We start from the raw sequence: 72,089 nt of genomic DNA, 5'->3' as shown, positions 1-72,089 counted from the left end.
ACTGATACAGAGCATACTATGAATTCTGGGTGGACTGAATTCTTGGCTTTACCCACTTGTAACCGAGCTACATTAGCTAAGGAGGTGTATGTTTGGATTGAATAATTGTTATGCCTCAGATATTTAAGAAAAATTAGCACTTTCCAAGTATTTCTTTTAGCATTCAGATCTGTAGCAGGGCTGCTATAGTGCAACAGTTAGCAGACCTGATTTCAGATTTCTACAAAAGTTGTATGGGCCGAATAGCTTGCAATACCAAACATTGCAGACCCAATTTTCAGGTCTTAGCAAGTGTTTGATATGCATCAGCTATACAGGTTTGAGCTTCAATTGTAGAGTTTTTAACCCAAGCCTAACTCAGGACTGGTTTTAGTTTATTTCAGATCCTTTTAATTTTTTTTTTTAGATCAGATCTGATTTCAGCCCTAAAGCATCACAGAATTGATTCCAACCTTAATGGATGTATATTGTAGTGTATACCAATGAGTGTGTATGAGATATCCAGCTCAGATCTGAATTATTATTTATTAATTTCTCTAGACTAACAATACCAAAGACTTGTAGATCTGAACTCAGATCTAAATTGGGTCTGAATTCAGATGTTGCAATCGATGGATGTAGATAAAGGAACCTTGAATAAGATGATTGGTTTAAATCTGCTTTTAGTATAATCGGCTTCATTTATTCATGATAGGATGTAGGTTTTGTATTCCAATACTTCACTTTACATTTTTAGTGTGATAGGATTAGTTATTTATTTTCTTTTGTGAATATTGGCATTTTTATTGCTTTGACTTTAACAGTTTATGACAAGCAGACCTGAACTGGAAGAGATCCTTTACGACCCAGAGATTGAACGGACTCTCCGTGTCCGTTTGAGAGCTGCTAAGCAAGTCAGACAAGAAGCACAAGAAATGGCTGAACAAAGAACTATGATGGATTATGCCAAGCCTACCCTCACCGGGACTGTCTCCAGCATTATCAGGCCAACTATTGCTGCCAATAACTTTGAAATTAAACCGGCCATAATCCAAATGATACAAAATACGGTTCAGTTTTGTGGTATGGCCCATGAGGATCCGAATGCCCATATTGCTAACTTCTTGGAAATCTGTGACACCTTCAAACACAATGGGGTAAGTGATGATGCCATCCGGCTGAGGTTATTCCCATTTTCTTTGAAGGATAAAGCCAAAGCTTGGTTGAACTCATTACCGGCAGGATCTATAGCCACATGGGACGAAATGGCCAGCCGTTTTCTCTCTAAATATTTTCCCCCTTCTAAAACTGCTAAAATGAGGAATGACATCACTACTTTTTTCCAGCAAGAGGGGGAATCTTTATATGAGTCATGGGAACGATACAAGGAGCTGTTAAGGAGAGTTCCTCACCATGGCCTCCCCATTTGGCTGCAAGTGCAGACTTTCTATAATGGTCTTACTGACTCAAATAAGACCATATTAGATGCTGCAGCCGGAGGATCCATAAATAATAAAACTCCTGAGGTTGCCCATGCACTTATTGAGGAAATGGCAGCCAACAATTATCAATGGCATTCGGAAAGGACTCAAACTAGGAAGCAGCAAGGCTTGCATAATGTTGACACTTATACAGCACTAGCTGCACAAATAGGAGCACTCAGTAAAAAAATAGATGAAATGCAGATAGCTGCCATGCATGTGCAGCCTCTTAATTGTGAATTGTGTGGGGGAGGCCACATCAGTACAGACTGCCAAGTTGGCAATCAGTTCAGACCATCTACTGAACAAGTTGACTATGTCAGCAATTCGTCAAGACAGCAGGGTTACCAGAGTCACCATACTTTTCATCCAGGATGGAGGGGACATTCAAACCAGTCCTGGCCAAATCAGCATATTTCCAAGCCGTTTCACCAGACTTATCATCAGCCTGAACCGAAATCCAATTTGGAGGAACTGATGACAAAATTTATAGCAGGTGCAGAAACTAGGTTCCAGAACCAGGAAGCCTCAATCAAAAACCTGGAAAACCAAGTGGGGCAATTGGCACAATTAATCTCTTCCAGACTGCCGGGAACTCTTCCAAGCAACACTGAAGTGAATCCACGAGAGCAGGTGCAAGCTATTACCTTAAGAAGTGGAAAAGAGTTGCCTGAGGTAGAAAAGAAGAATTGGGCTGAACCCAAGGCAGAAACAAGCCTTGGAACCAGACAACAGAAGACGGAACAACCAGAAGCACAACAAGGGATGCACCAACAACCACAAGTTCCATTCCCTAACAGGCTGAAGCAACAAAAATTGGAGAAGGAATTTGGTAAGTTTCTTGAAATATTTAAAAGTTTACATATTAATATTCCTTTTGCTGATCCTTTAGCCCAGATGCCACACTATGCAAGGTTTTTGAAGGAATTATTGGCAAACAAAAGGAAACTGGGAGATGTGGCTACAGTTGCATTAAATGAGGAATGTTCTGCTATCCTTCTGAACAAGCTGCCTCAGAAACTCAAAGATCCAGGGAGTTTCACTATTCCTTGTACCATTGGCAGTTTAAAAATTGAAAAAGCTTTATGTGACCTGGGAGCTAGCATCAATTTAATGCCATATTCTATCTTCAAGAAATTGGGGTTGAATGAACCCCAACCCACTAGAGTGGCATTACAATTGGCTGATAGATCCATTAGACATCCTAGGGGGATCATAGAAGATGTGTTAGTTAAAGTTGACAAATTCATTTTTCCAGTTGATTTCATTGTGTTAGACATGCAAGAAGATGTGGAGGTCCCGCTTATCCTAGGGAGACCTTTCCTGGCTACCGGGAAAGCAATGATTGATGTCCAACAAGGACAACTCAGCCTTAGGATACAAGATGAGGAGATAATTTTTCAAAATGTCTGATGCTATGAAACATGCACCCTCTAGTGATGATTCTTGTTTTATGATTGATGCCATTGAATTGACAATTGATGAATGCTTCCAGGTAAGTAGAATAACTGATCCTCTTGAACTCTGCCTCCAACAGGGAGAACTTGAAGAAACAGAAAATGAAAAAATAAACCTCATGATAGCATACCTGAATGATAAGCCTCAATTCAAGGGAAAGGGGTTTCTTAAATTAGAGAACTTAGGCAAATTGCCCGGACCATCAGGTAAGCCATCACCCCAAGAACCCCCCACCCTTGAACTGAAGCAATTACCATCCCATTTAGAGTATGCTTTCCTTGAGGAACCATCAGATCTCCCCGTGATAATTTCCGCAGCACTGAATCCCTTACAAAGAGAAAAATTATTAAGAGTGCTGCGGGAACACAAAAATGCTATAGCTTGGAAGGTAGAAGATATCAAAGGCATTAATCCATCAATCTGCACTCACAGAATTTTGATGGAAGAGGACAGCAAGCCTTCCGTTCAGCCCCAAAGGCGCCTGAATCCCAACATGAAAGAAGTGGTAAAGGCTGAAATAATTAAGTTGTTAGATGCTGGGATCATTTATCCTATTTCTGATAGTTCTTGGGTAAGCCCTGTGCAAGTTGTGCCCAAAAAAGGGGGTAAGACTGTTGTTCCAAATGAGAAAAATGAACTCATCCCTACTAGAACCATTACCGGATGGCGTGTGTGTATTGACTATAGAAAATTAAATGAAGCCACCCGGAAGGACCATTTCCCTCTCCCATTTATGGATCAAATGTTGGAGAGGCTAGCCGGGCATGAGTATTATTGTTTCTTGGATGGATATTCAGGGTATAACCAGATACCAATTGCACCAGAAGATCAAGAAAAGACCACTTTTACTTGCCCATATGGAACCTTTGCATACCGAAGGATGCCCTTTGGGTTATGCAATGCCCCAGCAACCTTTCAGCGATGTATGATGTCTATATTTTCTGATATGGTTGAAAAATTTATTGAGATCTTCATGGATGATTTTTCAGTTTTTGGCTCTTCATTTGATGCATGTTTGAATAATCTGGAACAGGTGCTTACTAGATGTAAAGAAACACATCTTGTGTTGAATTGGGAGAAATGTCATTTTATGGTGCAAGAAGGCATAGTGCTTGGACACAAGATCTCTCAAAGAGGTATAGAAGTCGACAAGGCCAAGGTGGAGGCAATTGAAAAATTACCAACCCCAACATCTATTCGTTCTTTGAGAAGTTTCTTAGGATATGTCGGATTCTATAGAAGGTTTATTAAAGATTTCTCAAAAATTTCCAAGCCATTATCTACCTTGCTTCAGAAAGAAGTGCCTTTTGAATTTTCAACTGAATGTCTTCATGCTTTCAACATCTTGAAAGACAAATTGATCCATGCACCTATCATGATAGCACCAGATTGGACCCTCCCATTTGAATTGATGTGTGATGCGAGTGATTTTGCTATAGGAGTTGTTTTAGGACAAAGAATGAACAAACATTTTCAGCCAATTTACTATGCTAGCAGAACCTTGACTGGACCCCAACTCAATTACACCACCACAGAAAAGGAGCTGTTAGCAGTAATATTTGCACTTGATAAGTTTCGTTCATATCTGATATTATCCAAGGTTGTTGTCCACACAGATCACTCGGCATTAAGGCACTTGCTTACCAAGCAAAACTCAAAACCAAGACTGATCAGGTGGATCCTTTTATTGCAAGAGTTTGACATTGAGATTAGAGACCTGAAGGGTGCTGCAAACCTGGCTGCTGACCATCTCTCCCGGTTGGACACGGTAAGCTCAAAAGAGGAGATAACCAGCAACATTCGAGAAGAATTTCCGGATGAGCAGTTGTACTCAATACAGAAATACTCATATCCTTGGTATGCTGATTTTGCTAATTATCTAGCTGCACAAGTCCTTCCTCCTAACCTTTCATATCAACAGAAAAAGAAATTCTTTTCTGATGTAAAATACTATCTGTGGGAGGAACCCTTTTTGTATAAATTGTGTGCAGATCAGATCATAAGGAGATGTGTCCCCGAGGAGGAGATGGAGTCGGTACTCCAATTTTGCCATGATAAAGAAGCAGGAGGTCATTTTGGAGCTAGTCGCACGGCAGCCAAGGTTTTGCAATCAGGTTTTTATTGGCCCACACTCTTCAAAGATGCCCATCGGTATGTGTCCACATGTGACAAATGCCAAAGATCGGGAAACATTTCCCGACGGAATGAAATGCCCCTTTCCAATATTTTAATCTGTGAAATCTTTGATGTTTGGGGTATAGATTTCATGGGACCTTTCCCGAATTCTTTTGGGAATAAGTACATCCTCGTTGCAGTTGACTATGTATCCAAATGGGTAGAAGCCATGGCTTTACCCACAAATGACTCAAGAAGGGTAGTACACTTCCTAAAGAAGCTATTCTCCCGATTTGGCACTCCGCGAGCTATAATTAGTGATAGGGGAACTCACTTCTGCAATAGCCAATTTGAGAGGTTAATGCAGAAATATGGAATTACACATAAATTAGCTACCCCTTATCACCCTCAAACCAGTGGCCAAGTGGAGTTGGCTAACAGGGAACTCAAAAGAATTCTGGAAAAGACCGTAGCATCCACCAGAAAAGATTGGTCCATCAAATTAGATGATGCATTATGGGCATACAGAACTGCATTTAAGACACCTATTGGCATGTCCCCCTACAGATTGGTATTTGGTAAAGCATGCCATTTACTAGTTGAATTGGAACACAAGGCCTATTGGGCTCTTAAATTCTTAAATTTTGACATTCAAGCCACAGGGGCTAAAAGGCGGTTGCAATTGAATGAATTGGATGAATTCAGACTTACCACCTATGAGAATGCCAAAGTTTATAAAGAAAGAATAAAAAACTGGCATGATAAGAACTTGCTGAGACGGGACTTTTATGTAGGCCAACAGGTATTGTTATATAATTCCCGTCTCCGCTTGTTTCCAGGTAAGCTGAGATCCAGGTGGTCTGGACCCTTTACCGTTTCACATGTTTTTCCCCATGGGGCTATAGAACTCACCCACCCAGTTCAGGGCACGTTTAAAGTAAATGGTCAGCGCCTGAAACCATATTTAATGGGCAGTACTGTACCCCCTCCATCCACTGTTTATCTAGATAACCAATAATCTCTTATGCTTGCTCATGAACAAGTTAAGGAATCTTTTTGTCATTTATCTTTTTAGAATATTAGTTAGTAAAATAAAGATCTTTTTCTCAAAATTCCAATTCTTTAAGGACTCAGTTCATCATTTTCTTTTCTTCAGTTTGCTCTAGCAAGTGTGACTCCCTAACACTACGAACATTGAGGACAATGTTCATCTCAAGTGTGGGGGAGTGAGCCCGAGGCTAGGGTATGGGGGTTGAAACCATGCACCTCATGCACCCCAACACACATATGCAAGCAATGACATCACAAAAAAAAAAAAAAAAAAAAAAAAAAAAAAAAAAGACTGGAACCCCTCAAGTTCATTACTATTTATTTGATGATTTTTTTTAAGAAGGAATTCAATGAGTTGAGGGAGACTGATGTACTTGTTAAGTTTTTATTCTTGTGAATGACCCAATTTGATTTATGCAGGAGAAAAGGGGAGATGAATATGCCTTTCAGCATGACTAGCCCTAACTTCCTTCATGTGTATGGAAGCCCTTGATTTCATTGTTAATGGTCAAGAGAGCTAGTGCACATCTGAAGTGCTAATTCTTGAGGTTCAATAATTGCAAAGAAGGACAAAAGCCCAAATTGACTCCGCTATTCTGAGCTGAATAGTAAAACTAGCAGCTTAGAACATGAGTCCTATTTACCTACCTCAAACAAGTGACCAGTGTGAGATGGAGCATAAGATGCACTCACACCAAAAAAAAAAAAAAAAAAAAAAAAAGTGTGAGATGGAGCATAAAATGCACTCACACCAAAAAGAAAAAAAAAAAAAAAGGTGAGATGGAGCATAAAATGCACTCACCCTTAGAAATAAGTAATTGTGGTGACAACCGAGGTTCAAAGGGGCACTCTAAAGTTGAACTCTCATAGAGATTTAGTTATAGATGTGAAACTTAGTGAAATTTGATTATTAACCTTGACAATTAAGGAGCTGATTTATATATGAATTAGGAGTGAAGGCTAGACTATGATGAAATTCATATTCTCCTTTCCTCGGATCTGATACATATCTTAAATGGTAATTTACAAGAATAAGAGTTGAGCACTTACAAAAGTTCCCCGACTACTCAATGCATTTCTATCTTAAAAAGTTCACCAGGTAAATGGTGAGAACAGAAGGGGGGAATGTTAAGTTTATGGCTGATGTCTTTGCTTGAGGACAAGCAATAGCTTAAGTGTGGGGGTATTTGATGAACTTACAATTTATCTATAATTTTTGAGGACTTTAGCATGGATTTTTATGCTGGTTTTATTAATTTTTGCCTTAATTTAGCTTAATGCTAAGAATAAGTTCAGGGATAATCAATCCAAGAAAAGGAAGGAAAAAGGCAAGAAAAGAAGGTTCAAAAAGACCAATTTCAGTCCAGCCCGGTCATGGAAGCAAGAGAGAGCACTTCGGCCCAAAAAGAGCAAGTGAATTCCTTGAGAAAACCCAAGAAAATAAAGCCTAGCTATGAGGAGAATTCGGCCCAGCAAGGAAGGCCCATTTTTAGCCCAAATAACAGCCTAGAGTGTAGCCCACATGAGCTCAAAAGCAAGCTAAGTGGTAGCCCAAATAGCAGCCCAAAGGGAGCTAGGGGCGGCAACTTCTAGGAGTTTCTTGAAGAGAAGGAGGGAGCACTCTAGAAGGTTCATGAGGGGTGTAATACACCCCATTCTAGAGGCTTCAAGAAGGGGCAAGAGCCCCCTTGAAAAACTATATAAGGAGGCCTCTAGGAGGGGAGAAAGTTGTTCAATTGCTTGAGAGGAAGGCTCTCCCACTCTTAGAGGTTCGGCCACCTTGAGAGAAGAGAAGAGAAGAAGGCTAGGCGCAAGGAAGAAGAAGAAGAAGGGTTGAAGGAAGTTCAAGACAAGCAAGCTAGAAGAAGAAGGTGAGTTCGAATTGAGAGTTTGTGATTCAAAGATCTTCTGTAATAAATCATTTGTAGTTTCATTCTCTTTTGATTTGAATTCAGTTTCTTAGTTATATGTTCTTTCTTCTTTCTCCTTGTTTCCATTTTTCCTTGATGTATTTCATCTTGTAAAATTTCAGTTCAGCAATCTAATTCTTTTTGATTCATTCAAATGGTCATGCATTGTATTTGAAGTTTCTTGAATAAGGGTGTGATTGTAGATTAATTCGGCCAACTAACCTTCAAAACTCAGATCTGAATTCTTAGATCTGAGATTGCAAGATCTGAATTGCTTGAAAGAGAATTCAGATCTGCAATTTTCAGATTGGGCGAATTAATCTACAGCTTGGAATTCCTAGAGTGCTTGAGAGAGACTCTAGGAATTCAGATCTACTATTCAAGAACTGAATTGAGTGCAAGGTTAGAGATAACTTGCACAATTCAGTTGGTGATCAATTCAGATTTGAATTGATGCCTTAGAAGTGTTTGAAGAAATGCATGCATGAGGATTAGATTCTTGCTAGAGATAGAAGAACCGTCACTCATGCATAGGATGAACATGCACTTGAGAGAGGCTGTTCATGACCTTGGGGTTTCACCAAACCAAGGCTCAATCATGATTCATTCGAATGATCCAAATTGATAGATTGCTGAATTCTGAGATTGACATTTACTGCTTACTCTTCTAACCTGAATTGAAGGCAATTGGACCAATGATTTAGATAGATTTTAATTTAGGATTTCTTAGCTTTCATTAGAGTTTTGATTTATTTGTTGATCAGATAAGAAATGTTCAATTTGGTATTGGTAATTGTTTCCTAAATCCTCGTGGGAACGATACTTCACTCACTACTTTATTACTTGAACGGCTAGTGCACTTGCTAGTGTCACAATGAGCCACACATCAGTGATGCTGTGTACCCCAATAGTGAGGGATTCCTAACTCCGTATAGGGGTTAAAGATATCACCTAAATGAGTGGAGGCAAAGGCACCAACCGAGCACCCCAGCTGAGATATTCAACATGAGGCATTCTACAGCTAGAATGTAATTGAGAGGACATTTGGTCTCTTAAAAATAAGGTGGGTAATACTTTGAACTTCAACTTGGTATTCAATAAAGACCTAGTGTAGGATCATCAATGCATGTTGCCTCTTACACAACTATATAAGGAAAAATATGTCAGTTGACCCCATGGAATCAAGAATTGAAAATTTCTTAACCACTGAAACTGATCCACAAAGTGTAGCAGAGGTTGATGAACAAATCACAAGTCTAGAGAGTAGTAGTGAATGGGCTACATCCAGAGACAACTTGGCAAATCAGATGTGGCAACAATTTAGACATTAAGTAATGCAGTTTCTTATTTAGGCTATTGTATTAAATGTACTAGATCTTTATTATGTCTATTATTTGAATAATATGTTTTACTTTTATGTGGCGTTCAATCAAACTTGAATTGTTTGTACCAATTGTTCACTTATTTATGTTATTAAATGTAATAGATCTTTATTATTGTGTTCATCTATTAATTGTTATTAGAAATAGAGAACATGTAAGTTATTTGTAACAACTGTTTACTTATTTGTCTATGCCTTCATTGTGTCTATTCATTACTTGTTATTAAAAATGATTGAGAAGGATAAGGAAAAGAAACAACCAAATAAGCAAAATAGAGTTTGGATAAAGGCAAATGATGAAAGATTGGCTGAGGGCTTAATGATGTTGACTCAAATTGGAATGTGGATAGTAGATAATGGAACATTTAAGGCAGGGTATTTGGTACAATTAGAAAAATACATGAAAGAAAATCTCCTTGGATATGGATTGAAGGCAAAGCCTCATATAAAATCTTGGGTGAAGCATATGAAGAGACAATATGGGGCCATATGTTAGATGTTAGGCCTTAGTTGTTCAAGATTTGGGTGGGATGACATCAAGAAATGCATTACATGTAAGGAAGAAATCTTCAATGGGTGGGTTAAGGTAATTGTGGATTATTGTATTTTATATTTTAGACAAATTTATACATCTATTTTACATGGCATCCACTTTATTAATATATTTTTGTTTTGATAAATGTAGAGCCATTTATATGCCAGAGGATGAAGAAACAAACATTTTTCATTTCTTGATGAACTTTTTATCATCTTTGGAAGAGACAAAGCCACTAGGAAGCATGCAGAAACCCCTTCTGATGCTGTAGAAGTTGTTGATAGGGAAGAATAATCTAGTTACCGACCCATGAAAGATGAACCAATTAATGAAGGAAAAACTCAACAAATTAGGTTAGAGTTTTTTCAAGAGGATAACATGACTTCACAATTTGCCACACAACACCATCCACTCAACCTCCAATAGGTACTTCATTAACCTCTCGCCCTCATAGAGCAAGTAAGAGGTCAAGGAGCCGCGTGGATGATGACCCATTGGTTAAGGTGCTATTAGAAAAGATAGATAAGGTTGAACAACGGTTTGTTGAATACAGTGATAGGGTTACACAGGTGACATATGCATTGAATGTGGATAAGGAGGGTAGGGAGATGAGAATGAAAGTGTTTGAAGAGATAAGGAAGATCCCTAGTTTAACTTCAGATGGGATGATCAAAGTGAGTAAAAGATTAATTAGTGACATGGGAGAGGTTGAATACTTTTTTAGCCTACCACCTAACTTTAGAAATGCATACATTTTCTCTTACCTCCTCTCTGATTAGTAGCTCAATAGAACAATAGGTATCTTTTTTTTTTTTGTATTTTGATTATCATAAAACATATAGTTAATGAATAGAAAACAAAAGCATATTCTTTTTTTATTCTTTTTTTTGGTTTTAACATAGCAAGTTCTACTTATTGATTTGATATGATGAACCTCTAGTTTGTTTCAAAGTTCAGATCTTTTTATGATTAGTGCTATTAGAAAACCTCCAAAAAGGGTAATGTTGGCAATAGTAATTGGTTTGTGATTGATTGGGTTCATTTTGATATGGCATGGACCTATTACACAGGTTTATAAAACAAAACCTCAAAAAAATCATTTAGGCCAAAAGGGTATTGTTGGCAATTATGTAATATATGAGCCTCTTACTTAGGAAAGTTGATGAAACAAAAGAATTTGGGTAAGTTGGATTGTTTCATTTACTTGGGTAAATTTCAACAAAAAGAACATGGGTAAATAAACTTACCTAGGTAAATTTTACTAGGGAAACACTTACCTGGGTAAGTGAATTTACCCAGGTAAGTAAGATAGTGGTAAATGAACGAGGCCTTTATAGCACATGGATTATCCACCTTTGCCATATCACTAATAGAATTTTCCGCTTTATAGCACACACGTTTTTCTGCCTTTGGTACATCACAATCAATATTTTACGCTCTATAGCACATGGATTATCTGCCTTTGGCACATCATTATCAATATTTTTCGCTCTATAGTACATGAATTATCCACCTTTGGCACATTACTATCAAAACTTTCCACTCTATAACACACAAGTTTTTCCATCTTTGGCACATCACAATCAGTATTTTTCGTTCTATAACACATGGATTCTCCGCCTTTGGCACATCAAAATCACTATTTTTCTATTCTATAGCACATCGATTCTTCACCTTTAGCACATTACAAATAAAAAAATTCCACTTTATAGCACACAAGTTTTTCCGCCCTTTAACCCATCACAAATCAGAGTTTTCGCTTCATAGCACATGGGTTTTTCTACCACTCTAGCACATCATAAATCATTGATTTTTTCACTATATAACACAGGTATTTTTCACCATGTTAGCACATCACAATTTTAATTAAGGCTTTATCGTTGTTTTCATCGCCGCATGGCACATTATTGATTTCAATGTTATGCTTTTTCACCTCATGGAAAATAGCTGACCTCACACCACAAGACCATTTATACTTGTTGGAATGTCCATTATTGCCAAAATTAAATTGATTACATACATTGAGTTGCTTTTATCATCGTTTTCTATTTTTTCTTCACGACAAATGTACTTGATCCTAAAGGTTCTTAATACCTAGGAAGGGTCACTTTACCAAGAATAAAAGGGCTTGAACATGATGAAACGATGTTGCACGGTAAATCTTTGCCTTCCCTCACCATAATCCCGAATTTCACCCTAAGAGCCTTCATATCCACCATTAAACTTGCCCAATACCAATTTGATGGCTGTCGATTAACCCTCATCTACACTTTTACCCTCAGATGAGACACCACCATCAAATTCAAGGCCTTTCAAAATACTTACCCATAAAATTTCACTTCAAGATTCCTCTATTTACACCTTCATGAAGCGAAGATTCCATTCTGACAAACACTTGGAACCCAAATTCCCTTGATCTTAGCATATCCAAAATGATCAAACTACACCATTAAATCTTGGATACATCAAAACACATGCCCATAAAGTTTCAACCCTAGATTTTCCCATTTACCCTTCCATCAAACCAACATTCCGTTCTAGTTCCCCTTGTTGACCCAAATTCCTATGATCTTGACCCCCTTGAACCAATCAGACATCACAACCCAACCTTAGACATTATCAAATACCCACCTATAAAAATTTAGCCTAAAATACCCTTGTTTGCCCCTTGATCACATAGATTCTATTTCGAGGCTCCAAATTGATCAAATCAAACCCTTTTCTAGATCTGCCCAATAAGGGCCAATTTGGCCCAATCCAACCCAACCAATTAACTCAGAATATCCAAAACCCCTCCTGCTAAATTTTGACCAAAAATACCATGTTTACCCACCCATCTAAAAAGATTTCGTTTCGGCCAATCTCGCTAACCCACACATGCAAAATTCCTCTTTGCGTCAGACTCATCTCAACCCTCTCATCTTTGACCTAAAAATACCGACCATCCATCAAAGAACCCTGGTTTAACCCCTTGGACCCAATTTGATCCTAACTTCCCAAAATTTCTAAATTGCCCTTTAGAAACCCCAAAATTACAAAAATGCCATTATCCCTCCATATAACTATAACCTAACTATATCGTTCGCCCTAATTGGAAATTAGGCACTGTCCATCTTTTCATCACGTACCCAAACCAACAGCGCCCGATTCTCCCTCCTTTCTCCCACTCATCTTTCCCTCTATCTCTCTCCTTCTTCTCTTAGTTTTCACCATGGTTTTTAAAACTGAACCAGTCAGTTTGACTGTTCGAACCGAATGCTCGGCCCGTTCTGACAAGAAAATAAAAAAATAAAAAAAAATTTCAAAAAAATAAAAAATGGTCCTAATCGTTCGAATGGTTTCGAACCAAAATCAATGATTTGGGGGAAAATCCGATTTTTGGGAAAAACGGAACCGTTCAAGCGATCGGTTCCCGATTTTTTTCGGTCCGACCGTCCGGTCCGGTCCGGTTTTGAAAACCATGGTTTTCACTAACCCCTCGAAAACATGCTATTCATCACTGTTCATCCTCTTCGAACGAGAAAACCAGAGCGGCGGTATTCTCCTTTCTCTCTCAGCAAACCTCCAACCGGTGGCAGGACTCTCTTTTTGTACTAGATTCGGTGATAGGTTTGTCGTCTTCAGCGTCATCTCCCCTCTCCTATCCATTTCTCACAGTGGTATTTTACGCTCTTGTTATTCTAATAGCTGACCGAGACTTCCTCTGTTCTACGAACCTTGAATCGAACAAGTTGTAAAAGTGGTTGTTAGTCCGTTCACGCATGTAAGGAGGAATTAGATTCGATCATTTCGCCCTTGCGTACTCTAGTTCCTGATCCATATCAGTGGATCACACCTATTTCACCTGGATTTCCCGTTTGCAGCATCAAACAATCGATCAGGATATCATTTAGGTAAATTCAAACCATTCCTTTTTCTTTTTACAGCAACGATTTGAGGTTGGGGACAACAGTTGATGGAGTCGGTATCATTAAAATCACTCCCGTAAAATTTCATCCCTGATCCAGTCTAACCTGAGTTTTGTTAAACTATTGCTAACCCGTTTCTTTCTTTTTCATTTTTTCCTTTTTTTCTTTTTTCTTTCTTTCTTCCTCCTTCTGGTTTTACCTCTGGAATTAAATTTCTCTTGTTGAACGTTAACGGCATGGTTATTCATTAGCTTTGTTTTCAAATTCATTTTGGTTGTTAGACTATTGAAGCTTCAACATCTATTTCGTTTTGCTATCTTTCTATTAGGTTGATTATTAGTCTCTGAGGTAGAATACGCATGTTTTAATGTTGCCATCTCCTCTCTGTGTTTTGTAGTTATGTAATCCGATTTCGTTTTATCATTTCTCTTTTCTTTCATGCTATATAGTTTGATCCAGGTAGTTTAAGTTTGAATTAGATTGCTCTGTGGTTTAATTTCCTAATGGTAGACATGGTATCCCCATTAGCATATAGGAACTAAATGAATGAACAAGGAAACTATAAGAAGGGAGGAAGAGTTAATAAACAATATCGGATCATTTGCTTGCAAATTGGGAGAATGGGGATTGGTGCCGGACACTGATTTTGGTAAATAGCTTGATAGGTAGGATATGTTTTAGGAAGAATAAGCTGCTATTAATAAAATGAAATAAAAATAATTTAAATCAAAAAGAGAAGAAAAAGGTAAAAAGAAAACATAAAAAGTATAAAAGATTCCTAAATAAAAAGTAGTAATAATAATACAAAAATATAAAATAAAATTATTATAAAGCAAATAAAATCAAATAAGATTCTGTAAGGAAATAAAAACTAATGCAAATATAAAAAATTAGTAAAGGAAAATTATGAAATAAATATTTGGGAAAATTAAATAAAAATAGAGAATAAAAATAATATAAAAGTAGATAAAATAATAATGATAATAAAAAGGATAAAAAGCAACAAAAAAATAAATAAACAAAAAAGGTAAAGAAATAAATAATAAAAATAAAATAAAAATAAGGTAATGATGAAAATTGGTAGGATAAATTTGTTGATTTGTTCTTGTCTGGTGTTAGCATGTTTTCATTTGTTTAAATAATTATTATTGTGATTGTTTGAGATCCCATGTGGGCTCTACCTATTGGACCCGGGAGAGGGGTGCCTAACCCCTTCCCTCTTCCATCCAAGTCTTACCCGGACTGGTTAGCCGGTGCCTCGGGTTTTGGAGTCACTATTAAAACAAAGCATTTTTGAAAATCATTCTCGAAGGTCCCATCACCTCCATTTCCTTAATCGATGGGTGGTGATTCCATTTCCAACCCAAGTGAACCATTTTCTGACGCTTACAAATGTTAAATCACTTATAAAAAACCAAATACATTTTTATCACCATGAAATTGATCTTAAGCATCCATTTTCCTTCACAAAAAGAAGACCGTCCCATATCTCCTTTAGATCTGCTTAAGTAGCACCTTGAGATATTCTACAATAACTAGCACCTGTAGCACATAAAACACTTTGCTCAGTCTAATAACAAATCCCTAAGACCCAAATTTATCATATTTTATGTCATCATTGCAACTGATCTTAAGCATTCCTTCTAGACGAGGCTTCTACTTCTATCAATAAAATATGACACCCTATCACACATAGATTCAGGTTAAGGGTAATAGATACCCTACGCCCCTAGTGTATTAATATAAATTTCTTCTAGTAGCTTTAACTGGAGTCAAGTATGACTCCAATATACAGTAACCCTATACATTTGAATAAGACAAGAGTAAATTAATGACATGTAAAGAATGGAGAGCTATGAAACAATGCCAGCATGATAATGAGGGGTCCATACTCCATAGCAACAACTTTTAAAGACCCAAGAGTCAAGTCTCCAGTTTTTTCATATAACACAAGAAATGTTTTCAAACAAGTTAATGTGCACAAGATACTATCTAAATGGAAGAACAGTGGAGAAGGAGATAAATGCCATTTTCAATGTTGGGAATGAGAATATGCAGCTAAAAGGTGCCAATCAACGGGTTGGCAAGGTCTCCTGCTGGTCATAGTGGAGACTTGGGATCAAATCCCGCCTGCACCTGGGTTGGGGGATGGGCTACCTCCTGTTGTGTAGCCCCTTCAAAAGAAAAAAAAGAAAAAAAAAGAGAGAATATGCAGCTGTAAATAAGCGCCACCAATGGTTGAAGAGAAGAACCTTGTTTCTTCCATTGAGAATGCCCAATATACTAAAAACTTGACTCTATGTAGTGAATTGATGATGATGACCAGTAATTTCAGATAGAGTTGTTTCATGAGTGTTTGAAATTGGGGACTGAAGTTGCACATCATCCATTCTTGGGGAGTCAACCACTATGCAATTCATCCATCTTCCACAACTATCTTGATTTTGCAAATTGTTTCCGAAAGAAGCATTCAAGCATTCATATGTTCTTTCAAAGTCCTTTTGGTTATTTGATATCACTCCTGCAGTCTGATGTAATCATTGTTTGGTGGTCTGGTGTCAATTGGATCACTCTTAGCCATCTGTTCAGTTGGATGCTTGAAAGAAGATAATGTTGTAGGTAGATTATTGGTTGGAGGAAAAATCTACCCTATTACAATGAATAACTAATTCATTAATGTAAGGACTCTAGTTACCAAAGAAGCAAAGAGATTAAAAAAATCAGTGGGTTCATTGTTTTAGAAAATTAATTTCATCCAATAAATTTCTTAAATTGCTAATAGTTTGGAACTGCTCATTGTGAACAGAACTAACTGCAAGCATTAACAATAGAAAGTCCCATGAATTTCGGGAGCATTCACAAAACACACACATGTAAACTATGACATCTATAAAGCAACAAAAAGAGCTTCTTACAGTACGCAATTCAATTTCTGTAGAGAACGAGAGATATAATTCCAAGAACACCCCTATTTATTGTTTTTCTACTAGATCTCTTCTATAAGCCTGAGATCCCATATCAGATTATTCCAACTATAAGATCTACTGAATACATTTACACAGTCAGGAAAATATAGTCAGTAGTCTAGAAATATCTCTAAGGATAAGAGCATCCAATTCCTAACCTGGAAAATCTCCATGCCGAGAACAATTAAAGGGTGTGTTCCAACACCCATGACTCAACCATGGTTTAAAATGTCCTTGATTTCCCTAATATTAACACAACCCCTAGAGGGGGTTGGGACAAACTCAGTGCACCTGTTCTCAGGAGGTATAAACAAATTGGATCCCTACAGTTACATCATGAAACTGTTGACATCAACACTTTTTTAGGAATAACTGAAAATTGGATCCTTAATTTCTGAAGGGGGTGCAAACTCAAGCTCTATAAGATTGTAACTATGCTTTTTTATCATTCAAATAAATGATTCTCATTGCAGTTACATCCAGATGCAAGTATTGCAAAACAGGTTAACACAACTCCAAGAAGGAAAGGTATGGCCTTCAAGAGAAAAAGGAAATTAACAAATAAATAGTCCAATGGTTGCTAAGTTTCACAATAAAGTATCACAAAAAATGAAAGCAAGACACTATAGAGCATTTATAAAGAGTAGATTAATTTCCATAGAAAGGAAGAGAAGGATCGGATCCTTCACATTGTAAGTTTCCTTCGGGTTATCTTTCAACTTCATATTTTCAGGTCACTAGCCAAAATATTTTCCTTTTTGTTGTGTAACAATTAGCTCATTAATCTTAAGAGCAAAGCTTTGGAAAGAAAAATTTTAAAGAGTAGGAGTCAATATAAATTCACAAAAAGGAAAAACAAGAAAACCCACCTCACTAAATGCCAACTAGCAGTTGTTAAATTCAAGAACAAGTAACAAACCAAACCTGTCAACAGCCCGACCAGACACTACAAGAAGTTGAAGTGGAGAGACGCCAATTTTAGTCAAACTTCAAAGAGATTGAAGGATTTTTCACATTAAAATTTGTACTAATGATCAAAGTCATCATCCCAATTAAACAGTGAGTGCAACAAGAAATAACATTCAGTGACACAAGTCCTAAATTTAGTATTGGTGATTTACTAATTTACTGATAAAAGGATACTAACTATTAAATTTAGTGAAAAGAATTTTATACTAATATATTCCAATATACAGGAAAAGGTTCTGAGTTCTGACTTTACATAGGTTCTTGAGAGACACTTCTTGATGCAATACGGGATTCGGACCAACTGAGTAAACATTTACAATGTTGGTTTTTGAAGACCCATCTTAATACCTATAGGGGGAAGATGATGCAGTACAGGAGAAGGCCAATAAGTTATATGCATATTGGAACCACTCTAAGACACAAGAAGCTGAGATGACATTATTGATCCAACCAGGTAAATTACCAAGTTAACATTAGCATGAAATTTCTATCTTAGTTCAAATTTACCAAGTTAGCGTCAGCTCAGAACTTCTTAGTTCACTATAAAAAAGTTAGCGTTATATCATGATTTCCGAATTTGTGTTCAATTAGGACTTTCTTTATGAAGAGTTTTAGTAGGATTCCATTAAAGAGTGTTCTCATAGATTAGGAAACTTTCTTGTAGGATCCATAAGGTGGTAAGTCTATAATAAAGAGTAGCTAGACCAAAGTTAGGGGAATTTTGGTTGATTTTCTTTTAAATATTCAGTGAAGAGTTGTTCTTTCTATTTATTTCAGCTTTAGTTCTTTTCTTTAAAGCTTCTTTGAATGTGATTTATTTCCGTATTGTGCCACTTCTGCACATCAATTCCAGATATGTGTTGGATTAAGACTATCTTATCTTTGTCCATCTAAACTGGGATTTCAACTTCTCAAGCTTATCTTCTTTGAAATAATCTATATAGAAAAATACTTATTAGATTGTCCCATTATCTTGCTAGACATGTGAGCATAGTTGTCAAGGCGACGCCTAGGCCACAAGGCGCCCATGGAGGCTCAACTTGCCTAGTCACTAAGCAGTTTTGTATACTATCTTATAAAATACTTTTATATTATTATTTTTTATATTAGAATTATAAAATAGGAATTATTAAACAAAAATATTCATTTTTTGTGTTTATAAACTAATTTCTTTTTATTATTTTCTTATTTGTTAGGGTTTAATCAACACAAACATTACTAACTGCTTGTATTGAACCCTCAAATATTTCAAAATCTGAACCAATAAGGGAAGAGCTTAAAATTTTGTCTAATCAACACTTTTCCTATAACAAAAATAGGGAGTTCAGCCCCTATATTTTTTGAAATTTCTTTTCCTTCTTTCTCTTCTCATAAATAGGTTGATTTTCTAGACTTAAACATGGAACCTAGGGAACTACCCTAGAAATCCATCGCCTAGGCGATTAGGTGACGAGGCACCCCAATTGCTTAGCCTTGCCTTGGCGCATTGAAAACTATGCATGTTAGATCTCTCTACCATCAAGCTATTAGAACTGGAGTGGTCCAAATGCCCAATTCACTGTATTATTAGACTGTCCAACCTGTTCAACCTGGACTGGTTTGGACTAGTCCAATTCACTGTCTTATTGGATCTAACCTGACTGAAGTTGTACCACTACTTGTATTTCATTTATGCATTATGAATCCTTGTATTTCATTTCTGACATAATTTAGTTCTAAAACCTACTGTTAGAAACACAAATCATAGTAGACTAGCTAATCCAAGCATCGACAAGAATTGGTTTTGTTCAATCTTCTGTTGGTATTTTCATATAACCAATTAAAAAGATTTTTGGCAAGCTTGTCAAGTTTGAAATATATATGAGTGATGAAGGAGCAAATGACTGGAACACGCCTGCCACATTTGTAGGTAATCCTTCCACAAGAACTTATTTGAGCCATGTGAACATCCAGCTTGTATCTACAAAAGAAACGAAAAACAATACAACTATGTGATATGTTAATGGAAAATCAAAAGTAGTAAACAAAAAAACAAAATCATGTGCTCTTATAACGAGTTGTCCTTGCAGAAGTCTGTGACTCGATGAGGCTGTGATGATCATACCAAATCAATATATGTTCCCAAAAGTGCAGTAAAGAATTTCTCGCAGTTATACCAAATCAAACTCCATACGTCAATGCCACCTAAAAAAGGCTTTTCAACTCCTAATTCTGGAAGAGTTTACATCATAATCAAGTTCTATTAGCAACTCCTAATTCTCCATCAATCCACCCCACCCAATTCTATTAGCAAATAGGCATTGGTGAATGGAGCTTGAGCCTGGTGATTTATTAGGCAGATTAGTTTGAGCAACTAACCACTAGAAACTAGGAAATGAATCTGGACCCTAAATAATGAACTATTTAGTTACGTACCATTTCCACCTCCTAAATGGCTTTGGTCTCCTGAATATCCATTTGCAATAAAAATACCCTGAGCCAAGCGGAACCAAAGAATCATAGCCAGGATATATCAATCATTTGATCAATCAAATGCATGCATATGCAAGAAGAAGAGGAACCAAAGAACTTCAGATCATACCTGCTGTCGTGCTCACTGAATCTCTTGCTCTAGTTGAGTGAGCTTCAACCTGCTATTCTCCAGTTGCTGAAGACATGCCTATCCAAAAGCAACATATATTGGCCCAAATATATTTGCTCGTGCCATTCAAGAGACCCTAATATCAATCAGAAATCCTAAATCTAAAAGCAACAAAGAGCATTAAAAAGAATCTTAGTTATATGAAGATACATGTAATGGCAGAAGAAGAATAATGTGGCTGACAACAAATATTGTGACTTGTGAGAAAGGCCTTGTTGAGTCGAGCTCAGTATATGGAGATACTAGTAAACTAAACTACCAGCCAGTGACATACTTTAATATCCAGTTACAGTTTTTGGCACTGCTAAGGTAATATGACAATCGCTGAAAAAGAAGTGAGGGTCCTTGAACAAGAAAATAAGGTATTTTAATGGTTTAATTGTTAGAAACTGAAACATTGAAACCAATAGCCATTTATATAGCTAGTTGTACAATAAGAACTCTAATTGTACAAATTGTTGATGAAATGATGTCAGAAGACCAAAACAATATTCATCTAATTCCTTATGGAGAAGGGAACATTTCAAGAGGCAATTTTTCTTTGCATATTTCCAAGGTTGAATAATAACCGAATAAGCATAAATACAATTCAATACCTGAGCAGTAATAAGAGAAACACTTCAAACTCTGTTAGAAGCTCAAGAATTAATTAAGTAATCAAGGGACAAATGGGACAAGAAAAAAAGCTTGGCATGGCCATAGTTATAAATGAATAGCAATTAAGCAAACATTTAGTAAGTAAAACTGGCAAACAATTAATGTAGAAACTCAGGAGATGATAACCAATTTATCTCAAGAAAGTTACCCACAAATTTTGGGTCAGATTAGCTCTCTGTCCGTCTGCTGAAGATTAACATCAACTCAAGATGATAAAAGACATTTTTTGACATTCTTTTCTTTTATTTTGTTGTAATTTTTGACGAGAGAAAACCCATTAAACAAGTTTCAGCAATCACATAGAGGGAGAAAACAAATAAGAACAAAAGAAAAACTTGAAAAGTGCAAGCACTAGACTAAGAAATGCTTGAAAATATCTACACCAAAAAAAGGAGTGGGTCATTTAATAAATATTATCAAAAGCATCTCTAATCCTTAACCAATGAGACAAGCTTCAGCAACCAAATCAAAAGAAGAGAGAAAATGCCAATAAAAACACAGAACTTGAAAATTAACCTCTGCTAAGCCTGAAAACTTCCCAAATCCTACGTAAGGACTTTAACCCAAGCAGAAACTGCATGATAAATGATAAAGAATAATAAAGCTTCATGTTTTCATGATAAATGAGTTAATCTCCTTTAAAAGGTGAGCAAAACAATCGTTGCTATAGTACATGGTCAGTCTTACTATGAGTGCTCTGAGGAACTAATGGCTTATGCATTTGCCTTGCCCTTGATTGATCTTATGTGTGCCAAACAATTTGCTCCATATCGGATGATTTTCTTTCTGCACACACGAATTTCTTTCCATACATGCAGAATGACCTTAACCATCTGAATTAAGTATTAAAAGAAAAGTCATGCTTGACTAAAAATGTACTAGCAGTGAATTATTTGGAAATTGGAGAACCTTAAACAGCATCAACCTCTGCATGGGACCAACCTAGAGTGTAGCCTAATCTATGTTACCTAGTTGTGACGAGAACATGGATGGACAAAAGTTGCATAATAACTAAAAATTTAAATGTCTAACATAAAATGGGACCAATTTAGGACCTAAAATTTTTTAATCTTGTGATTGATGACCATGTTGTCTGAATGGATGTTGGTAGGAGACTAGGAGCATCAGAATTTGAGGGAAGTATGACCATTGTTGTCACTCATCCAAGAGATCCGTTCACACCCAACATTCTATTTTTACTTGCAGGAAATGTGGGCTTGAAAAGATGAGATTTGGTCACCAATACAAACTTGGCAGCTTCTTAGATTGAAATCATCACACAAAGGCATCCCAATCCATGTGTCTTGAACATAGAACCATACCTATAATAGATTAAAAACTAATTTGATCAGAATTCAGAAATGATAGAACTGAGACTCTACTGTGTCTTGTGTAGTTTACAAGAGCTGAATCAAGTCACAAGGAGGCCAAACATTGAGCTATGTCATAAGCATAAAAGAGATCCAAACATAATTAGATCCCTCAACTCCATTATTGGTGCCAGATGCATCAGTTGTGTGCACACCCAGCTATTTTTGGGTCTGGTACACAGTTAATTTTTCACCTTTGGTTGCTCCAAATTAAAAAGAATAGAAATGAAAGAAAGAAAACAGAATAGCCTAAAACGGAGGTGGGTATATTTAAATTGAGAAAGACTCTTAATCAATATTCCTCCATCATCATAATTGACCCTGATAATGGAAAGTGAAGGGTTAGGATACATTAGAAAGGAGTTGCCTGAAATAAGCCATCTGATCACTTTGTTGATCTATAAAGTCATATCACGAGATCTTGATCCAAGTTCTAATTTGATAAAAAGAAAGAAATGTGGATTTTTTTCGCAGTAGTGAATTATAATATAATTTAACTTGTCAGGAAGTCCTTATATTAATAGTCCCTCTGAATAAATAAAATATAGAATTTCCTGAACTGAGATGTTGCCAATGTGTGGCTATATGGCTTGTTGCAAGTAGATATTCTTTTCACAAGAATGCTAATCACATTTATCCATAAGACATTGCAGCTATACATCAAAAATATCTCCCATACTTGTATATTATCAGTCATGTCATAGGTTCAATGGCAACATCAATGCCACATCATTAATATAATTGGACAATAAAGTAGCAGAACCATTAAACTCTTGGAACTGTCGAAAAGAACAGAAAGAATGAGCTTTAAAATCAATATAGTTAAATTTCACGTTTATCTTTTATAGCTGAAATCTAGCATTTTTCTTACTGTCTGATGTACAATATAAAGGTATAACCTGACTCATACTTGACACAGTATTTGGAGTTGGAGAAAGCTTTGTAGGAAATAAGTGTAGTTCATCCATAATATGTTTAACAAGTCTAATGCGTACCCAAAGGTCATTTCTCCTGCTCTATGTCAAGGACATGGAATTTTTTCATTTGTCAATCAAACTTTTTTTTTTTTTGCGTGTGTATTCTTGAATACGAAAATTACCAACTAAAACAATGTGGTCACTTGCACCTTACCTGTCACTGCAATTGTTGCAGAGAAGATAATTCACTGTACGAGAATGTAAGGCCAGCACTATGTCAAAGACATTGGTTGCAATTCTTGTAGTATTCGTGTTGGTAATGCACAATTGGATCAAACCCAATTATTTCTTGGTTATAAGGAATACTGCTTAGAGATTGAAAAGAGTTGCAATGAGATTGTGCATACAGAGGTGGTAGAGTGGTAGAGTGGTGTGCAATGACATCAGTTTTGAAACAGATGAGCTTCCAAAAAGATGATCATCTGGTGAGAGAGCGATGTAGACTTGCAGATGTGCTTGATAATATGAATAAGAACTGATTTTACTTATGGTAGATGGATAAAATGAAGCTAATCAAGCACATAATGACAGGCATGGCCTATTGCTAAAGCTAAAGCAAAATAGCATAAGAATCACATAGATGGATAAAGTGAATATATCCGCTGAACAGGACATTCAATCATTAAGAGGGCATTTTTTTTTGGGATTTTGAGAAGGGGGAAAGTTGGTCAATGGGATTTTGGTTCCCATTGACCAAGAATCCCATGTTCTCTTTTCAGATTTATGTGGGGACCAGGGAAAGTTTATTTTCCTGGGTATCACTTACCCGGATACCCATCTCCTAGGTGGGTAAATAATTTTCCCACCTAGGGGAAAAGTTGCCAACACTTGATTGGGACAAAAATGCCCTTTTTAATAATGGATTTTTATGGTTAAAATGGTCAATGCCTTATTTACATGAGAAATAAAGAACATGGGTAAATGTACTTACCCGGATAAGTGTTTCTCAGGAAAAACTTACCCAAGTAACTGCATTTACCTGGGTAAGTAGCTTACCAAAAAGCGAACGGGGCCTAAAAGAAGTTCCCTGCTTGAGTCAAAATGAGCTTACTGAGGCCTGGAAGATAAGAAAAGGCTGGTGGCGTGGGTTCAAGTGCTTGAGATTGGAAAGAAAAGATTTCATGAAGATCTGAGCACAAAGGAAGTAGCATTGGATTATTCTTCTAATCCAAGGAAAATAAGTCATTGAAGATTGAGACAAAAGATTTCATGAAGATCTGGAATGTTCTGTTTGTAGGCTGCAAGCAGAACTGAACACAAAAGATTTCATGAAGATCTAGAGGATTGAAATAGGGAAGCTAAAGTTGGACCATTGCAGAATCCTTGAAGATTTACAGGAGAAGACATTGGCCCTTGAAACTTCTTGCAACCAAATACATTTATTTGGTTGCAAGACAAAATTTGTTCCTGGAAGCATGCATTTCCAACATGTAGACTGGTCTCTAGATGAGAAATGCAGAATTGGAGAAGCTTGGGCATTCTCAATCTGTCTTTGTGGAGGAACATAGATACAAAGGACAGGATTTAAATGAACTTATGCCTGGTGGGTAGAAGAGGGATGGAATTCTCTCTTTGACAAAATTAAATGCTTGAACCGTGTTGATTTATTTGAAGTTCTGGACATGTCAGGGAACAAAATATGTCAAGTGCCGGAGGAGAAACTTTTGACATTATTAGATAGACTGATTGAGGAGATATCTGAAAATGAAGAAAGGGCATGTGCATAGAATACCACCACCTATGCTATTTAAAACTTAGAAGTGATTTATTATACATGAAGGCTATGTTTGGTTTGAAGGAAAAAGTAGGGAAAGGAAGGAAAGGGTAGGTTAATATTTACAAATTCTCTTTCCCTATTTTTTCCTTCAAACCAAACACATTCTAAGGGTCTCTGTTTGATTGCTGAGAAAGGGATGAGAAAAGGGAATATTCCCGAATGATTCTTTCTTTCTTGTGTTTGTTTACTGGTAAACAGTGTTTTGGGATGATAAACTAGAGGGATGCGGGATCCCAAAATTTAGTGAGCGGGTGGTGCGACCCCCGGTGAGAAAAGAAAAGGCTAAGAAAATCTATCGGGTTTGTCAGAGCAAGAAGTCGACAAGCTTGTCTCCCCTTTGAAGCCGCTGTTCCAACGACCATATCTCTGGTAGCTTCTCCGGCCATCTCTATGGAAGGTAACACAAGATCCATGAATCCCTCTCTCTAGCGGTCCTGTTCTACCCTTTTTTTGTTGTTTTTCGTTCCATGGTTCTTGCTCAGTGAAGTGTGTTTTCTTTCTGATGTCACTGTTGATCCGAGCAGGAACAGTGGAAGGCTGAACACTACCCCTTCTCAGCGAACAATTCTCTCTCTAGCAGGAACAATGGAAGGCTGAATACCGCCCCTTCTTAGCGAGGTGTGTTTTCTTTCTGATGTCATTGTTGATCCGAGCCAAAATCTTGAAATAGAAAAACCATCTTCTCTCTTTGAATCGAAGAAATGGGGATTTTGATGATTATAAATGGAAATGGGGATTTTGGGTATGTTAGAAGGTTAAATGTAGTTAGAAATTATTCATGTGCATAGGGTATTTTTGATGGTTTGAGTTGTGATGGTATAAGGTGTTTGTTTATGAAATCGATGGGAGATATTTTGGTTTGGATTCATTTCGTTTGGATTCATTTTATTGCATGTATAAGATATTTGGGTTTTGTTTTTTCTCTCTAAAAAATGATGTTATTATCTGTTTATGTGATTTTATTCATTTATTTGTTGTTCTGCTTTTTTGCTTTTCCCCAACATAGGATTTGAGTATTTCTAATCAAGGCGCACTTAGTGGAGTTTGTAACACTTATTTCTAATCAAGGCGAGCTATTGTGTCTAAATTACTCAAGTAAAACTTTACATTGATTGAGTTAGTACTAGTCAAATCTAGTTAACGATAGTGAATTTCTTATCAAAAAATCAGAAACTTGATTTTAAGCTGATCAAATTGGTAAAACGAATTAACTATCTTATTTAAGAAGTCTCTTCTGAATGTAAGGAAGTTCTGTAGGTTCAGGTTTGCTATTCAGGTAAAGTTGGTAACAGTTGATACTGCATACTAGGCTATATCTTATCTTAACCTATTATTCTAATATACTTTTTTTAACTTCTTTTTTTAGGGAGAGATAGATGGGGAAGAAAGAAAAGCTAAAAACATTTGAAAATGCAATTTGGTTTAATAATAATTTTGAGCCATTGATCCTATTCATGTACTTCAAAATTTTTATGTGTTTTCCCCTTTAAATAAAGTGTCTTTAAATTGGAATATTTGCATTTACAAATACAGAATATTTTCTAACAAGCTTTGTTTGTTGAGTCAGAAGAACAAAACTTGTTTCTTTGATTTGATATGATCAAATTCATGCTGAAACTTGATTGCATTGTTCAGATTGTATATAATTTTATTCAATGGGATGGTGCTAGGAAGTAAAATGTAAATATTGTCTTATGTGCTTCCTGTATCAAAACAAAAGAAAAATGAATTAGCATTCTAACCATTGAGAAAAAGAAAAAGAAAAAAAAAACTTGCTATTTTTTATTTATCAAAGTCAAGTTCCATGTAAACTTGCAACATGCTTAGGTTCCTTTTCAAACTTGCTTTGAAAATTCATATTTATATAGTGTTTTATGAATGGAGAACTCTGAGAGTACTTCACCTTGTACCTTACCTTACACCCCAAGCTCTAAGAACCCCTTGTGTTTTATTGCTTCAAAATTGTTCGTGTAGCAACAAGCAAACTTCAAAATTGCTGTGTCATTTGAAATCTATGCTATTGCCAGAGAAGAAAAATCATAACAAGGAATGAATTTGTAGGGAATTAGGAAGGCATTAAACATTTTCTCTGCAACGTAGTTTTTTCTTTTTTTATGTTGCTACATTATTTTCTTTTGGTTTTTATGAATCATGAATAATTCAGAGTGTTCTATCTAGCTTGCCTACCTATTACTTCTCTCTGTTTTCCTTACTCGCCTCTGTGGCTATTACACTGGAGAAATTAAGAAAGGATCTCCTTTGGTAGGTCCTAGAGAGGACAAGAAGCTACACTTGGTTTTATGGTATTCCATTTGTACTCCCAAGGATTGTAGTGGTGTGGGTGTGAGGAGGTTGAGAGGGGTGACTGATGCTTTTCTTTGTAAATGGCTATGGAGGCAAGTAATTGAGGGTAAGAATGGTAGCTCCTAGGTTGGTCTGCTCTCCCTTCTCACCTTTCCCATGGCACTAGTGTGTGGAAAGGTATTGTGGTGCGCCTTCCTCTGTTTCAAAGACATAAAATTTAAAGTAGGGGAGGGAAGCAGAGTCTACTTTTGGAAGGAAATTTGGTGTTTAGATCAGCCTTTAGCCGAGGCTTTTTTGACTTTGTTCTCCATTGCCTTTAACAGAGATGGTGTGGTAAGGGGATTTCTTGGAGTTTGTTAATGGTCAGTTAGTTTGGTTCCCCAAGTATCAAAGGAAACTTAAATGATTGGGAGGTGGATGCACTCCAAAATCTATTAGGGAGTTAATTATCAAAAAAAAAAAATGTTAGGGAGTTTGCAGGAGGTTCAAGTCAATCTGAACTCTAGTGATACTAGAGTGTGGACTTGTGAAAAGAATGGATGATTCACTATTAAATCTTGTTGTGCAGCCAAGCTTGGTAATGGTTTTAAAGTGGCTTGATCCTGGTTTTGGAAGTCTCAGGTTTCCTCAGAGATTATCTCTTTCTTATGGCTTGCAGCAAGGGGTAAAGTTCAAATAGTGGATGTTTTACTAAAGCAAGGCTTGACCTTCAAAGGTACTAGTGGCTTATGTGGGTCAACTTCTGAATCTGTAAATCATTTGTTGATTCACTACTTACTTACTTATCGGGTGTGGTGTCATTTCTTTGGGCTCTTTCATATCCAGTGGGTCTTACCCTGTTCTATAGCTGATCTGTTATCCTCTTGGAGGTATGGTGCTTTCTCTGCCTGGGGAAAATTAACTTCATGGAAAGAGAAGAAAGAAATTACATTCCAATCCAATGGATAGTCCACCCTTGAATTCTTTCCAATTTACTAAGAATTACCTATCACTGCTATCAAGCCACCACCTCCTATACATCATGTCTTGCCTAGGAGAAACCTAGCTCATATGGTTTAGTATCAAGAAGAAATAAATACTAAGCCAGTTCTAGGGTTTATGGGTTTATCCTACTTGAACCGACTCAGAGAACTAGCCTTGGTTGGCCCTGGTGAAACCAACCTTGGTGGGAGTAGCCTTGAAACCAAACCTTCCCTTTTGTACTTTATGCAATGAGATGAGTATCCAATTATCAATGAATAGGAAAAAAGGATTCCTGCTTGTGTTAGTAGTCCTTCAGATGTGGCATTTGAATGGCTTTCGAAAGAAGGCAAGGTAATTTGGAGAGCAGGTCTAGCTTTAGTGATCTGGACAATATGGATAGAAAGAAACAAAAGAATGTTTGAAAATGTGTATGTTTCCGAGGACAATATGGACAGAAAGAAACCATGTACACTGTACACATGGTGCCTATTGTCATCTGACCATGTCACCCAATTTGTCAGCCTCTTGTTTATTATAGTTTTATTAGCAACTACCAAAACCTTAGGCCACACTCGATAGCACATAAATTGACCAATGAATTCTGAAATTTTTTACATTTTAGAGGTTAGCAGGAAAAAGTATGATTCAGAGGTCAAGGATGTAAATCTTGTGGGATTTGAAGGTTTAATCTTTATAGGTCTATAAGCCCGTGATAATCTTTGCTTGGTTATTCATACTACAAGAAGTATTTTATGCAATTATTTGAGTATGAGGTTTAGGTCATTAAACTAGTTTAGGTTTGTGACATTAAATGTATAAAAGTTTAAATAAACAATTCTAGCTAAAACAGATTCACAAGCCTTGTTTATTGATTTCAGCATTATTAAGTATAAACCTGTAAAAGCTTTTTCAGTACTTCAGCATAGCTATTGCGTGCTTCTCTGTTTTGTTTCAGGTTATTGCATGTTGTATGACCATAGATCAGAACTTTGAGAGATGCAAATACAATAAAATTTGTACCAATGTTCCTAGGTTAGTATATATAATCTGATATATCACATACAATCTAGCTCCAAGGTAGCTTCCTACAATCAGTCACTTGTTTGTCTATAAAAATTACTTATTTGTTACACTTGTTTTTGTTTTATATGGTGAATATATGATATTAGAGATGTATCCAAATGTTTTCTACAAATTATTTTGTATTTCTTATACTTTTGTGTGTTTTATTGCTTCCTTTCTTTTAGAACACTAGAAAGAAGGGAGTGGAGTTATAATCTTTGTTTGAGGGTGTATTCTTCATATTCATACTTTCATATGCCAAAAATATTGATAATTTATTTTTAGATATAATTTTTTTCCTGAAAGGAAGTGACATAGGAGCTGACATGTCAAATATGAGATTTTCTAAATATATATTGATGGGTAGTGTGATTATTGTTGTAAAATTTTGAAGCTTTTTTTGAGTCATTAGTTTTCCTAACTGGTATTTGAGTCATTAAAGAGAGTATTTACTTTTTCAGCATGTAAATTATATAGGCATTCTAGAATGAATTCCCCAATTTATTTATTTATTTGTTTATTTATTTTCTATGAATAGATGGATCAAAATTTGCTTTATGCAATTGTTGGGGCTGCAACTGCTATGGTTGTAGTTACATTTTCATTGTTGCAAGAATATGTGGATTATATTGATTGGGAACCATCTACGAACCGGGATTTCGAACGAAAAGATTTATTTGATAGATTATATGGACAAAAAGAAATAGATTGTTATAACCAATTGAGAATGGGAAAAGCAGCCTTTGCAAGGCTATGCAAGATTATTCGTGAGATAGGAAGAATACATGATACAATGAGGTGCACGGTAGAAGAACAAGTGGCACGCTTCCTATACATATTGGCACACAACATTTGGAATAGAACAATGGGCTTTCATTTCAGTCGGTCTGGTGAGATTGTGAGCCGTCATTTCAACAACGTATTGAATGCTTTGTTGAGCTTGGAGGATAGGTATTTGATTCAACCAAGTGGTACTGAAACACCTCCAGAAATTAGAAACCGACATGATTTTTGGCCATATTTCAAGGTAATTAAGTGATAAAGTCTTCTTTATGATGTATAAACAAAAAAAAAAGAATAATAAAAAACTTAAATCTATTGGCAGGATTGTGTTGGGGCAATCGATGGCTCACACCTCCCTGTGAAAGTCCCTTCTACTGATGTTGTTAGGTTTCGAGGTCATAAATCTTATCCCACACAAAACATCCTTGTTGCATGCACTTTCAATTTGTTGTTCACATATGTATTACCTGGTTGGGAGGGTGCTGCATCGGATTCTCACATGCTTAACAATGCTCTGAGGAGAGAGCATAAATTAGAGGTCCCTCAAGGTAGTAATAAACTCTCACAAGAGACATTTTTATTTAATAATTAAGTATGTATGTGTTTTCTAACTTTTTATATTTTAAATAGGTAAATATTATCTTATAGATGCAGGATTTTCATTAAAGATGGGGTTCATTACACCATATCAAAACACACGGGACCATCTAAAGGAATGGGGTGCACATCAACATGAGAACCCAAAAGAACTATTCAACCTTCGAAACTCACCACTTAGAAATGCCGTTGAATGGATCTTTGGGGTATTGAAGAAACACTTTCCAATCTTGGTATCTCAGCAACATTACCCTTTTAAGTCATAGGTGAAGATTGTGTCTGCATGCTGCATCTTACACAACAATGCCATGGGTGTGGATTCGTATGATTTCATCATGCGTCAGTATGGTCGAGAAGCAGTTGATAGTGAGGATGGTGTAGGAATTGATGATTTAAATGATGATAGAGCAAACAATACACAAATCTCCCAACTATCTCAACGAGCTAGTAGAAATGAACAATAAAGGGAAGGAATTCGTCTCAGAGAAGAAATAGCTACCCAAATGTGGGTTGATTATGACTTGTATCGATCTAGGGATCGGCATTAATTTCTTCCTATTGTTTAACTCTTTCTTTCTAATATAACTTTTGTTGTATAACTTTTTTTCTTTGTACACTAACTTCTTTAACTGATTATGATGTTTGATTTTACTAATTGCCTATTGCTATTTATACAAAAATACCTTGTATTAATTGGTGTTATGGATATATATTATTGATTTGCATTATTGATTTGATTGTCATGAAACAGAAATAGACTCTTCTAGTTCTCAGCCTAAAAACAAGACTGGAAAAACAAATATGAGTTGGACATAGGACATGGATAATTTACTCATTGACACACTTGTTGAGCAGGTCAACCTTGGAAACAAGATTGACAAAAGTTTCAAATCACCGGCTTAAACTGTAGCGTCACGTGCTATTAGCACTAAGTTTTCAGCTGAATGTACTCAAGGACACATATGAAATAGGATGAAAACAATCAAGCAAAATTTTGTAATATTAAAAAACATTTTGAATCAAAGTGGCTTTGTGTGGAATGATTCAACCAAGACAATAGATGCAACACTTGATGTTTGGGCTACATATATTGAAGTAAAATAGATTAACAACACTTATACTTTAAACACTTGGTTTACAAATTATATGAAAGATGAATTATTAGTACGAAAGGTGATTTATTATGGAATTCCCATGGTAAATGAGCAGGCACATCTAGAGGCAAAGCAGTTTAGATGAAAAAGTATTCCAAACTATGACCAATTGGCATTGGTATGTGGAAATGATCAAGTGATTGGAAATAATGCCTTTACAGCCAAGGAGCTAAATAAGCAAAATGCAATTTCTGCAACTACCACTAGTGCAACACCAAATGTTGAGCATGTGTTTGATGACATTGATGAGGCTGAGAATTCTAGAGATCCTAACCTTCAAGCAAAGCCGGTTGAGGGAAATAGTTTTGCAGAAGGAAGAGTTTTAGGAAAACGGAAGTCATATGCTGCAATTGTTGTTGAACAAGTGCAAGACATTGCTACACATCTTAGGAAACTTGCATATGTAGTTGAGAGAGGGTTTGATTTATTTAGCAAGGAAAATGTGTATGCCGATGTTATGAGCCTAGAAGGATGTTCAATGGCATTTTTTATAAAAGCATATGACTTCTTAGTTGAGTCTGAAAGTCGAGTTATGACATTTTATGGAGTGGAGCCAAATTTGAGAAAGGCATGGCTTCAAATGAAGTTAGGGCCTCCATATTGAAGGGATTGATAAAAGACTTAAACTATTATAACTCACATTTATTAACAAACTAGGTACTAATTATATATGACAAAAACTTGTCTTGATGGTTGAGCCTTTGCTTCCATTTTGTATATTTTTTGGGGATGCATTGGCAATTTTATTGTTGTCCCTTTTTTTTGCAATGGTCAATCTACTTGTATTAGGTGGAATGAATGGTTATATTTTACCATAAATGGATTTATTGGTATATGGATGATTATGACTACATGGAATGAATAGGTTGAACTATTGGCATTGATGAACTAATTACAGGTTAAAGACAAATTCAAATGATTTATTGATGTAAGTATGACTTTTTGAATGAAATGTGTTATTGAATGCAACTTCTTTGATGTACCAACATGTCCAAATAATAGAGCAATTTTAGTTCCTAGTAGTTTCTTTTATGAATGCATGAACAAGTTATTTATGGATGAGTACATTGAGTAGACCTATGAACAAATTCTATGATGAATGAGCAGGTCCAAATAATTAAGCATTTCTTACTCTTTTTAAGTAAAATTTTTGAATGAACAAGTTTAATAACACTATCATGCCACATGGCAAGTTCAATCATATGTGTCATACATTTGGGGGGGTGCAAGTTGTCATAAAAGTAAATTACATGCATTTTTTTAGTTGAGAAAAATTTTCTCAGCAAACAAATACTAGAAAGTGGATTTTCTCACAAATTTTCTCAGCAAACAAACACAATATAACTAATTGAGAAAATAAAATTTCCTTTTCTCATCCCAACATTTCTCATCCCATCATTTCTTAGTCCAATTTTCTCAGCAATCAAATAGACCCTAAAGGAATAAGGGTTTAGAAGAGATTTAGGCTAAACAAAAAGACATGGATAAAAGCAAGGTTCAAAGTATCAATACGCTACTGTATATCGGCAGTATCGTATCGGTACTTAGAAACACGAGAAACACTTTTTTATTTTAGTTTTTTTTTTCAAATCTTGATTATTTGGGAAGTTAAAAATATGTTTTTTTTTATTAAAAAGGTGGGGTTCCCGAAACACTTGTATCTTTTTCAAAAGATACGATATTATTGATACGATACACCCCATAACGATACTTTAAACCATGGATAGAAGTAGTAGGAAATGATTGCTACTCTACTTAATCATGCTTTAGGTTAAACGTCTTTGGTTTTTGGGTCACATGTCACAGAAGACCCAACATGCATTAATCATTTTCTTTCAATTTAAATTAACATATTTGTACCAAGAAAAAAATGCTAACGTGTGAAAATTTATGATATGACAATGAACTATTTTAATGCTTTTCCATTAGAATACTGCTCCCCAAGTCCCATAAAGTTTGTGGCTGTGGTTTCTCACTTGCCTTAAATGACAGTGATTTCTGGATAATAGTATGTTTCTTTTATTTTATATTTTTTTGAAGGTTTCAATCATGTTTCATTCTTAAGAAGAACCAACAAAAGAGATGGATTTAGGAAAATCAAAAGAACTTCTACAATTAAAGCAAGGTGACTTAACATCACCGACAGAAGTGGATAAGTACATCTCCAAACCACCATAACTGGTGAACAAATTGACAAGAGGAGATACCAACTAAAACGAAAACTGACAGAGGAGGTTACATAGCCATAAGCCATGAACTGTAACTTCCAACCACTCCAAAAAAAACCACAAAAGATGGCATCATTTGTAACTGCCATCCAGCACAACGAAGAACTATCGACTGCAAGCTGCCATCCAAAGAACGTCGGAGAATTGTAACGTCCATCCACAATGCTGAAAAACTAAAATTGCCATCCAAAAAGCCAGAGAAACTGAAACTGCAATCTAGGATGTTGGAGCACTATCACGACCATCTAGGACGCCGGAGAATTGAAACTGCCTTCCAAAATGCTGGAGACGGCAAAACAAGGGGCAAATCCACCGGTGATTTTTGCAAAAAGGAGACTAGAGCAGGAATGCCATATCAAAATGCCCGTAGAAAGAAAACAAACAAAGAAAAACACAAAAGAGAGGAGAAACTGAGGAAACAAGGAAAAATAAAAGAATAAATGAGAAAAAACACAAAAAAAAAGAACGGGGGAAGACGAATAGAAGAGAAATAGAAAAGCATAAAAACACACACACAAAAAAAAATAGAGAATGGGAAAGACGGATAGAAGAGAAACACAGAGAAATAGAGAAACCCAGTAACACAGAGAACAAGAAGAAACACAGAAAAACAAAGAACAACAAACAAAGAGATAAAAGAAAAAGAAAACCTCGAGAGATCTCGAGAGAGATCTCGAGGGTAAACCTCTCTGGAAATAGAGAGAGAAGGGGGGGGGGTGACTCCCCGGGTCACCCCTAGCAAACTTCTAAATGGCGGAGGATGAACAAAAGACGAAAGCGGGGGGAGTCCATTTATGATATAAATATAATCTCTAGAAATCCAAACAAAGGATTCTATCTCTTACAGTATTTGTATGACTGCTCTCCCATGTGTGATCACCGTTCCCAAACATATATTTACTAATGGACCTGTGTGATGCATGAGATGGGGCACCTCTTCTTGTCCCTCGCCCCCGTAAGTTAAGACACTATTCCATTCTCACTTCAACCCCAGTGGCAGGGTGGGTTTAAGGCAAGGTACCCAATTTTCGTCGAGGATGGGGAATCCCTAAATTTGCCCATCGTGAGGCAATCACCTAAAAAAAGTCTAATTTATGGATATTTTACAAATAGTATTATGGGAATTTGGAGGCATTTTAGGAATTGGATTATGACAATTTGGGGGTATTTTATAAATGGAATTATAGGAAGCTAAGATTATAAGATTATCAAGAAAAGTTAGAGATGTTTTAAAAATCAATATTAAATATATGGATATTTTACTAATTTAACATCAGGTTCGGGACATTATATGCAAATCCCATCCCTAATTTGACAAAAATATTCTTCCCATCCCCACCTCATCTCTGCCCCATCCCCATTTAAGATTTGATAAAACTTGCCCCATTCAAGGGGGGGGGGGGGTGGGGCGCAGGGTAGGGCCCCAATTTTCCTTCCCTACAATTCTAATAATTTTCTATAACTATTAAATAACATTAAATTAAAAAATTATTGAAATTTCTATTAATTAGTAGTAATGTATAGTAAATTAATTATTTACAATACAATAAACTAATGTAAATTATTTACTATTAATCAAATTAAAAGTAATTATAGTAAATTAATGTAATTATAGTAAACTACATTATTTTTAATTAAAAGTAAACCACTTATTATTAATTAATGTAAAACCAGGTATGATCGAAGTCAACCGAGTGGTCTAGATCAGTTTGGATGGACTTAATAATTTTTCTAAATTATTTAATGAAATGATAATAATGGATTATTATTTAAATAATTATGAATCAATTTTTGATAGATTAATTTCCTAATTTAATTTTCCTAAATTTTTAATAATTATTTAGTTGAATAACAATAATGGATTATTAAATTATTATTGTAAAATTTTATTGAAAATTTATTAAATTACAACAACTAATGTAAATTGTGCTAAATGTTTAAATTTTGAACATTTATCTATTAAATAATGGGTTGTTTATTAATTTTTGGTAGATTATTAAATTATTTAATATTTGTTAAATAATGAATTGTTTCTGAAATAATTATTTAATAATTTTTGGTAGAATATTTTCCAGAATTTTTTAATAAATTTCATAACTAATGGATTGTTTGACAATAATGGAAGTTGCATGAATATATAGGAAAGATCAAATTCCCCTTATTTCCCTCTTTTTGCTTGAAATCACGTCTACAGATATAAATATTGTTTGATTTAGAAAACCAAATCTTAATAAATTATGATCCTATTTTGATGAGAAAATAGAGAAAATAAAGGAATTAGAGATAGAAGCGAAGAAAATAATAAAATAATTATTGAGCTAATTAAGGAAAAAAGTTAGGTTGTTATTTATTAAACAAATTGGATGATTTGACTTTGGAAAATCCGGGCAGGTATGGGGGAGGAGGTGTGTTAAGAGATGCCAGGAACGGTTTTATTAGTGCTTTTCATAAGCATTATGGGACCAACACCAATCTCTTTGCTGAAGGGATGGCCTTGTTGGATGGGCTTTGTTTGGAAAAGGCGTTGAGCCTGGAGAAAATTATAGTGAAAACCGACTCAAAGATCTTGTGTGACATCATCGTGTTGGTTCAGTCTCAATACCTTGGAAGCTCTGTCCAAGGGAGGCAAATCAGGTTGTTGACGCTCTGTCCAAGGAAGGATCTCGGCATACACAAGCAGGTAGTTGTTTCTTTGATAGCGTGATCGTATTGCCTTTTAGCATTTAGTAGTTGTTTCTTAGAGTTCGGTAACTTAAGGTGCATCGAATTCTTGTTATAAGCCGGTGGCCTCTTGTATAGCTTTTGTGAAGGGTAAGGTTTTTATGTCTCCCTTCTTAGGGTATTTGTTTGATTATTTAATAAAATTTTAGGTAACCTCCCTCTATTGGGAGTAAATTTTGGGGTTAAAGAAAAGAGATGTGAGTTTCGAGGGAGAGAGAACCCAATGGGAAGGGAGAAGAATGAAGAGAGATGGTGCTGAGATGGCAAATTACGAGTGGTGGAAGAGGGAGAGGAGAGAGAATGAGAGTCAAGGCTAGAAGAATATAGGGTTAGGGTAATGGAGCAAGGTGACGTGGACCCTCTTGCATATGGGGCAAGGTGACGTGGAGCAATGGACATAAAAAATGGCATATATGTCTTTTATTCTCGCTCCAAAAACTGTTTACTTATAACTGTTCAAAAACTGTCTATGAATTGTAAATGGTTTTGTCTTGGAGATACTATCATGTGCAAATGCACCTACATGTTTACTAGTATATATATCTATATATATATATATGTGTGTGTGTGTGTGTGTGTTAATTATAACTAAATTTTAGATATTTGAAATTTTAACTTTGTAGGTTGAGCCTAGGCCTATATTTCACTATTTCAGGTCTAGGTCCAGGCTGTGGGTGTTAGCTTAGGACAATAACTACCCCTAGGTTAGTGACAAAAACTCCTTGAATTTTTATTTATGACAAAGACCCCCTTGAACTTTCACTTTGCACAAATACTTTTCTCCATTAGAGTTCCATCAGCTAATTTTGAAAAATATTCTTATTCAGTTGTTTAAAACTTTTTAAATCTCCAAACTATCATTTTTCTTATATATTTGAACGATTTATGATTCGATTATTTTTCTAAATATAACATTGAAATCCTCTCAATTGCTCTAATAAGTCCTTGCAAATTTCTGACTGGATTCAATATTCAAATGAAATAGTGGAGACTTCCGTTTTAAAGATATAAATTTAAGGTTTCATTTGGTTTTCCATTTGAAAAAAAATGATCATATTTTTTGGTCAATCAGTATTTAAGAGAAAAGTACGAGGAAAAAATAACGAAAGTGTATTTTGATAATTTAACACATTCTGTAATATGAATTAATGGCTACGGGGTATTTGTTGCAAAGTGAAAGTTCAGGGGGGGTTGTCACTTACCCCATAGTAATTAAGCTTGCAAGTTTGAACTTATGAGCTTGAATTCAAATCTAAATTTGACATATCAACCTTGTTTTTCTCTACATTCGAAATGAACAACAATTATTAAAAAAAATATATCAGTTATTCTAATACAAAAACATTCACACACACAAGCTCGTGAATTTTAGAATCAAATATTTTTATTCAAAAAACTAATCGAACTTGCCATGAGATTTGAATTCAATGAGCATTGAATTTAAGCCTAAACGGTTTGATTAAAGCCCAATTTAATTTCATTGTGGAGATCAATGCATGGTGCATGTGAGATCCTTTGACATAAGGCTGCTATCGAATCGAGTTCTAATCGAATAGTTTGAGTTTGCATTCAATTAGGCTCGATTCTAATTTGATTCTAATCGAGCTTGAATCGAGTCTGAAACTTAGAATAAGTTCTATTAGTTATTTGAGCTCGAACCCGACCAATAAAAAGTTTGGCTCGATTAACACATACATACGTATATATTATACAATACAAAAAAGTATTTTATAATATATATTATAAAAATATATTTTTATAAAAAAAATATCATATATATATATATATATAACTCATTAAAAATATTTAATCGAATCGAGCTCAAACAAAATATGTCAAAACTCGGCTCAGCTCGGCTCGATTGCACTCCTACTTGACACAACCACAGAAATCCTGTGGGCTGTGGTTCCACTGGTTTGATCCCATGCCTCTATCTTCAATGAACGCCAACCATCTCTACTATTGGATCATCGGCTGACGGCTGCTGCCCAATGATTTGTCCAAGAGCATATAACAATTGACCAATGTGGACCAATTCACAGGAATCGTGTGTTATAAGTAGACGTCGGTAGAGTTCTCGTGGGCAGGAAATCCAGTCCTCAAAGTAACATGTTTAAGATAGAACAACAACATGTTTATCTAAGGTCCAGCCCACTATCACATTTCAACCAAAACCGTTCCGAGCCATTTTCAGGCCCGGCCAATTTGTAATTAGTTTTAGTGGGATTCTATGATTTACAGTTTTGACCTTAATCTTAAACAGTAGAATTTGAATCTGTTGACCACAATACCTTGCTGGGCACGTTTACCCAGTCACACATTTAGAACATCTTTCGATATTGAATGTGGCCAACAATGTATTAATATGGACTCTAAACAGTAAGGCTGTACTGGATTTGACAGAAAATAGTAAGAGAAATAGAAAGTTGGAGGAAAGTTTCTGAACAATTAAACAAATTTCATTAATAACTTTCCCTCAATTCTCGTTTCTCCCTTGTTTTCTATTTGTGGAACCAAACATAGCATGAAGTTGAACATATCCCCGAGCCCGGAGGTTGAAGAAATGATTACCAAGATAAACTATTCAACTGAACCCCTAAGCCCCCTAAAATATGAAGCTAATTAAAACCTAACCAGTTAAGATTTGCAAGCATTTGTTTGTAATTATGAATTTCATCCCTTCCTGATGCAAAATTTACACTTCACATCATTCTATTTCCCATCATTCAATCAACTTCTTGTCTTAGCGTTTATAAATTTGGGAACTTCTATAAGGCATTGTAGATAACTTCCTTATCACAATTTTAAAATTGCGAAACTAAATTTCAAGTAAGATTAGAACATATAAAAAATTATTATTAATTATTCAATGTTTAAAATATCAGCACACACGATACCCAAAAGAAAACTCTGCTTGTTGGTTATTAATGATGTGACTGGCATGGTTTTCAAAACCGAATTGGACTGGATGATTGGATCGGAAAAACTGGAAGCTGGGCAGATGATCAATTCCATTTTATTTTAGAACCATTATTTCATCAAAATTTGTTGATTTGGCCAGTAAACCGTTGATCCGAATAATCAAACTATTTAAATCGTACAACAGTTTTGGCCATTTTTTTATCAGAACAGGCCATCCATTTAACTGATTTATTGTCCGATTCAATTTTAAAAACCAATCACTGCACTGGTTTCCAGTAAAACGATCAAACCAGAAGAGTTCCGATGAAATAAAACTCTGAAGAGTGTGGGCTTTGAATATTGATTTCAAATGACTAATCCTTCTTATCCATGTAGATATAGGCCATAGAAAGCGTAGCCTTATTCAAGAAGGCAACAACTATGACTGGACTGAGAGATGATCAAGTATAGGATAGTCGACTAGAGTTTTAAATCCGAACTGGCCTGACTCAAGCTTTTTCTACAAATGATATTAGCTGTCTTCATAGTTGAATTTCTTAATTCAAACGAATATTAATGGCGATTGTGAACGAGTGGCAAGTGCTGAAATTCCTGCTTTCACTGGGAGACAATTACTAATCCCAAAAATACAAAGTGACGTTCCTTCAAGGGAATATGTCCTAGCTAGATGTGTTGTTGAAAGAATGATGAGTACCCCCATTTCTTTGTTTGTCAGATTCTCCAATGATAATATTAGCTATAGCTTCTTCTTTCTTTCTTTCTTTTTTTTTTTTTTTATCATTTTTGGTAGAGCAGAACAATGATAATCTTAGGCTTCTTAGCTGTTCATCCTTTTGCCTTCTCATTTTAGTATATATGATTATAAGGTTCAGAAGAGCCAGAAATAATTGTTGCTCATGCCCAAATGACTTTTTCGGAACTTCTTGGTTTATTTGTAGAACCCGTCTCTCTCTCTCTCTCCACATTCATCTGAGAGAAGTCTTTCATAAATTAAATAATTAAATAAAAAAAACTTTTAGTCCTTTAATTTGACCCATGCTTCTTTTTTTTTTTTTAATTAATATATTTTTCAATGACATGGTTTTTCTGAAGGCAATGGCATGATTTTTGAAGGCAATGGCATGATTTTTGAAGGCAATGCCTCGTGCACGCCTTTCTAACCTAGCTAATAATAAGTAATTTCTCTCTGAGTGTTTAAATAATGTATACTAAATTACTAATTGTGGTGTCCGTATGAGCCTCGTGCCTTTATTCTTTTACTGAAAAATGAAAATTACAATTTGTTAAAACTGGAGATTCCTATCCTTCTTCGTGCTTTCCAATTGTTTGGTTGTTTTACTCAATCAACACGAAAAAGTCAAATTGTCAAGCTAATTTCGGTGTAACCTTAATAATTTATAATGTTGTGTCATTTACTCGATCACTCCTGCACAAGGCAGTATTATAGACCTACTACATAGTCTACCCTAATTTTTACTCGAAAGAAAAGAAAATCCAAATGCAAATGAATTTATGAACCAATGTTCAATTTATCCTAAGCGCTAAGCATATTGGAAAGGAAATTTTGAAAAACGTATTAAAATACGTCTTGGATATGTATGTGTATCGGAGAAAAATTAAGATATGCATAGATATGCTTTGAAATACTATAAATACTTTAATAAGTCATAAAAATAGATTAATAACACTAAATATAAAATCTGTATATACATTAAATTAAAATACTCTAATGGTTTTATGAAAAATATATTATAATTAATTATAATTTATTAAAAATCTTATACTTAACTATAATTTATAAAATAGAAAAAACACCAAATCTCTTATCCAACTATAAAACATGTATTAGCACAACTTCTAAATGAAAATATAATTAATAATTATTTATTATTTAAATAATAATTATTTATAATTTATTTTTAAAAACTATAAAAAATTTTAAAGATATGATACAATAGGCCCTATATCAAACTTGTCGTATCAAAATTTTAAAGGTTAGTATGAACCAACTTTTCTCTTTCAAAGATCTCTCTTTCCCTATTTTATTGGGTGGTCGCAAGGGAGTCATAAAACCACATCGCAACAAATGTTAAATAAATGAAATAATTATATCCAAATATAATCAAATCAAAATCTTATCCATTTTCTGCCAGGGACAAAAAAGAGTCTTTGCATATCAATTGCCTTGACACCTAAAAATATAGATATTTTATTGTTTTAAACATGTTACTGAATATGTATTTGATATCGAAGAAACATTTCAACATCAGTGCTATGTAGACATTTTGACTTAATCTCATTTGGTGGGAATGACGTGGAACCCTTTGCATACACCTTTTATCTTAGGTTATGTGAAATTGATTTTTAATAGAAACAACATTTTGAAATATCATGCCTTCAAAGAGGCCTTTTTCACTTCTAGTGTCCTATATATATAAATATGCTGTACATGGAATTACTTGAAAAACCTTACCACTTACCCAATTTCAAAGATTAGACTTCAACTGACCACCATACCAAATACATTTGAACTTCAAATTAAAATTGGATATTAGGCTCAATTTGAAATAATACAAATACAATATATATATATATATATATATATATATATATATATATATAAGTTTTGAAGTTTTTGAACATTTATATTTGCATCCTTCTCAAACTGAAGTTGCATTTGGCATTCCTTATTTTAATGATATTTTTTTTTTCAATTAAAAACTCGATGTTGAGAAGGACATTTTAACAGTAAAGGAGATAAATCCTCAAAATAAGGAATTCCAGATGTAGCCTAAGCCTTATTATATTTATTCCTTTTTCTAGCAAAAAAAAATACTAATTAATTTCACAACCACTCCCAATTTAAATGAAATAACAAACCCCGTCGAAACCCGAACTTAGATTACAATCCAAGATGGCATTTAATTTCAACCAATCAGAAATTAATACTCCCACCGGACTTTGAGTATAAAGCTCCCTTCATCTGGATTGCTTTATTGCTTACCCTTTTTTCTTTCTCCTGCTCAATGCTAATTAATGATTGATTATTCTTTTTTAATTGCTTGCTTAAATCCCCTATCACTTCATTACCATTATACGCCACCCATCCACTCCATTTCACATTCTTACACTTGTAATTATATTATACACATTTTTAATTTTGGATCACAGTATACATATTTATATATATAGTTTGCATTACCTGTTAACATTAGAATCTCTCTCTCTCTGTCTGTCTCAAAACTTTCAACAATGCCTCGATTGGGAACGGAAACGGCTCTTCTCAGGCATGTATTCCAATCACAATGTGTTTTTCTAATACTGTGTATGGTGTGGTGCAGCCCCCCGGACGATCCCATCAAGTGTTCAGCTCAGACCAGTAATTGCACTATCACCAATTCCTATGGTGCTTTCCCCGACCGAAGCGTATGTCAAGCGGCGGAGACGGTGTACCCAACCTCGGAGAAAGAACTGGTGGCCGTAGTGGCGAAGGCCACGATGAGCAAGAGAAAGATGAAGGTAGCAACTCGTTACTCTCACAGCATACCCAAACTGGTTTGTCCCGACGGTGAGGAGGGTTTGCTCATAACCACCAAATATCTCAACCATACGTTGGAGGTGGATGCGGCGAAGATGACGATGAAGGTGGAAAGTGGTGTGACCCTTCGGGAGTTGATTAACCAAGCAGCCAAGGCCGGGTTGGCTCTGCCTTATGCGCCTTACTGGTGGGGTTTGACAGTTGGTGGCCTTCTTGGCACCGGTGCGCATGGTAGCTCTTTATGGGGGAAAGGAAGTTCTGTTCATGACCACGTAATCGGACTTCGGATCGTCACTCCTGCCGGACCTGAGGATGGCTACGCAAAGGTCCGAGTTCTCAATAACAGCCACCCTGACATGAATGCCGCCAAGGTCTCGCTGGGAGTCCTTGGAGTTATTTCACAGGTAAATAGTAACTTATTATGCTAATTTAGTTCGTACACTGAAACAACAATTTCACAAAAAAAAAACGAAATTCAAGAAAAAAAATAGCATAAGATATACGGTACCCCACGCGGTTTCAGCGCACCAAACTGAGTGGGTCCTACCCTTAAAACGTGTAACTGGGAGCAATTTCCATCCTTACCGGTGAAGAAAGCAATCATGAATCCTCCAGTTCTCATTAGAGACTGGAGTGATCAGTGTCAGCAGATAGCTAGATCATAATTCTATTATTCAATTCCTTGCTGATGGTCATATTTCGAAATTCAATGCAATTAATATGCTAGATGATGATGATTGTTAAATTCTTTCTGCTGTTTTCTTCTTCAATAAACAAAATAAAACCAATTAGTTTGGAAATAAATTGATTTTTAAAACAAAAATATAAAAATTCGGATTATATGTCTATTTTTCTTTTCAAAATTAAAATAAAAACGTATTTTTAAATAAAATATGTTTTTATTTAGTTATTTAATAAGAAAAAACTATGACACTGGAAAACATGGTATTGGAAGATATTTGACCAATCAAAGCGCCCCTGTGACTTTGATGAATGCCATCTGATTGGTCACCTTTTTTATGATACCGGTTATTTTTGTTTTGTTTTTGTTTTTGCTTTTCTGTGAAACGGAAATTCCATAAACAAATGAAATAAGAACATTTATTTTATGGAAAACCCCTTAAAATTTATAAATCTACATGTTTTACCCTAGATGATTAATTACATGGGTCATAGCAACGTCTTCTGCCCTCCGTTGACCAACCCGCCTGTGACCCACTCAAGATATCAATCCGGGTTAACCCAGTCATGATTAATTACATGGGTCATCAACCTGGGCAGTTGAGTCATTGATCCATTCTATCGACGGGGTTTTGAGTTGCAAATTAAATCTATTTTTTTTTCCCAAAATGTCTTTATTTGGCCTTAAATCTTAACTTTAAATTCTTTATTTATAAAAAAGATTAACACTAAAAAACATAAATTATACCTAAATAAAGCATACTCAGAATATAATTTATATATTCTGAATCTAATATATTTATATATAAATATATAATTATGTAATTCTATTTTACTACCAAAAAATTATACTATTCTATATAAAATGTATAATATGAGATATCTAATACATATGTACACATGATACACACGTGCAACTTGTTGGACCGTTGACCAACAACCCGTCAGTTTTTAGAACTGACCGGGTGCACTTCCATTCAAATAATGACACATCAGTGATGCAGAGGAAAGCGAGCTAACTTGTCCAATCTGACTAACCGGCGTGCTTGGCTTTATTATTTTATTTCTTAGTTTTTTTCAAATTTAAGAATAAAACTAAAAGTGAAACAAAACCTAACCCTCTTCTTCAAGGTCTCTTGAGACACACGATTCCCACTCTTGCCACTTCACCTAATTCATTTTTATTTGCTTTTTTTCCTTGTTTTTAGTTATTTCCTCACTTTCTTTCATGTTTTAAGAACAGGGGAGTCGAAGGCGGAGGAAGAATCCACCATTACTGGACTCGAACCAGCAAGGGGTGGTCCCCCACCCTCAACCTTCTCCCTCTCTTTCTCTTTCACTCATTGCACTTATTACAACACTCTTTCCTTTTCTGTTAATTGTTTCTTTCTGTGCACTCTTTTGTTCCTGATTTGTTGTATGGCGCCCGAAGTTTGGGGCGTCTGAAACAACTCTCAAGGCCAAGCACACTGTATATGGAGCTCGCACAAGTGAGTTGGCTTAGGTCATGCATACGTGCATTAAACGAATGTAAGAATCATAACACCAGATTTCATATTTTACTTTTTGACGACGTGTTTTTTTCCTTTTTGTCCACCGGCACGGACATATATAGCTCCACCATCTTAGTTTCGTGGAGTTCGGGTTAGGACGACCCAACAAGACATAGATAGCCTCTTCCGGTGTACGGCTGCAATGGCTTGTTAGGACACCTTGTTAGCATCAGATCCGGGCTTCCTTTCGTGAAGGAGCGAAAGTTCGCAATAGAAGCATCGATCATTAATACTGATCTTTCTTTTATTTTGTTTTTTCTCCTGTCACTGTTAAGACGATAGATTTCTCCTACGTACTACGTGCTAAATAACATTTTGCTCTCTCTCTCTCTCTCTAGTCTGTCTTGTTCTTGTTTACACTGTCCGACTATCCTTTTCTTCTATAGTTTAAAACTACATGTGCATGTGGATGTGGGTGTAGATAACTTTCCAATTACAACCTATATTCAAACGGTCCATCACGAATTTGGTGAAGAACGACTCGGACTTGGCAGATGAAGCTGTTAGGTTTGGCAATCAACACGAGTTTGCAGACATGACATGGTATCCCAATCAAGGTAGGGTGATCTACCGAATCGATGACAGGGTCTCCACCAATCTCTCTGGTAACGGACTGAACGATTTCATCGGCTTTCGCTCCACACTCTCTCTTTCTTTGGCACTCATAAGATCTTCAGGTATTAATTTGTTTAAATTAATTAATTAAATTTGTTTGCATTTGCATGTTGAAATTGACATGGGTTGTCTACACAAATTAAAATTAACACGTACATGCAGTATTTATATGAAGGTAGCTTATATAGCTTGTACTATATTTCTACTTCTCTCTAGCTATATTTCTACTTTGAAGTTGAGGGTTTTAATATATTAATTAATTGGTGCCTAATGCCTAACAGAGGAGATACAAGAATCAACAAAGAATGCAGATGGCAAGTGTATCAGTTCGAAGATAACAACTTCCACATTGATAGGTGGTGGTTTCGGGCTAACAAATGACGGAGTGTCGTTTAAGGGGTATCCAGTGATCGGATATCACAACCGGCTGCAAGCATCGGGGAGCTGCCTTGATAGCCCACGGGATTCTCACATCACAGCTTGTCCATGGGATCCCAAAGTGAAGAGTCAATTCTTTCATCAAACAACCGTGAGCATTGGCTTGTCCAATGTAAAGAATTTCATACAAGACGTGCAAGAGCTAATTGCTCTAGAGCCCAAGGCCATGTGTGGATTGGAGCTGTACGATGGCATCTTAATGCGATATGTGAAGGCATCAAGCGCCTATCTGGGTAAACAAGAGGATGCAATTGACTTTGACATGACATATTATCGAAGCAAAAACCCATTGACTCCAAGGCTTTTCGAGGATATATACGAAGAAGTGGAGCAGATGGCATTGTTCAAGTATGGAGGATTGCCGCACTGGGGGAAGAATCGGAATGTAGCATTCGATGGTGCAATTAAAAAGTATCACAACTCCCGAGAATTCTTGAGGGTGAAAGAGGCGTATGATCCCTTGGGACTCTTCTCTAGTCAATGGACGGATCAAGTTCTTGGATTACAAACCGGGGTTACCATAATCAAGGAGGGCTGTGCTCTGGAAGGCTTGTGTATATGCTCTCAGGATATCCACTGCGCCCCAGATAAGGGCTACTTCTGTCGACCAGGCAGGGTGTATAAGGACGCACGGGTCTGCACACGTTTGACGTCTCACAACAACATGCCATTGCAGTAACAATAATATTTAATGTGGCATTATATATATATATATATATATATATATATATTAGATATATTATTAACAATATATTGTATAGAATATGATTAAATAAATACATGCATGCATCATGCATGGAATGTGTTTGAAAATTTAATATGCATTATATGTACATTCACCCGCTCGATCAATTCAATAGCAAAACGTCCATGGCCATGGGTGACACTGTGACAGGATTTCAATTTAAGGCTGCACTGCGCATGCATGTAGATTCATAATTCATATTCCCTTTTTTGCTTGCATTTTCCATTTGGCCCACTCTGCTTGAGTACGCCGTTCCATTCCCCATTAAACATAATATGCCACAAAGCCCCATGGATTAGAACACAACTTTCTGGGGTCTTGTGCATTACTGTTCCACATTTGGTTAAGATTATTGATAAATAAGAGGGATTTGAACAAAATTGGGGGGCCTAGCTCTCTTATGAGCAGTTCGTTGCCATTACTTGTAAAAGAGTGGTCAGAACTCAGAACTCGCTTACCCCTTGAAGCCTTTCCATGTCGATGAGCGCTCAAATAAGTCGAAATTCCTGGTTAACTAAGTTGAGGTGAGTGAGCCTCACCGATGGAGAATTCGAGAATATTGTCAAGGGGCGTGGGGTAGCGCATGCCAGGGTGTGTACAGCTGAAGAACTCCTTTTTAAAGACTATTTTTTCTTTTATTTGTTGCATTTGACATTAGCAGTGGGACTAACAATTCCTGAACAAAATAGAATAACCATCCTTGCACAATTTTGAAACAGGAAGTAAATTTCTTCTCAAAATAGGTACATAAAGACAATCTTTAAGCCTAACAATTCCTTATCTGAAAATTAAATCTACAGTTCCTATAGTTGTAGCTACAACTGCTGCAGAAGTCCCTAAGTAAAGTGTCACTTCATCGTCACTTAGCCTTCTGCTTTCCTTGAACCCTTGCAATGTGTTACATGCATGAGTAGAAGCCCCAGAGTCAATACACCAGGATGCAGAAGTGACCAACATATTGGTCTTTATGACAAGAGGTTCGAAATTACCTTCTTTCTTCTTAGTCTCCAGGTACTAAGGACAGTTCCTCTTCTAGTGTCTGGTTTGCTTGCAGAAGTGACACATATTCAATGCCTTGTCCTTCTTATGCTTTTTAGGCTTGCCTGCTTTCTTCTGAAGTTTCTTCTTGGCCTTCCTCTTTTTCTTGCCTGACTTGCCACCTTCAACAACTTGGCGAATTGTCCGTTTGCCATTTCTGATGAAAGGCAACACAAATTAGTCTATAACCTAAAATTGATTCATGTTAATTGCATAGAAAGGTCTTTTATCTATGTTCCATTTCCATTTATTCATCTATGAGATTTCCCTCCTATCTTAGTAACGGAGATGCGATTATGTCTCTGGAAATGTGGGAAATCACATATGTGCATGGAGCCAACCTTTTCAGCTGCAAAACTTCACCACTTTTTGTGAATGATCATATCCACTCATCTTATGAGCTTTCGCTTTACCCTCTATCAGACAAGCTTCATTGCCATTTTAGGTTAAACCTTTCTGTTCAGTAAGTGCTGACCTGTCATATTATGGACCCCAAGGTACTGTGAGAGAATCTTCCATTTTAGGATAATCCCCTCCCACATCAGTCTATGACACCCCTATCATCTTATGAAGCAACCCAACAAACTGGACCAACAAATGGATAGCCCAATTTTATAGTGCATCTCCTCATTGCCAATTCAACCCATCTTCATGCTAATGACGAAAGGCCTTTAGAGAATTCATCATATGAAATTCACTATCACTTGCACTTATATTAATTGGAAGGAACTAATTAAATCATCCCTAGATCTGATTTAGGTCAAACCAATGTGGCTCCCACTGGCTTTCATAAAGTCATATTCAAATGGGTCCAAAATGGGCTAGGGTTCCGCACAGTTCCTCTTAGGGAGGAAGATGATCTGAGGCCCATTGAAAAGGGAGATCATCCAATGATCTTTAGGGCACCAAGGCAATTATGTGAATTCATCCATGGTGTTCGAAGAGAGCCACTAACAATTAAACATGGGCCAAGTACTTATGGCCCATGTGCGAATCACATTCAGCACATCACAAGCAATCACTTGCATAATTTGATCCAATCAATCAAATAACTTGAAAAATCATAATTAATCAAAGTTAACACATTATCATCCCATTAAGGCCCATGCATTATCAAATAATATCATCTAGGTATATGGGCTGAACTGCAAAAAACAGTTCGGCCCATATAGTTGTTATGCTGAAAATGGGTTGATGCTGCTTTAACTTAGCAAAACAGGGTTTTTCAGGGTTGGGCAGAATTGCATCATGTGATGGGCCACCAAACCCTTGGCCCATAACCAAATTTGGGTTACCTAAAACTTGACCCATGGGGTTGAGAACAGACCCCATCGAGCCACGGGTTTGGTCCAACCAGTTTGGTGTCCAAAACATGTTACAATTTTCAAGATTATGATATGAAATTAATTACAGCTAATTATTGACAATTAATCACAGCAAGAAACACAAGAACTAAGGCTGCAAGTGTGATGGTCTGAATCTGACCCGGACAAACTGCAAACCTGTAAGAAAAGGGTTAATCGCAGATTGCAAATTTCTTTTCTACAAAAATCTTCTTCTCCTCCGTGCATCTAGAAAATCTTCCAATGTAAAAAAAAAAAGACAAACCTACATCAGATCGAGTCCTATACATTTTGTCTAAAGAAAAAATTATTTACATACCGAAATTGAATAGAATGAAATTGCAGGGTGCGCAAATCTTGGCGCCATAAAAGAATTCGATCTCCATCAAACAAACAACCCAAAAATTCAAGAAATAATCATAGAACCATTCTAAAATTATTGCAGAATAATAAAGAATTAATTTCAGATCAAACGCCCAATTCTAAGAACCAATTTCTCAGAAAAACTACTAATTTTTGCAAATTGGGAAGTGATGTGTAGCTCATTGTGACACTAGCAAGTGCACTAGCCGTTCAAGTAATAAAGTAGTGAGTGAAGTATCGTTCCCACGAGGATTTAGGAAACAATTACCAATACTAAATTGAGCACTTCTTATCTGATCAACAAATAAATCAAAACTCTAATGAAAGCTAAGAAATCCTAAATTAAAATCTATCTAAATCATTGGCCCAATTGCCTTCAATTCAGGTTAGAAGAGTAAGCAGTAAATGTCAATCTCAGAATTCAGCAATCTATCAATTTGGATCATTCGAATGAATCATGATTGAGCATTGGTTTGGTGAAACCCCAAGGTCATGAATAGCCTCTCTCAAGTGCATGTTCATCCTATGCATGAGTGACGGTTCTTCTATCTCTAGCAAGAATCTAATCCCCATGCATGCATTTCTTCAAACACTTCTAAGGCATCAATTCAAATCTGAATTGATCACCAACTGAATTGTGCAAGTTATCTCTAACCTTGCACTCAATTCAGTTCTTGAATAGTAGATCTGAATTCCTAGAGTCTCTCTCAAGCACTCTAGGAATTCCAAGCTGTAGATTAATTCGCCCAATCTGAAAATTGCAGATCTGAATTCTCTTTCAAGCAATTCAGATCTTGCAATCTCAGATCTGAGATTTCAGATCTGAGTTTTGAAGGTTAGTTGGCCGAATTAATCTACAATCACACCCTTATTCAAGAAACTTCAAATACAATGCATGACCATTTGAATGAATCAAAAAGAATTAGATTGTTGAACTGAAATTTTACAAGCTGAAATACATCAAGGAAGAATGGAAACAAGGAGAAAGAAGAAAGAACATATAACTAAGAAACTGAATTCAAATCAAAAGAGAATGAAACTACAAATGATTTATTACAGAAGATCTTTGAATCACAAACTCTCAATTCGAACTCACCTTCTTCTTCTAGCTTGCTTGTCTTGAACTTTCTTCAGCCCTTCTTCTTCTTCTTCCTTGCGCCTAGCCTTCTTCTCTTCTCTTCTCTTCTCTTCTCTCAAGGTGGCCGAACCTCTAAGAGTGGGAGAGCCTTCCTCTCAAGCAATTGAACCACTTTCTCCCCTCCTAGAGGCCTCCTTATATAGTTTTTCAAGGGGGCTCTTGCCCCTTCTTGAAGCCTCTAGAATGGGGTGTATTACACCCCTCATGAACCTTCTAGAGTGCTCCCTCCTTCTCTTCAAGAAACTCCTAGAAGTTGCCGCCCCTAGCTCCCTTTGGGCTGCTATTTGGGCTACAACTTAGCTTGCTTTTGAGCTCATGTGGGCTACACTCTAGGCTGTTATTTGGGCTAAAAATGGGCCTTCCTTGCTGGGCCGAATTCTCCTCATAGCTAGGTTTTATTTTCTTGGGTTTTCTCAAGGAATTCACTTGCTCTTTTTGGGCCGAAGTGCTCTCTCTTGCTTCCATGACCGGGCTGGACTGAAATTGGTCTTTTTGAACCTTCTTTTCTTGCCTTTTTCCTTCCTTTTCTTGGATTGATTATCCCTGAACTTATTCTTAGCATTAAGCTAAATTAAGGCAAAAATTAATAAAACCGGCATAAAAATCCATTTAAGCTTTTGCTTGTCCTCAAGCAAAGACATCAGCCATAAACTTAACATTCCCCCCTTCTGTTCTCACCATTTACCTGGTGAACTTTTTAAGATAGAAATGCATTGAGTAGTCGGGGAACTTTTGTAAGTGCTCAACTCTTATTCTTGTAAATTACCATTTATGATATGTATCAGATCCGAGGAAAGGAGAATATGAATTTCATCATAGTCTAGCCTTCACTCCTAATTCATATATAAATCAGCTCCTTAATTGTCAAGGTTAATAATCAAATTTCACTAAGTTTCACATCTGTAACTAAATCTCAATGAGAGTTCAACTTTAGAGTGCCCCTTTGAACCTCGGTTGTCACCACAATTACTTATTTCTATGGGTGAGTGCATCTTATGCTCCATCTCACACACTTGTCTCTCTCTTTTCTTTTCTTCTTTTTTTTTTTTTTTTTTTTTTTTTTGGTGTGAGTGCATCTTATGCTCCATCTCACACTGGTCACTTACTTGAGGTAGGACTCATGTTCTGAGCTGCTAGTTTTACTATTCAACTCAAAATAGCGGAGTCAATTTGGGCTTTTGTCCTTCTTTGCAATTATTGAACCTCAAGAATTAGCACTTCAGATGTGCACTAGCTCTCTTGACCATTAACAATGAAATCAAGGGCTTCCATACACATGAAGGAAGTTAGGGCTAGTCATGCTGAAAGGCATATTCAGCTCCCCTTTTCTCCTGCATAAATCAAATTGGGTCATTCACAAGAATAAAAACTTAACAAGTACATCAGTCTCCCTCAACTCATTGAATTCCTTCTTAAAAAAAAAAATCATCAAATAAATAGTAATGAACTTGAGGGGTTCCAGTCCTTTTTTTTTTTTTTTGTGATGTCATTGCCTGCATATGTGTGTTGGGGTGCATGAGGTGCATGGTTTCAACCCCCATACCCTAGCCTCGGGCTCACTCCCCCACACTTGAGATGAACATTGTCCTCAATGTTCGTAGTGTTAGGGAGTCACACTTGCTAGAGCAAACTGAAGAAAAGAAAATGATGAACTGAGTCCTTAAAGAATTGGAATTTTGAGAAAAAGATCTTTATTTTACTAACTAATATTCTAAAAAGATAAATGACAAAAAGATTCCTTAACTTGTTCATGAGCAAGCATAAGAGATTATTGGTTATCTAGATAAACAGTGGATGGAGGGGGTACAGTACTGCCCATTAAATATGGTTTTAGGCGCTGACCATTTACTTTAAACGTGCCCTGAACCGGGTGGGTGAGTTCTATAGCCCCATGGGGAAAAACCTGTGAAATGGTAAAGGGTCCAGACCACCTGGATCTCAGCTTACCTGGAAACAAGCGGAGACGGGAATTATATAACAATACCTGTTGGCCTACATAAAAGTCCCGTCTCAGCAAGTTCTTATCATGCCAGTTTTTTATTCTTTCTTTATAAACTTTGGCATTCTCATAGGTGGTAAGTCTGAATTCATCCAATTCATTCAATTGCAACCGCCTTTTAGCCCCTGTGGCCTGAATGTCAAAATTTAAGAATTTAAGAGCCCAATAGGCCTTGTGTTCCAATTCAACTGGTAAATGGCATGCTTTACCAAAGACCAATCTGTAGGGGGACATGCCAATAGGTGTCTTAAATGCAGTTCTGTATGCCCATAATGCATCATCTAATTTGATGGACCAATCTTTTCTGGTGGATGCTACGGTCTTTTCCAGAATTCTTTTGAGTTCCCTGTTAGCCAACTCCACTTGGCCACTGGTTTGAGGGTGATAAGGGGTAGCTAATTTATGTGTAATTCCATATTTCTGCATTAACCTCTCAAATTGGCTATTGCAGAAGTGAGTTCCCCTATCACTAATTATAGCTTGCGGAGTGCCAAATCGGGAGAATAGCTTCTTTAGGAAGTGTACTACCCTTCTTGAGTCATTTGTGGGTAAAGCCATGGCTTCTACCCATTTGGATACATAGTCAACTGCAACGAGGATGTACTTATTCCCAAAAGAATTCGGGAAAGGTCCCATGAAATCTATACCCCAAACATCAAAGATTTCACAGATTAAAATATTGGAAAGGGGCATTTCATTCCGTCGGGAAATGTTTCCTGATCTTTGGCATTTGTCACATGTGGACACATACCGATGGGCATCTTTGAAGAGTGTGGGCCAATAAAAACCTGATTGCAAAACCTTGGCTGCCGTGCGACTAGCTCCAAAATGACCTCCTACTTCTTTATCATGGCAAAATTGGAGTACCGACTCCATCTCCTCCTCGGGGACACATCTCCTTATGATCTGATCTGCACACAATTTATACAAAAAGGGTTCCTCCCACAGATAGTATTTTACATCAGAAAAGAATTTCTTTTTCTGTTGATATGAAAGGTTAGGAGGAAGGACTTGTGCAGCTAGATAATTAGCAAAATCAGCATACCAAGGATATGAGTATTTCTGTATTGAGTACAACTGCTCATCCGGAAATTCTTCTTGAATGTTGCTGGTTATCTCCTCTTTTGAGCTTACCGTGTCCAACCGAGAGAGATGGTCAGCAGCCAAGTTTGCAGCACCCTTCAGGTCTCTAATCTCAATGTCAAACTCTTGCAATAAAAGGATCCACCTGATCAGTCTTGGTTTTGAGTTTTGCTTGGTAAGCAAGTGCCTTAATGCCGAGTGATCTGTGTGGACAACAACCTTGGATAATATTAGATATGAACGAAATTTATCAAGTGCAAATATTACTGCTAACAGCTCCTTTTCTGTGGTGGTGTAATTGAGTTGGGGTCCAGTCAAGGTTCTGCTAGCATAGTAAATTGGCTGAAAATGTTTGTTCATTCTTTGTCCTAAAACAGCTCCTATAGCAAAATCACTCGCATCACACATCAATTCAAATGGGAGGGTCCAATCTGGTGCTACCATGATAGGTGCATGGATCAATTTGTCTTTCAAGATGTTGAAAGCATGAAGACGTTCAGTTGAAAATTCAAAAGGCACTTCTTTCTGAAGCAAGGTAGATAATGGCTTGGAAATTTTTGAGAAATCTTTAATAAACCTTCTATAGAATCCGACATGTCCTAAGAAACTTCTCAAAGAACGAACAGATGTTGGGGTTGGTAATTTTTCAATTGCCTCCACCTTGGCCTTGTCGACTTCTATACCTCTTTGAGAGATCTTGTGTCCAAGCACTATGCCTTCTTGCACCATAAAATGACATTTCTCCCAATTCAACACAAGATGTGTTTCTTTACATCTAGTAAGCACCTGTTCCAGATTATTCAAACATGCATCAAACGAAGAGCCAAAAACTGAAAAATCATCCATGAAGATCTCAATAAATTTTTCAACCATATCAGAAAATATAGACATCATACATCGCTGAAAGGTTGCTGGGGCATTGCATAACCCAAAGGGCATCCTTCGGTATGCAAAGGTTCCATATGGGCAAGTAAAAGTGGTCTTTTCTTGATCTTCTGGTGCAATTGGTATCTGGTTATACCCTGAATATCCATCCAAGAAACAATAATACTCATGCCCGGCTAGCCTCTCCAACATTTGATCCATAAATGGGAGAGGGAAATGGTCCTTCCGGGTGGCTTCATTTAATTTTCTATAGTCAATACACACACGCCATCCGGTAATGGTTCTAGTAGGGATGAGTTCATTTTTCTCATTTGGAACAACAGTCGTACCCCCTTTTTTGGGCACAACTTGCACAGGGCTTACCCAAGAACTATCAGAAATAGGATAAATGATTCCAGCATCTAACAACTTAATTATTTCAGCCTTTACCACTTCTTTCATGTTGGGATTCAGGCGCCTTTGGGGCTGAACGGAAGGCTTGCTGTCCTCTTCCATCAAAATTCTGTGATTGCAGATTGATGGATTAATGCCTTTGATATCTTCTACCTTCCAAGCTATAGCATTTTTGTGTTCCCGCAGCACTCTTAATAATTTTTCTCTTTGTAAGGGATTCAGTGCTGCGGAAATTATCACGGGGAGATTTGATGGTTCCTCAAGGAAAGCATACTCTAAATGGGATGGTAATTGCTTCAGTTCAAGGGTGGGGGGTTCTTGGGGTGATGGCTTACCTGATGGTCCGGGCAATTTGCCTAAGTTCTCTAATTTAAGAAACCCCTTTCCCTTGAATTGAGGCTTATCATTCAGGTATCATGAGGTTTATTTTTTCATTTTTTGCTTCTTCAAGTTCTCCCTGCTGGAGGCAGAGTTCAAGAGGATCAGTTATTCTACTTACCTGGAAGCATTCATCAATTGTCAATTCAATGGCATCAATCATAAAACAAGAATCATCACTAGAGGGTGCATGTTTCATAGCATCAGACATTTTAAAAATTATCTCCTCATCTTGTATCCTAAGGCTGAGTTGTCCTTGTTGGACATCAATCATTGCTTTCCCGGTAGCCAGGAAAGGTCTCCCTAGGATAAGCGGGACCTCCACATCTTCTTGCATGTCTAACACAATGAAATCAACTGGAAAAATGAATTTGTCAACTTTAACTAACACATCTTCTATGATCCCCCTAGGATGTCTAATGGATCTATCAGCCAATTGTAATGCCACTCTAGTGGGTTGGGGTTCATTCAACCCCAATTTCTTGAAGATAGAATATGGCATTAAATTGATGCTAGCTCCCAGGTCACATAAAGCTTTTTCAATTTTTAAACTGCCAATGGTACAAGGAATAGTGAAACTCCCTGGATCTTTGAGTTTCTGAGGCAGCTTGTTCAGAAGGATAGCAGAACATTCCTCATTTAATGCAACTGTAGCCACATCTCCCAGTTTCCTTTTGTTTGCCAATAATTCCTTCAAAAACCTTGCATAGTGTGGCATATGGGCTAAAGCATCAGCAAAAGGAATATTAATATGTAAACTTTTAAATATTTCAAGAAACTTACCAAATTCCTTCTCCAATTTTTGTTGCTTCAGCCTGTTAGGGAATGGAACTTGTGGTTGTTGGTGCATCCCTTGTTGTGCTTCTGGTTGTTCCGTCTTTTGTTGTCTGGTTCCAAGGCTTGTTTCTGCCTTGGGTTCAGCCCAATTCTTCTTTTCTACCTCAGGCAACTCTTTTCCACTTCTTAAGGTAATAGCTTGCACCTGCTCTCGTGGATTCACTTCAGTGTTGCTTGGAAGAGTTCCCGGCAGTCTGGAAGAGATTAATTGTGCCAATTGCCCCACTTGGTTTTCCAGGTTTTTGATTGAGGCTTCCTGGTTCTGGAACCTAGTTTCTGCACCTGCTATAAATTTTGTCATCAGTTCCTCCAAATTGGATTTCGGTTCAGGCTGATGATAAGTCTGGTGAAACGGCTTGGAAATATGCTGATTTGGCCAGGACTGGTTTGAATGTCCCCTCCATCCTGGATGAAAAGTATGGTGACTCTGGTAACCCTGCTGTCTTGACGAATTGCTGACATAGTCAACTTGTTCAGTAGATGGTCTGAACTGATTGCCAACTTGGCAGTCTGTACTGATGTGGCCTCCCCCACACAATTCACAATTAAGAGGCTGCACATGCATGGCAGCTATCTGCATTTCATCTATTTTTTTACTGAGTGCTCCTATTTGTGCAGCTAGTGCTGTATAAGTGTCAACATTATGCAAGCCTTGCTGCTTCCTAGTTTGAGTCCTTTCCGAATGCCATTGATAATTGTTGGCTGCCATTTCCTCAATAAGTGCATGGGCAACCTCAGGAGTTTTATTATTTATGGATCCTCCGGCTGCAGCATCTAATATGGTCTTATTTGAGTCAGTAAGACCATTATAGAAAGTCTGCACTTGCAGCCAAATGGGGAGGCCATGGTGAGGAACTCTCCTTAACAGCTCCTTGTATCGTTCCCATGACTCATATAAAGATTCCCCCTCTTGCTGGAAAAAAGTAGTGATGTCATTCCTCATTTTAGCAGTTTTAGAAGGGGGAAAATATTTAGAGAGAAAACGGCTGGCCATTTCGTCCCATGTGGCTATAGATCCTGCCGGTAATGAGTTCAACCAAGCTTTGGCTTTATCCTTCAAAGAAAATGGGAATAACCTCAGCCGGATGGCATCATCACTTACCCCATTGTGTTTGAAGGTGTCACAGATTTCCAAGAAGTTAGCAATATGGGCATTCGGATCCTCATGGGCCATACCACAAAACTGAACCGTATTTTGTATCATTTGGATTATGGCCGGTTTAATTTCAAAGTTATTGGCAGCAATAGTTGGCCTGATAATGCTGGAGACAGTCCCGGTGAGGGTAGGCTAGGCATAATCCATCATAGTTCTTTGTTCAGCCATTTCTTGTGCTTCTTGTCTGACTTGCTTAGCAGCTCTCAAACAGACACGAAGAGTCCGTTCAATCTCCGGGTCGTAAAGGATCTCTTCCAGTTCAGGTCTGCTTGTCATAAACTGTTAAAGTCAAAGCAATAAAAATGCCAATATTCACAAAAGAAAAATAAATAACTAATCCTATCACACTGTAAAGTGAAGTATTGGAATACAAAACCTACATCCTATCATGAATAAATGAAGCCGATTATACTAAAAGCAGATTTAAACCAATCATCTTATTCAAGGTTCCTTTATCTACATCCATCGATTGCAACATCTGAATTCAGACCCAATTTAGATCTGAGTTCAGATCTACAAGTCTTTGGTATTGTTAGTCTAGAGAAATTAATAAATAATAATTCAGATCTGAGCTGGATATCTCATACACACTCATTGGTATACACTACAATATACATCCATTAAGGTTGGAATCAATTCTGTGATGCTTTAGGGCTGAAATCAGATCTGATCTAAAAAAAAAATTTTAAAAGGATCTGAAATAAACTACAACCAGTCCTGAGTTAGGCTTGGGTTAAAGATTTTAAACTCTACAATTGAAGCTCAAACCTGTATAGCTGATGCATATCAAACACTTGCTAAGACCTGAAAATTGGGTCTGCAATGTTTGGTATTGCAAGCTATTCGGCCCATACAACTTTTGTAGAAATCTGAAATCAGGTCTGCTAACTGTTGCACTATAGCAGCCCTGCTACAGATCTGAATGCTAAAAGAAATACTTGGAAAGTGCTAATTTTTCTTAAATATCTGAGGCATAACAATTATTCAATCCAAACATACACCTCCTTAGCTAATGTAGCTCGGTTACAAGTGGGTAAAGCCAAGAATTCAGTCCACCCAGAATTCATAGTATGCTCTGTATCAGTTCAGTCCTCACATCATATCAACTGCATTTCAGATTTGAATTTCTCTCATTCCTTGCTATCCATTCACCCTTGAGGCAGGTTGGATGTATCCTAGGGTGGATTGGGGTAGTGATGGCACCCAATTCACCTCAAACTTGCATCGGTTCAGATCTGAGTTCAAAGGAATTCAGATCTGAACTGAGCAGATCTGTAACAGCAGAATTCAGATCTGAACTCAAGTCTGAGTTTGGATCTGAATTCTCAATTGCCTTACCTTCAGTTATTGCTACCAAATTGTTTTTGGGGAATAGAAGAAGTGCCCTAGGGTGAATTGGGGTGGTGATGACACCCAATTCCCCTCAAAATTTCATCAGTTCAGGTCTGAGTTCAGAGGAACTCAGATCTGAACTGTTGCAGATCTGCAGTAGCAGAATTCAGATCTGAACTCAGATCTGAGTTCTGATCCGAATTCTCAATTGCTCCTCTGGTTGTTCAAAAGATCTCCCCCTTTTTTTTTCATTTGTTTTTTTTTTCTTTTTGTAATGAAAGAAAAGAATAATAAAATCTGAAACACAAGCAACTCTTTTCGGCTGAGTGCTGCAGATCTGAAATCTGCTGATCTGAGTGCCGAATGCAACTCAGATCTGCAACACTCATGTTTATGTGAATTTTTTTTTTTTTTTTTTTTTTGAAGGGAACAACATCAAGATTGAATAGAAATCAAATATGCCTTTATTAAAATGAAACTGAAACAAAAAAAAAGAAAGTAATCTACTTAAGAAAGAAGAAACATAACTACAGTAGTACAGCAGTTGCAGTCCAAGCTGAAATGAAAAAGTTAGCAAATTAACCCAACTATGAATGCAATGCTGAATGAGATCAGATTAAGAATGCTCAATGTTTCCTAATATTGTTTCTCTAAATCCCCGGCAACGGCGCCAAAAACTTGATGTGTGGCTCATTGTGACACTAGCAAGTGCATTAGCCGTTCAAGTAATAAAGTAGTGAGTGAAGTATCGTTCCCACGAGGATTTAGGAAACAATTACCAATACCAAATTGAACATTTCTTATCTGATCAACAAATAAATCAAAACTCTAATGAAAGCTAAGAAATCCTAAATTAAAATCTATCTAAATCATTGGTCCAATTGCCTTCAATTCAGGTTAGAAGAGTAAGCAGTAAATGTCAATCTCAGAATTCAGCAATCTATCAATTTGGATCATTCGAATGAATCATGATTGAGCCTTGGTTTGGTGAAACCCCAAGGTCATGAACAGCCTCTCTCAAGTGCATGTTCATCCTATGCATGAGTGACGGTTCTTCTATCTCTAGCAAGAATCTAATCCTCATGCATGCATTTCTTCAAACACTTCTAAGGCATCAATTCAAATCTGAATTGATCACCAACTGAATTGTGCAAGTTATCTCTAACCTTGCACTCAATTCAGTTCTTGAATAGTAGATCTGAATTCCTAGAGTCTCTCTCAAGCACTCTAGGAATTCCAAGCTGTAGATTAATTCGCCCAATCTGAAAATTGCAGATCTGAATTCTCTTTCAAGCAATTCAGATCTTGCAATCTCAGATCTAAGAATTCAGATCTGAGTTTTGAAGGTTAGTTGGCCGAATTAATCTACAATCACACCCTTATTCAAGAAACTTCAAATACAATGCATGACCATTTGAATGAATCAAAAAGAATTAGATTGCTGAACTGAAATTTTACAAGATGAAATACATCAAGGAAAAATGGAAACAAGGAGAAAGAAGAAAGAACATATAACTAAGAAACTGAATTCAAATCAAAAGAGAATGAAACTACAAATGATTTATTACAGAAGATCTTTGAATCACAAACTCTCAATTCGAACTCACCTTCTTCTTCTAGCTTGCTTGTCTTGAACTTCCTTCAACCCTTCTTCTTCTTCTTCCTTGCGCCTAGCCTTCTTCTCTTCTCTTCTCTCAAGGTGGCCGAACCTCTAAGAGTGGGAGAGCCTTCCTCTCAAGCAATTGAACAACTTTCTCCCCTCCTAGAGGCCTCCTTATATAGTTTTTCAAGGGGGCTCTTGCCCCTTCTTGAAGCCTCTAGAATGGGGTGTATTACACCCCTCATGAACCTTCTAGAGTGCTCCCTCCTTCTCTTCAAGAAACTCCTAGAAGTTGCCGCCCCTAGCTCCCTTTGGGCTGCTATTTGGGCTACAACTTAGCTTGCTTTTGAGCTCATGTGGGCTACACTCTAGGCTGTTATTTGGGCTAAAAATGGGCCTTCCTTGCTGGGCCGAATTCTCCTCATAGCTAGGCTTTATTTTCTTGGGTTTTCTCAAGGAATTCACTTGCTCTTTTTGGGCCGAAGTGCTCTCTCTTGCTTCCATGACCGGGCTGGACTGAAATTGGTCTTTTTGAACCTTCTTTTCTTGCCTTTTTCCTTCCTTTTCTTGGATTGATTATCCCTGAACTTATTCTTAGCATTAAGCTAAATTAAGGCAAAAATTAATAAAACCAGCATAAAAATCCATGCTAAAGTCCTCAAAAATTATAGATAAATTGTAAGTTCATCAATCACACAAGTAATAATAACCAAAACAAATATGACAATACATATTAGTTTCTTAAACATCAATATTAGAAATTTTTCTCTAGTGTCCTAATTCTCACGGTTCATTTTTTACCTTGTGGTACTTTTAAGCCATTTCTCCTTGAAATGGCATCACGAAGGACTCTAGTGTCATGAGTAGATCCCTCTCAGCCAGGTAATATGTAAATGAACTGCATATCTGGAGAGCAAACACCAAATACATTTATTGCAATTTCATTCTTCCTTGTTTGATATCTTGGCTTATCCTTTTCAAACACTCGGACCTTAATATATGTTCCATCCAAAGCCCCTAAACAACCCTATACAATAAAATAAGAGAGATGAAATTAAAAAAATTCTAAGCTTTAAAGGTTTGTTATTTATAATGAAAAAGAAAAAGTAAATAAAAATGGGCACACCTTGAACCACTTCCATTTCTCATCAATTGAATTTGTAGGCACAAGTTCAAGCTTTTTGAAAATGATTTCATGTAGGCATAACACTGCATTCAAGATCATATAGAAGTACTTGCTTAACAATTATTCAATCCAAACATACACCTCCTTAGCTAATGTAGCTCGGTTACAAGTGGGTAAAGCCAAGAATTCAGTCCACCCAGAATTCATAGTATGCTCTGTATCAGTTCAGTCCTCACATCATATCAACTGCATTTCAGATTTGAATTTCTTCTCATTCCTTGCTATCCATTCACCCTTGAGGCAGGTTGGATGTATCAAAGGGTGGATTGGGGTAGTGATGGCACCCAATTCACCTCAAACTTGCATCGGTTCAGATCTGAGTTCAGAGGAAATCAGATCTGAACTGAGCAGATTTGTAACAGCAGAATTCAGATCTGAACTCAAGTCTGAGTTTGGATCTGAATTCTCAATTGCCTTACCTTCAGTTATTGCTACCAAATTGTTTTTGGGGAATAGCAGAAGTGCCCTAGGGTGAATTGGGGTGGTGATGACACCCAATTCCCCTCAAAATTGCATTAGTTCAGGTCTGAGTTCAGAGGAACTCAGATCTGAACTGTTGCAGATCTGCTGTAGCAGAATTCAGATCTGAACTCAGATCTGAGTTCTGATCCGAATTCTCAATTGCTCCTCTTGTTGTTCAAAAGATCTCCCCTTTTCTTTTAATTTGTTTTTTTTTTCTTTTTGTAATGAAAGAAAGAAAAAAAAAATAAAGTCTGAAACACAAGCAACTCTTTTCGGCTGAGTGCTGCAGATCTGAAATCTGCTGATCTGAGTGCCGAATGCAACTCAGATATGCAACACTCATGTTTTATTTTTTTTGTGAAATTTTTTTTTCTTTTTTTTTTTTTCTTTTTGAAGGGAACAACATCAAGATTGAATAGAAATCAAATATGTCTTTATTAAAATGAAACTGAAACCAGAAAAAGAGAGTAATCTACTTAAGAAAGAAGAAACATAACTACATGAGTACAGCAGTTGCAGTCCAAGCTGAAATGAAAAAGTTAGCAAATTAACCCAACTACGAATGCAATGCTGAATGAGATCAGATTAAGAATGCTCAATGTTTCCTAATATTGCTTCTCTAAATCCCCGGCAACGGCGCCAAAAACTTGATGTGTAGCTCATTGTGACACTAGCAAGTGCATTAGCCGTTCAAGTAATAAAGTAGTGAGTGAAGTATCGTTCCCACGAGGATTTAGGAAACAATTACCAATACTAAATTGAGCACTTCTTATCTGATCAACAAATAAATCAAAACTCTAATGAAAGCTAAGAAATCCTAAATTAAAATCTATCTAAATCATTGGCCCAATTGCCTTCAATTCAGGTTAGAAGAGTAAGCAGTAAATGTCAATCTCAGAATTCAGCAATCTATCAATTTGGATCATTCGAATGAATCATGATTGAGCCTTGGTTTGGTGAAACCCCAAGGTCATGAACAGCCTCTCTCAAGTGCATGTTCATCCTATGCATGAGTGACGGTTCTTCTATCTCTAGCAAGAATCTAATCCCCATGCATGCATTTCTTCAAACACTTCTAAGGCATCAATTCAAATCTGAATTGATCACCAACTGAATTGTGCAAGTTATCTCTAACCTTGCACTCAATTCAGTTCTTGAATAGTAGATCTGAATTCCTAGAGTCTCTCTCAAGCACTCTAGGAATTCCAAGCTGTAGATTAATTCGCCCAATCTGAAAATTGCAGATCTGAATTCTCTTTCAAGCAATTCAGATCTTGCAATCTCAGATCTGAGATTTCAGATCTGAGTTTTGAAGGTTAGTTGGCCGAATTAATCTACAATCACACCCTTATTCAAGAAACTTCAAATACAATGCATGACCATTTGAATGAATCAAAAAGAATTAGATTGCTGAACTGAAATTTTACAAGCTGAAATACATCAAGGAAGAATGGAAACAAGGAGAAAGAAGAAAGAACATATAACTAAGAAACTGAATTCAAATCAAAAGAGAATGAAACTACAAATGATTTATTACAGAAGATCTTTGAATCACAAACTCTCAATTCGAACTCACCTTCTTCTTCTAGCTTGCTTGTCTTGAACTTCCTTCAGCCCTTCTTCTTCTTCTTCCTTGCGCCTAGCCTTCTTCTCTTCTCTTCTCTTCTCTTCTCTCAAGGTGGCCGAACCTCTAAGAGTGGGAGAGCCTTCCTCTCAAGCAATTGAACCACTTTCTCCCCTCCTAGAGGCCTCCTTATATAGTTTTTCAAGGGGGCTCTTGCCCCTTCTTGAAGCCTCTAGAATGGGGTGTATTACACCCCTCATGAACCTTCTAGAGTGCTCCCTCCTTCTCTTCAAGAAGCTCCTAGAAGTTGCCGCCCCTAGCTCCCTTTGGGCTGCTATTTGGGCTACAACTTAGCTTGCTTTTGAGCTCATGTGGGCTACACTCTAGGCTGTTATTTGGGCTAAAAATGGGCCTTCCTTGCTGGGCCGAATTCTCCTCATAGCTAGGCTTTATTTTCTTGGGTTTTCTCAAGGAATTCACTTGCTCTTTTTGGGCCGAAGTGCTCTCTCTTGCTTCCATGACCGGGCTGGACTGAAATTGGTCTTTTTGAACCTTCTTTTCTTGCCTTTTTCCTTCCTTTTCTTGGATTGATTATCCCTGAACTTATTCTTAGCATTAAGCTAAATTAAGGCAAAAATTAATAAAACCGGCATAAAAATCCATGCTAAAGTCCTCAAAAATTATAGATAAATTGTAAGTTCATCAGGAAGAATCATTTTGCCAATTTGGTCTGCTTAAAATCTGATCTAAATTTGGTTCAAGACTTGAACCTGCCTCTGATACCACTGAAGGGAAGGGAGATCCATCATATGGATGGCCGAACCATCAAGGGTGGTTGGGCAAAATTTCAAAAATTTCTTTTCTCCCTTTTAAGAATCGTATTCCCAATTTTAGAAAAATTGAACTTTTCAAGGATCATTCTTGATCCAAACTGGACTAGATCTGAAACCAAAGAAAAGTGAGAGCAATACCTGATACAGAATCCACACATGTAGCTCCCAAACTAGGTGTTTACGCCCAAAGAGGGTACAAAAACCCGCTTCCACTGAAGATGGTGATGATTGAGATGAAGCAAGTTCAGCAATGCAGACCTTCACCAAGAACTGCAATCCAATGGCTTGGATTAGGCAAGGGAGGTGACAATGAATTCAGATCTGATTTTTCTTGCAAAATCAAAATCAAGAACTGATCTTTATCAGTTCAAGAATGGATATCGAACTGGGTATATGGCGGCAAGAGCAGTTCACCCTCTATTTAAATAGCTTAAAGAGCTGCACTCCTAATCCTTTAGCAATAATAGATTTTATTTTCTTATTTTTTGCAATTCTCGATTATATTCTCTTGTCCGGATCTAAGTATATATTGGTTTTTCCCTCACTTCCCTGTGGATACAACCTATTCTCATCCCTTTAATGCGCTAATAGTTCTTGGAGAGTCGAAAAAATTATAAATGTTTAAACTGGTGTTCCAAAGTGTTTAACGACATGCTCCGAATGACACTAGGGTCTCACCCTGACAACTGAGACAAGCTACTCCAATCGGCTTAGCAGCACATTAGTGTCAGCCATGGCAGGATAAACCTCCTCAGGTTTATCCAATGGCTATGAACAACCTAAACTAACACAAGTCTCATAAGTTTCCAGTTTAAGGGTAATTACACGGAAACAAACCAGATATAGCATCAATCAATTATGTACTTTTATTCATTTACAATAAATGTTTAATGTACATTAATCTGATTGGGGCTAAGGGCATACACTGTTTAACAGAGGTGTAAATGGGGGTCGATGAGAGGCCATTGGAATAGTACCGGATGGGTCTAACTGTGAATTTTGGGACTTTTGGGTTGAAAGTTGGGATTTTTGTGTTTTTGGGTGTTTTGGAACAATTGGAAGGGCTTGATCGGGTGTTTGAGGTAACTTCGAGGTTCAGGCGGTGAACCGAGCAAAAATCGGGTGCTGACATATGTATTGTTCGTTAATGATTGTACTAGATACTTGTGGTTGTTTCCTATTTGTTTCAAACTTAAATTTAAGATGTTTTTCTTTCTTCAAGGCCAAAGTTGAAAATTTCTTAGATTCCAAAATTAAAATATTTCATAGTGATGGTGAATTTAGCAACACCCCCTTTTAGTCCTTCCTTGCATCTCATGACATTACTCACCAACTTTCTTTCCCCTACACACCTAAACAGGATGGTGTTGTGGTTGTGGAGCACAAGCATCACCATATTTTCGAAACTGGTTTGACACTCCACACTCATACATCACTCTCATCTGAATTCTAGTTAGAGGCATTTCATACAGCAATATACCTCATCAATCGTATGCCTTTTCTCACCTCCATTACGTCCTCCCAACTACACTCTACCAAATGCATCTTTCTGGGAGACAGTTAACAACACAAAGGTTTTTACTAATGAATTTAGTTACAGGACGGGCCTATATTTTGCACCATATTGCCTTTGATGAATGCACATGCCCCTATCCCACCTATACCGACTCCACTCACTCGTTGGTTCATGGTGTTAGCGGAAGTGTGTTGTTAACCACTTCGAAAAACCAATTTAGATATTTGTAAAATTTTCCAATCCTCAGGAAAACCTTAAACAACGTAGTTCATGGTGAGGAAGGGGTCGAACCCACAGGGAAGAAAGAATAAAAATTATTATTTTTTGTTCTGGGCAAATAAAAGGAACATTGGTCTAGGATTTGCAAAAAATAAGAAAATAAAATTTATTAATGTTGAAATTAAAGGTTCGGAATTAGAAAAGACAATAATTAATGTTCAAAAATTAAGGAACATGAAAATCAACAAAAGAAACAAATAAAAGTGATCCAAAATTCTGATCTAGTGGCAGTAGCTGTCTGGGAAGACAAAATACAAGCTTTCTCTTTCCCTTCAGCCCTCGAACCCCTCGAGACACCTTAGCCTTGAATCGGACAAATTCAGATCTGCAAAACACACAAACAAACAGAATTTCAATCTAAAAGATTTATGGAATAAAAATAACATAATAGAAAATAAAGAAAATGAAAAAGATGGTTGATCAAATCCAGTGGCGGTAGTTGCAGATTGGCTGGACTGCTTGTAGGAACCCCTCCTGACAAGGTATGGGCATCCTTCCCTTCTACAACCCTTGAACTCCTCAAGAAACCTTAGCCTTATGAACTAGGTGAATTGACAAACCCCTTCTCCAAGGCCCCTGGGGTCCTTTTTATAGAAAAGGGCGAACAAAACTAGGATTAGAGAGAAAGAGAGGGGCAGTAGCTGAGTTTTTGCTAAGGTGATCCTAAGGCTGAGAAGAGAAGGAGAGGGCACCCAATATTATGTATGGCTGAGATTTGGGCTCCTAAGATTGGATGGTGGAGATTTAGGCACCCAGGGCTGAAAGGTAGAGATTAAAAGGAGTGGGTGGCACCCTAGAGTTAATGTCTGAGAAAGAGACTGAAATAGAGGGCTGAGATCTAGTGGCTAAAGGCTGAATGGTGGGGATTAGAAGTTAGGTGGCGCCCTAGGTTTAGAATGCTAAAGAGGGGGTGCCCTAAAATGGAGGGTAGAGATTAAAAGAAATGGAAGGTGAGGATTTAGCAGTTAGAGGTGGCTAGGGTTTGTTAGAGGTGAAAAGAATGAGTGGGGAGGTGCCCTAGGGTTTACTAAGGAGAGGGGAGTATGCTAATACAGTAGGAGGGACGCCATTCTGGGTTTAAAAGATAGGAGACGTCATCCTGTGCTCAGGTTTTCATAAAAACACCCCTCTCTCAACTAGAATTCACACCAGCTTCCCAAAAATTGCATTCCAGCCTTGAAACTTCCCCAGTCTTCACAGGATTTGCACAGGGACCCTCACACGTCACAATATTGAACTTAATTGGAAAAATGACACATTTTGTCTATTCTAAGGCCTAGGTAACCCTAAAATGATGCCCGTTAAGGCATCATAATATAGAGTTATCACACCCCCAACTTGATCATTACTATTCCCTTAGCAATGCAGCGTTAAAATTACACTGAGTAAAAAATTATCATTCCCATTGCAAAATCATCCTTGACAAAATCAACCAAGTATCTTGATTCCAGAATTCTCAAACTTTGTATAGATCAGTATTGGGTTTAAAGGGTAAAATCATCCTGCTTTGAGCATTACAGAAACTTGGCTTAAAAATCTTATATACCCTTCCATTCACAAACCATGTCAATAAGTTGAGATTGATTTTTAAAATCAGGCGGGTATTCTTCTTATCATTTATGACAGTGGATTTCTACCCCTAAACTTGATATGCACACACATTTTTATTGCTACCTTCTACCATTTGACACGAACCTCGACACTTAAGTGAATAGACCCGGTTACTAAGTGTTAGGTAGGTGTCTCTGGCCTTCCCTTTCCCGTTTGATGCGAATCTCGACACTTAACTTAGGTGAAGAGACCAAGTTACTAAGTCTAGGGTGTCCATTGACCTTTTATTCTCTCTCTCTCTCTCTCCCTCTCTCTCTTTGAAACACTGTTTAGGGTAGTCCACCGTCTCTAACAATTTGAAGAATTTCTATCTAATTTCTCATTCTTTCAATTCTTATCTTTACAGGGGCAAGCTTGAGAGTATTTTCAATTTCTAAACAGTTTCGACAATATTAAAATAAGACCAATTTAACTCCTATCACTTGCTACCAAATTCTACAAAATTCAATATTCTTTTATCAGTTTCCTCAATTTTTTTTTGTTCGGTAATCTCTTCTAATGAAAAAATAAAGATTTTAAATTTTATAGTGAAATTTTAATTTTACATATTTAAAGGCTTAGCTTCTCAAAATTTTTCACTTAATTTTTTTTCAAAATTTTCTCTCTTTCCTCACTCCCAACTTAAATGCCATTGCCCCCAATGGCATAACAAGACTGATGCAAAAGGATCTTGGGCCATAGGGAACAATCAAAAGGGTTTTTCCCTAAGTGGTTCAAGGTACGCCAACTGGTATCAAATCAAGAAAACAAAATCTCTAATCCTAATAGTAAAAGCAACTGAACTACATTGAGTTTCCTCTCAACCAGCGCAAAGTTTAACGTCTTCAACCTGACGCATTCACTCACTTTTCTCATCTACACTCACAGACTCGCTTTCTTCTTTACGCAGGCAAGGCTTAGATTGGGCTAACTAGAGGGAAGACAGGGCGTCTACAAGTTCATCCACTACATCTACCTTGAACCTATATTCCCCTAGGTTTGGATACTTAGTGGCACTGTTCCTTGTAGCTGAGAGAGGTCCTCTCTTGTCGGGCAGTGTTTGGTCATTATGGGTTGAGAGGTTAAGTGTAAGACCATTGAGGGTAATACTTGATAGGCTAATCTTGCATCTGCCCACAGTCCTTAGGTTTTCATAAGGTGGCTGGACCCATGGACCATTTAGTGTAAATGTTGGACCCATTGAGAGCCCATGGTGATAGACTCAAGGGTTCACTATCTCCTACAATGAATTTGGCAAGGCCTTGTAACAAAGGTTGGGTTGAACACATGTGGCTGATGTGTAGACCAATGTTTGGGTCCCACACCATACAAAGAGAGCCAACTGGGCAGTAGGTTAAGGAGAAAGAGAGCACATAAGCTTAATGGGCCTAAAGCCCAATTCGAATTGGGCTTAAATTAGTTAATTAAAAGGAGCTAAGATCTGATTAAGATTAGTTGAAAGGATAAGATAAGTCTTATCCAGTTAAGAGTCCATATCCAAATATCAAATTTGGATCAAGAAACTCTCTCCTAATTAGATTAGGAGGCTAATCCAAAGAAGACTATAGATAGGGGGTGGATTCCTCAGTTTTAACACACAACAACCTACAGAATTCTCTCCTATTCTTGCCATCCCTACCCAGTTCGATCTCCTCTTGTGGAATAGATCAAGAAAGTTTCTTGATATTATTTCTTGATTGAAGAAACAATGAAAAGTCATGCTCACCAGCCCATATTCGATTCTTGCTGAAGAATCCTGGTTCTTGCTAAAGAGCCATCCTGCTGATCATGCTTCTTCACACATTGTGTCATTTTCAGTGGAAGCGGGTTTTGGTCCTCTCCTTGGGTGTGAACACCTTCATTGGGAATCACTACTACTTTGTATCAGGTATATCTCTTTCCTCCCTTTTGGTTTCAGATCTGGTCCGGTTTTGGGTTCAAGATTGATTCTTGAAAATTCAATTTTCTAAAATAGGGAATGCGATTCCTAGATGGGAGAGAGAGAAATATTTTTTTGAAATTTTGCCTAACCTTCCTACAGGGTTCGGCCATCTATATGATGGATCTCTCATCCCTTCAGTGGTATCAGAGCCAGGTTCAAGTCTTGAACCGAATTAAATCAGATTTGGATCTGTGCAAATGGGTAGAATGCATTCTACCCGATTTGCGCAATTAGTGATTTTTTCTTGAGAAACCAGTTCCCAATTTTGGGCGAATGATTTGGAAATAAATCTTTATTATTTTGTTATATATTTAGAATTGCTCTATTTATATTTCTTGAATTTTGGGCTGTTCGTATGGAGGTGATTGAAATCTTTTTGTGATGTAAGAAATCTACGCATCTGCATTTTTTTTCTATTCATTCTTGGTCTATAATTAATTTTTATTTTTCTATTTTTTTAGATGGAATGTATAGAAATTCGATTCTGATGTAATATTAATAGAAAAATTAGGTTTTCTATTTTATTTTGTTGAAGACGAAGCTGGAAGCACAGAGGAGAAAATTTTGCAGATTTGGGTTTGGTAATCTGTGATTTGCAGTTTTGGAAATTGCAAACTGCGAACTAACTTTTGTTTTGCAGGTTGCAGCCTTACGAACAGCCCTATTGCTGTTGTTTACTGATTCTTGATTGTCATGTATCAGTTTCTTTATTTTCAGATCACGTTTCTTGAATTGGATCTTGAATTAAACATCACACCCTATATCGATTTGAATCAAATTGAACCAAACTGGTTGGACTGAATCTGTGGTTCGATGGGGCTGTTCTCAGCCCTAAAATTTCCTTCATGGGCCGAGGGATTGATGGTTAATTGGAAGATGCAATTTGGCCCACATCTGTAAAACCTAGTTTTGATTTGTTAAAACTGCTTTAGCCCAATTCAGCATAAATGCTATATAGGCCGATCTACTCTTTGTAGTTCCGCCCATATACCTAGATAATATTATTTGATAATATTATGGGCTTTAAATGGGCCATAAATGCTATATGTGATGTATGTGATGTGATGTGTTGCATACATGGGCCATAAGTGCTTGTCCCATGTTAATTCGATAGTGGCTCTTTCAAACACCATGGCTGAATGCACATCATTGCCATGTTGCCCTCAAGATCATTGGATCCCATGGCTTTTTCAAACAGTTGGCTCCATGCATCCCATTTCCCACATTTTCAGAGACACAACTGTCTCTGTCACTGAGATTGGAGGGAATTTCAGAGATGCCCAAAATGGAAATGGAACATAGATGAAAAGCCCTTTTCTATGGAATGACATAAATCAATTAGGTTGTGGACTTATAAATCAGCTTTTACAAGAAATGGCAAATGAAAACTTCACCAAGTTGTTGGATGATAACAAACTCAAGGGCCCTAATTATGCTGACTGGTTCTGAAATCGTATGCTGGTTCTGATGTCTGAGAAATTGGACAAAATTGCTAAGAACCCTGCTCCGGATTGTCTAGGTGATAGGGCTTCTGAGGCCCAAAGGAGAGAGTACCAAGAATGGGAAGAGAAAATTTCTCTTGCCCGGTGTTATATTATAGCCTCTTTAGACAATCCGATACAGTGACAATTCAATAAGATCAAAGTGTCCAAGGATATATTAGATAATCTAAAGACTATGTACGAAGAGCAGAA

General features: G+C 36.8%; 1 protein-coding gene, 1 long non-coding RNA gene and 2 other non-coding genes across 5 annotated transcripts; 3 read left to right on the top strand and 1 right to left on the bottom strand.

Annotated features, from left to right (window-relative positions):
• Positions 1 to 1,292: 1,292 nt before the first annotated feature.
• LOC148881112 (small nucleolar RNA R71) lies at positions 1,293 to 1,399 on the bottom strand. The gene has a single exon (XR_016106167.1). It is a non-coding gene; the product is annotated as a small nucleolar RNA R71 (small nucleolar RNA).
• Positions 1,400 to 13,407: 12,008 nt separating this feature from the next.
• Positions 13,408 to 18,520, top strand: LOC148881111 (uncharacterized). 2 transcript variants are annotated; one of them, XR_016104750.1, is made up of 2 exons: positions 13,408 to 13,802; positions 18,010 to 18,520. It is a non-coding gene; the product is annotated as an uncharacterized LOC148881111 (long non-coding RNA). The 2 variants fall into 2 exon arrangements; XR_016104751.1 differs by having other exon boundaries at positions 13,437 to 13,802; positions 17,980 to 18,520.
• Positions 18,521 to 43,145: 24,625 nt separating this feature from the next.
• On the top strand, positions 43,146 to 47,641 carry LOC148881110 (putative L-gulonolactone oxidase 6). Its single transcript, XM_088963383.1, has 3 exons — positions 43,146 to 43,850; positions 46,102 to 46,357; positions 46,577 to 47,641. The coding sequence occupies exons 1-3, from the start codon at positions 43,161 to 43,163 to the stop codon at positions 47,410 to 47,412; spliced, it is 1,782 nt and encodes a 593-aa protein (XP_088819509.1). The 5' UTR covers positions 43,146 to 43,160; the 3' UTR covers positions 47,413 to 47,641.
• Positions 47,642 to 57,774: 10,133 nt separating this feature from the next.
• On the top strand, positions 57,775 to 57,881 carry LOC148881109 (small nucleolar RNA R71). The gene has a single exon (XR_016106166.1). It is a non-coding gene; the product is annotated as a small nucleolar RNA R71 (small nucleolar RNA).
• Positions 57,882 to 72,089: the final 14,208 nt, after the last annotated feature.

This window comes from Nelumbo lutea, chromosome 1 (assembly GCF_056320005.1).
Source record: "Nelumbo lutea isolate HS-2025 chromosome 1, American lotus-T2T, whole genome shotgun sequence".
In the NCBI taxonomy this organism is placed as follows: Eukaryota; Viridiplantae; Streptophyta; class Magnoliopsida; order Proteales; family Nelumbonaceae; genus Nelumbo; species Nelumbo lutea.
The sequence above is the reverse complement of the archived record's forward strand: the minus strand, read 5'-3'. Positions and strand labels throughout refer to the sequence as shown.

What these genes read in the sequence shown, in the direction of transcription:
- LOC148881110 (XM_088963383.1), top strand. Translation starts at nt 43,161, where the DNA reads ATGCCTCGATTGGGAACGGAAACGGCTCTTCTCAGGCATGTATTCCAA. An exon ending in TCCTTGGAGTTATTTCACAG is followed by an intron (nt 43,851 to 46,101) that starts GTAAATAGTAAC and finishes ATGTGGGTGTAG; the next exon opens with ATAACTTTCCAATTACAACC. An exon ending in GGCACTCATAAGATCTTCAG is followed by an intron (nt 46,358 to 46,576) that starts GTATTAATTTGT and finishes AATGCCTAACAG; the next exon opens with AGGAGATACAAGAATCAACA.